The sequence below is a fragment of the Mustelus asterias genome, chromosome 1 (genome assembly GCF_964213995.1).
Source record: "Mustelus asterias chromosome 1, sMusAst1.hap1.1, whole genome shotgun sequence".
Taxonomy (NCBI): domain Eukaryota; kingdom Metazoa; phylum Chordata; class Chondrichthyes; order Carcharhiniformes; family Triakidae; genus Mustelus; species Mustelus asterias.
In genome coordinates, this window is record NC_135801.1 from 121407244 (window position 1) to 121457945 (window position 50702).

The 50702-nt window shown below is 43.0% G+C and overlaps 1 protein-coding gene and 1 non-coding gene across 2 annotated transcripts; both read left to right on the forward strand.

Moving 5' to 3' along the window:
- Positions 1-564: 564 nt before the first annotated feature.
- On the forward strand, positions 565-678 carry trnal-caa (transfer RNA leucine (anticodon CAA)). The gene is made up of 2 exons: positions 565-602; positions 633-678. It is a non-coding gene; the product is annotated as a tRNA-Leu (tRNA).
- Positions 679-3680: 3002 nt separating this feature from the next.
- pdgfrl (platelet-derived growth factor receptor-like) lies at positions 3681-29044 on the forward strand. Its single transcript, XM_078221594.1, has 7 exons — positions 3681-3895; positions 5663-5984; positions 15530-15681; positions 20170-20463; positions 25261-25400; positions 27114-27320; positions 27443-29044. Exons 1-6 carry the CDS (start codon positions 3838-3840, stop codon positions 27303-27305), a joined length of 1158 nt encoding a protein of 385 aa, XP_078077720.1. The 5' UTR covers positions 3681-3837; the 3' UTR covers positions 27306-27320; positions 27443-29044.
- Positions 29045-50702: the final 21658 nt, after the last annotated feature.

A 50702-nucleotide genomic window follows, 5' to 3' on the forward strand; every position in this document is an offset into this window, starting at 1 on the left:
GTTCAGTCACGAAGTTCAGTAACTGCATCAATTTAGGTAAACGCCGACGTCTATTAAATAAAATATCATTCAAAAAAGTAAATCAGAGAGAAAAATGGTTTGTCTGCAATTGGTAACAAAAATGGGTTTGTTCACTAACTGAAACACATCCTGCAACCTCCTCAATGAGCATGCGTAGCATGTGCATACCCACACAACATGGCGGCGCACCGCTTAGAAACTGCCACACTCAACATGGCGGATCACTGAGCACCGCTTAGAAACTGCCTCACTCAACATGGCGGATCACAGTGCACCGCTTAGAAACTGCCTCACTCAACATGGTGGCTCTACGGTGCCTCCTTCACTGAGCATGCGTACTGCAGGAACACAAAAGGCAAAGGCGATCGGATGGGAATAATTAGAAGCAGAATCAGCGAGATAAATAAAAATAAAATATTCAGGCCGCAGAGAACTTCTGTGTTCGATCTCAGTGAGTCAGAGAAACAACGTTTCACAACAACCAATGGCGGATTCAAACTCGGCTCAGGGATTTAAAGCTCGCTGCCGCCCCTATTGTCACTTGTCAGGATGGCCGAGTGGTCTAAGGCGCCAGACTCAAGGATTCAGTCCTTCCCATTGCGGGCCGGGTGTTCTGGTCTCCGACTGGAGGCGTGGGTTCGAATCCCACTTCTGACATTACCTTTTCACCGCTTTCGGTGCATAAATATCAGACAACAATCTCTCCAACGTTTAGCGCACGGGACCATCTTAAATCGACAACTCCTAACGTTTTGTTGCTTCATAGGGTCGAATGCATAGCGAGCATCCCTCACATTTAATCTCGTTTTATAGATTTTTCATCTATTTATGAAATTATCAATAACCAGATCTTGCTTTTCTTGCAAGACAATCTTTAAGAAATTGAGTTCAACTTGCAAAATAAACATTCAATGTCAACAAAATGAAGGAGACAGCTTTTTTCTCTGCTGCCATCAGATACTCATCGACTTCAAGAAGCGTAGTGGAGGACATGCCCCTCTCTACACCCATGGGGACAAAGTGGAAATGGTTGAGAGGTTCAATTTTTTAGGTGTCCAGATCACCAACAACCTGTCCTGGTCCCCCCATGCCGACGTTATAGTTAAGAAAGCCCACCAACACCTCTACTTTCTCGGGAGACTAAGGAAATTTGGCATGTCCGGTGCAACTCTCACCAACTTCTACAGATGCACTTTAGAAAGCATTCTTTCTGGTTGTATCACAACTTGGTATGGCTCCTGCTCTGCCCAAGATCGCAAGAAACTACAAAGGGTCGTGAACGAAGCCCAGTCCATCACTCAAACCAGACTCCTATCCTTTGACACTGTCTCCACTTCCCGCTGCCTCGGAAAAGCAACCAGCATAATCAAGGACCCCACATACCTTGGACATACTCTCTTTCACCTTCCATTGGGAAAAAGATATAAAAGTCTGAGGACATATACCAACTGAATCAAAAACAGCTTTTTCCCTGCTGCCGTCAGACTTTTGATTGGATCTACCTTGCATTAAGTTGATCTTTCTCTGCACCCTAGTGGAACAGAGAGATCTTGGGGTCCATATCCACAGATCTCTAAAGGTTGCCACTCAAGTGGATAGAGCTGTGAAGAAGGCATATAGTGTGTTAGCTTTTATTAACAGGGGGTTGGAGTTTAAGAGCCGTGGGGTTATGCTGCAACTGTACAGGACCTTGGTGAGACCGCATTTGGAATATTGCGTGCAGTTCTGGTCACCTCACTATAAGAAGGATGTGGAAGCGCTGGAAAGAGTGCAGAGGAGATTTACCAGGATGCTGCCTGGTTTGGAGTGTCGGTCTTATGAGGAAAGGTTGAGGGAGCTAGGGCTGTTCTCTCTGGAGCGGAGGAGATTGAGGGGAGACTTAATAGAGGTTTATAAAATGATGAAGGGGATAGATCGAGTGAACGTTCAAAGACTATTTCCTCGGGTGGATGGAGCTATTACGAGGGGGCATAACTATAGGGTTCATGGTGGGAGATATAGGAAGGATATCAGAGGTAGGTTCTTCACGCAGAGAGTGGTTGGGGTGTGGAATGGACTGCCTGCAGTGATAGTGGAGTCAGACACTTTAGGAACATTTAAGCGGTTATTGGATAGGCACATGGAGCACACCATCCCATGTATTTATCTCGCTGATGGTAGGGAGTGGGATAGCTTGATCTTGGTTTCAGATGAAGGTCGGCACAACATCGTGGGCCGAAGGGCCTGTTCTGTGCTGTACTGTTCTATGTTCTATGTTCTAGTTTTGACTGCAACACTGCATTCCGCACTCTGTCTTTTCCTTCCCTATATATGGTATGCTCTGTCTGTATAGCGCGCAAGAAACAATACTTTTCACTGTATACTAATACATGTGACAATAATAAATCAAATCAAATGAAAATTTATAGTTCATGGCAATGAAGTCAATCTTTAGGGCCAGTTGCACTGTTCTCTCCCCTATACACATAACATCCGCCATTCTCAGACATTTTTTTTTACCCCCCAGCTGTTAAATTCATAGCCTCCCCTTTGTTTCAGTCCATTACTCTCCTATCATCCCAATGCCATATCCCACCTTGTTCATTTCTCATGGACATTTTTTTTAAACTACTGCATCTCGTTTTTTCTGGGGCTGATGAGAGGATGGTGGACGGGAGGGCACAGATTTAAAGTAATTGGCAAAGGAAGCACTCCATGACATAGGCTAAACTTTCTCTGGCAGCAAGTGATTAAAGCTGGAATGAGGCTGTGTCGAAGGCAGTTTCAATGGAGGCATTCAAGAGGAAATTAGACTGTTCTCTAAAAAGAGTGTACAGGGTTACATGGGAATGGCATTATAAATGGCTTTAGAAACATAGAAACATAGAAAAACTACAGCACGAAACAGGCCCTTCGGCCCCACAAGTTGTGCCGAACATATCCCTACCTTTTAGGCCTACCTATAACCCTCCATCCTATTAAGTCCCATGTACTCATCCAGGAGTCTCTTAAAAGACCCTATTGAGTTTGCCTCCACCACCACTGACGGCAGCCGATTCCACTCGCCCACCACCCTCTGTGTGAAAAACTTTCCCCTAACATTTCCCCTGTACCTACCCCCCAGCACCTTAAACCTGTGTCCTCTCGTAGCAGCCATTTCCACCCTGGGAAAAAGCTTTGAGACAACTGTGCAGACAGGACAAGGCGAATGGCCTAATTCTTTACTGTAACAATTGTGTTTCTGTGCTGGAATTGGGGGAACCCGGCGGGTGAAATTTAAGGCAGAGAAGTCTGAAGTGATACATTTTGGTTTAAAGGAGGAGGGCAATGTAAAAATATAAATACAAACTGTATTATATATATATATATGGCATGTTATATAAATGTCATATTTATAAAGGAGCTGTGCATTGGTGGAGGTTGTATATTACAGTTCTAGGAATTGCATCTTAAAATTATATCCACTGTACATTATACTTATAGCTGTGAATCTTCCAGGATTGGATATGAATATGTGCAGCAGTGTACTTCGTTTATGCTACAACCTCAGTTAGTTGTAGCGATGTGTTGTTCCCTGCAGGGGTCAGCCTTCTTCCAGAGTGAGAAATGTTTCACTCGGTTTTGAAAAGCAATTTATTCCAATTCATTCGACCTGTCATTCAACTTGCATTTTGACTCCTGAACAAAATCCCAGACAACCATTTCCAGACTGTGGGCTTTTAACAACAGTGAAGTTCTCCGGAGGCAGCGTGCTAATCAAAGTTAGCAGCTCCGAAAGAAATACATATTTAATATAGAATTTCCATCCCGCTATCCGCTGCTGGGAAAAGTTGGACAATGAAGTTGTGTGTCATTTTGTTGTTCGTCTTTTTCAGTGAATTACTTCTCCAGATGGGTAAGTTTCAGCCCAGGAAAGGTGCTGACGTGTTTAATTTTTACTTTAAACTCTCTCGGAATGTATTTTTTTGTCAGAACTTCCTCGCAATTGATTTAAATGTGATAATTAGGCTATGAGCTCCAATTTCTCGTATTAAATCAATGTTATTTAATGAACATTCTTCAAGTGCGTTTGTGTTCTTTTGTGTGTGTTTGAAGTCCGAGATCAATTCTGCCAAAACATTTCTAAGTGTTATCCCCAGCGAGAAACCCGGTGAGATTCCCGCTGCCTGGTTTGGGGTGGTTCAGTTTGCAATTCAACCACATTTCAATTTTTTTGGAGCTTGGGGAGATTCTCATTGAATTCTCCCACACTTAGAATTTTTTTTGAGTGAGGACCTAAACACACTGGAAAAGGATCACAAAGTTAAGTTGAAGGTTCCCCCCTCCCACCCCAGACATGGGGAATACCCCCAACCTTTGTCCCCAGAAGGGCAATCTCCCCCATCTCTAAATGGCCAGGTCCTTAACCCCACCCACACCCCACCCCCACATCAGCCAGAATATTTTTAAAAATAGGTTACCCCATTCTTAAAGTTGCGAAGCCAATGTGTGGGACCAGGGAAGCCCTTAATCCATCTCCTTGCTTGCTCCAAAAATAATTCAAATTGAATCCAATTCATGATCCCCACAAGGGAGACAAACAAGATCCAAGCTGACAAGAAATGGCATTGCACCTGATCTTAGACTTGATCTGACTCTTGAAAACTCCCTCACACGAGCCTGTTCACTAAAGTTGAAGTTGGTGGAATTGATGACATATTATTGACCTGGTTCAGAAACTGGCTGAACAGAGGTTTAGGTATCTCAGTGAGTTTGCTTGTCGAAGAAAATGCACTATTCTTGCACAAGACAGCAAGGAGGAGTGAGTACAAACACAATGGAAAGTTTCAGTGTTCTCTAGACCGGTAGCAACCTGCAATCCTTTTATGCCAGCCATCTAACTGTTATATCTTGGTGGTAAGAAGAATTGTTTTAATAGTTGATGGGGGTAAATGTTCGTAGGTGCTCAAAGCCTAGGAACATAAATTATCATTAGTGATGTGGAAGGTAAACACTTCTTTTTAAAATTGTCATTTATTAATCTAGTTTGTATGCAAAATCAATGTAATGAAACAACTTTCATTAGTATTACACTTTTTTGATTGATTATCGATAATACTGAAGCATTCAGGTAGAGCGGTTAGCACTGCTGCCTCACAGTGCAAGGTATCTGGGTTTGATTCCCGGCTTGGGTCATTGTCTCCCTGTGTCTGTGTGTTTGCTCCGGTTTCCTTCCACAATCCAAAAAATGTGCTGGTTAGGTGCATTGGCCATGCTAACTTCTCCTTCAGTGTACCCGAACAGGTGCCGCTGGAGTGTGGCGATTATGGGATTTTCACAGTAACTTCATTGCAGTGTTAATGTAAGCCTACTTGTGACACAAACTTTTACCTTACTCATTTGTAGGTTAGGTGGATTAGCCAGCGTAAATATGCGGGGTTATGGGGATAGAGCACAGGGTGGTTGGGGGCAGAGGGGTAGCGGGGATGGGTGGAGGCCCTGTGTACGATGCTCTTTTGGAGAGTCAGTGCAGACTCAATGGGCCGAATGGCCTCCTTCTGCACTAGAGGGATTCTATGGTTCATCAGTATTCACTGATTTCTGGAACTGTGGCTTACTCTTGCAACAACTGTAGTAAGATGTTGTGGCTCTGACTTGCTTATGTTCAATATTTTCTTTCTAGGTGATTGCCAAAAGAAAGTGAAAAGGATCACACAACAGAATGAGAAAAGTAAACAAAAAGCAGTTGGACAGAATAAAATCAGAGCAATACATAAGAAAATTAAGCTCAAAGTTCCAAAACTGAGAAAGGAAAGATTGTTCCTGGATAAAGACCTAAAGCCGACTTTCATCATGACGCAGGTTTTGAATAAAGGCCGTTTCCAGAAACCAGCAGAGACATTGAACACAGCCACAGGCCAATCTATTGAACTGCGCTGTAAAGGGAATAACATTGGCTGGGCTTACCCGCCTTACCTCAACAACTTAAACAACTCCAGGCTCAGGTAAAAGGCAAACCACCGTGCGGGTGGAAATCTGAAATTTAATTAGAAAATGTTGGAAATATCCAGCAGGTCTGGCAGCATCAGTGGAAACAGAAATACAGTTAATGTTTAAGGTGTGTGACCTCCTGTCAGAATGAAAAATTGCAGACATAAAACATTGCACTGGATTTGACCAGCCCTCTGGAGATAGACTGGGAGGCTGGAGGACTGGCAATGGAAGGTAGCGAGAGGACAGCTTGACATCTTCTCATTGTCATAGCATATTCCCAGTGGCATCCATTTGGTGGCCAATTGTGCCCAATTAAAGGCCACATCATATCCTCACCATTATTTTACCAGCACCGGGGACATCACCACTGTGCTATCTCCAATAGAGGGTGCACCCATACCACTGATTGCCGTGGCCTTTCTGCTAACATATCCTGCGGCTGTAACATTAGCCACCTCTGATTGGACCAGCAGCTCTGAGACAGACTGTCTTCCTCTGTGGTATGGCGGTCCCAGTAACGGCCTCTTAATTGGCCACTGCCAGTAAAATTCCACCCAGTGAACAGGCAACAGAACTTCAAACCTGGTGAGAAACCTCAATCCAGTAACTATGCACAGATATTACCACATCTTCTGGCTATTCCCAGCATTTTCTGTTTTTATGTTCTTTTCCAGTACTGCTGAGGGAACAGAAGTGGATCCCCACAACTCACCAAGCTATCTGGTAAACCACCCCTGTGGTCAGAGCACAGCCCCACCCCAGTGTGCTCTTGATGCCTTCTCCAGCCGAAGATCTCCTTCCCAGCACCCACTTCTACATGGCTTTAACGACCCATGATCTTCCCAGGGCCTGCTGCAATCTTCTCAACCATCGTCATAATTCCTTTAAACCTACCCATACTTTCTCTGCACACTATCCCATGATCCTCTCCACACTCCCCCATGTTCTTATCCATCCCACCATGTCAACACCTCCACCCAACCTACCCCACTCCTCTTAACTGGCCAGCTGAGGCAGGGAAACAGATTCCAAAAATAACAATCTAGTCCTGCCATTAAATTTAGCAGGACCTGAGGGATGTCAATAGTCCTGGTACTTGAAATGTTAGTCTATCATCATATGTGCATTGCAATTAGTTGAAGTGAAATTGAATATGTCAGCTGTAAGGATTTTAAAAATATATTTTTATTGCAGTTTCTCAATTTTTACAAATAATGCAACACATCCTCAAAATTGATACAGTACAGCTTGAAGCAATACTTTTCACTGTGTACTAATACGTGACAATAATAAATCACATCAAATCAGATCATTTCGCCATATATAAATATAGAAAAAGACAGGAGGAAACCAACACAGTTAGTTCAGCTTGTTCAGTATACCTTGTGCTTCCATTTATTCAAAATTATATAGAGAGGACAAGTAACAAGATGGGGAAAAGAGGATAAAGCCCTGGAAACATGGCAATGTGGTGCACACCCTCATGTATGGTATATTAGTCATGATGTGGAGATGCCGGCATTGGACTGGGGTTAAAGTCCAACAGGTTTATTTGGTAGCAAATACCATTAGCTTCCGGAGCGCTGCTCCTTCGTCAGATGGAGTGGAAATCTGCTCTCAAACAGTGTTGATATGCGCGATCTTCTTGGAGATCCTCTCCACTTGGAGCCGGCAGTTTGCGGTGTCGATGGTAGTCAATTTGTTTGAGAGCACATTTGCACTCGATCTGACGAAGGAGCTGTGCTCCGAAAGCTAATGTTATTTGCTACCAAATAAACCTGTTGGACTTTAACCTGGTGTTGTTAAAACTCTTACTGGTATATTAGTGGCAGTGCTACATAGCTTATGGAAAGCCTTGTAGGAGTAAGCCAAACATTATGGAACCTGTATATTTGAAATAGGTGCCCCCAAACTTCCAGAATGCATCTGATTTGGATCAGAGTACATAGGTTAGGAATTCCATTGGGATACATTCCATAATAATTTAATGCCAATTCTGAACAGAAGGGGATTTATCCCTAATCCAGGATCAAAGGATATTCCTCTGTGCTGCAAATGATATTGTACAGCCTTTTCTCAATGGCATCAATTATCTTGTGGTCTAGGAGCCCCGGAATCAAGTACAAAGAATCAAACTCTAATGCTGGATCAAATATCTTCTCAAGCTCCTTAATTATGCCTAACCGGTAGGATTTAATTTTGACGCAGGGCCAGACAGTGTGTCGCATCAATTTGTACATTTGGTAACAAAATCAAGTGAATAATTTGGGGGGACATAGACATTCATTATCAAAATGTGTTCGCCGTGCAGCAGCCCCTTAACAATCACATACCTCCCCCCTCCCCTCCTTATGCTTCACATAGTTCTCCAGTCTAAAAGGCACATTCTTACTAACTGAAACCCAACCTCTCGGCTGCTAGTCGCGAATGAGGCATAAATCACCTGCCCCACTCAGTCCTGCTTCAATTTCAGGTGCTCCTTGTCATTTAGATGAATATCCTGTAACAAAGCTTTCTCCTGTTTAAGGAAAGACAAAATCTTTTTTCTTTCAATAGCATGAAATTCATTCCAGAAGCAAAGTTTCAAAGTAGCTACTGTCATTGCTTATTCAGCCAAAGAGAATATAGGATATTGACACAAAGAAAATGGCTTACCCACCAAAGATCTTCCTGCCCTGTTGAGGAGTGCACCAAAACATACTTCCCACATCTCCAGAAGTGCCAGTGACACATTATAAAGTATTTTTCCAGGACATGAGACCTGCAAGTATCCTTGCAGGAACCAATTAATGATCATTTAGTCCCAGAATAAAAAAGAATAAAACCATTAGCTCTAAAGGGGGTTTTCCTCACCAAATGAGAGGCTCTGTAGGGCTATATCTACAGACTTTCCGTAATTTTGCCAAGGAGTCTATCTCATCAAAAAACAGACAAGATATGCCATGGAAAGGGCAAGTAGCGAATGCCTTTTCTGCATTCTAACCCCTCCTATTAAGACCTAAGCCATTTATTCAACTTATTTATGAAGGGTAGGAAGGATAACCCGGGAAATTATAGGCCGGTGAGCTTGACGTCCGTGGTCGGGAAGTTGTTGGAGAGGATTCTTAGAGATAGGATGTATGTGCATTTAGAAAGGAATAAACTCATCAACGATAGTCAGCATGGTTTTGTGAGAGGGAGGTCATGCCTCACTAACCTGGTGGAGTTTTTTGAAGAAGTGACTAGAATGGTTGATGAGGGAAGGGCCGTGGATGTTGTCTATATGGACTTTAGTAAAGCGTTTGACAAAGTCCCTCATGGTAGGTTGGTGCAAAAGGTTGGATCTCATGGGATAAAGCGGGAGGTGGCTAGATGGGTGGAGAACATAGAACATAGAACGCCACAGCACAAACAGGCCCTTCGGCCCACAAGTTGCGCTGATCATATCCCTACCTCTAGGCCTATCTATAGCCCTCAATCCCATTAAATCCCATGTACTCATCCAGAAGTCTCTTAAAAGACCCCAACGAGTTTGCCTCCACCACCACCGACGTCAGCTGATTCCACTCACCCACCACCCTCTGAGTGAAAAACTTACCCCTGACATCTCCTCTGTACCTACCCCCCAGCACCTTAAACCTGTGTCCTCTCGTAGCAACCATTTCAGCCCTTGGAAATAGCCTCTGAGAGTCTACCCTATCCAGACCTCTCAACATCTTGTAAACCTCTATCAGGTCACCTCTCATCCTTCGTCTCTCCAGGGAGAAGAGACCAAGCTCCCTCAACCTATCCTCATAAGGCATGCCCCCCAATCCAGGCAACATCCTTGTAAATCTCCTCTGCACCCTTTCAATGGCTTCAACATCTTTCCTATAATGAGGTGACCAGAACTGCGCGCAGTACTCCAAGTGGGGTCTAACCAGGGTCCTATAAAGCTGCAGCATTATCTCCCGACTCCTAAACTCAATCCCTCGATTAATGAAGGCCAGTACGCCGTACGCCTTCTTGACCGCATCCTCCACCTGCGAGGCCGATTTAAGAGTCCTATGGATCCGGACCCCAAGGCCCTTCTGATCCTCTACACTGCTAAGAAAGGTACCCTTCATATTATACTGCTGCTTCATCCCATTGGATCTGCCAAAATGGATCACTACACACTTATCCGGGTTGAAGTCCATCTGCCACTTCTCCGCCCAGTCTTGCATTCTATCTATGTCTCGCTGCAACTTCTGACATCCCTCCAAACTATCCACAACACCACCTACCTTGGTGTCGTCAGCAAACTTACCAACCCATCCCTCCACTTCCTCATCCAGGTCATTTATGAAAATGACAAACAGCAAGGGTCCCAGAACAGATCCCTGGGGCACTCCACTGGTCACTGACCTCCATGCAGAGAAAGACCCCTCCACAGCCACTCTCTGCCTTCTGCAGGCAAGCCAGTTCTGGATCCACAAGGCAACAGCCCCTTGGATCCCATGCCCTCTCACTTTCTCAAGAAGTCTTGCATGGGGGACCTTATCGAACGCCTTGCTGAAGTCCATATAGACCACATCCACCGCTCTTCCTTCGTCAATGTGTTTGGTCACATTTTCAAAGAACTCAACCAGGCTCGTAAGGCACGACCTGCCCTTGACAAAGCCGTGCTGACTACTTTTGATCATACTAAACTTCTCTAGATGATCATAAATCCTGTCTCTCAGGATCCTCTCCATCAACTTACCAACCACTGAGGTTAGACTCACCGGTCGGTAATTTCCCGGGCTGTCCCTGTTCCCTTTCTTGAATATAGGGACCACATCTGCAATCCTCCAATCCTCCGGAACCTCTCCCGTCTCCATCGACGATGCAAAGATCATCGCCAAAGGCTCCGCAATCTCCTCCCTCGCCTCCCACAGTAACCTGGGATACATCCCATCCGGTCCCGGCGACTTACCAACCTTGATGCCATTCAATAGTTCCAACACATCCTCTTTCTTTATGTCCACATGCTCGATCCTTTCTGTCCACCGCAAACCAGCAGTACAACCACCCAGATCCCTTTCCACCGTGAATACCGAGGTAAAGTATTCATGAAGCACCTCCGCCATTTCTAACGGTTCCGCACAAACTTTTCCCCCTTCACCTTTTAAGGGTCCTATGCCTTCACATCTCATCCTTTTACTCTTGACATATTTGTAGAAAGCCTTGGGATTCTCCTTAATCTTACCCGCCAAGGTCTTCTCATGACCCCTTCTCGCTCTCCTAATTTCCTTCTTAAGCTCCTTCCTACATCCCGTATACTCCTCTAAATCCTTAACACCTCCTAGCTCTCTGAACCTTCTGTACGCCTCTCTTTTCTTATTCACCAGGTTCATCACAACCTTCGTGCACCACGGTTCCCGTACCCTACCAACACCCCCCTGTCTCATCGGAACGTTGTCATGCAGAGCTCCAGACAAACATTCCTTGAAAATCCTCCACTTTCCTTCGGTACTTTTCCCCAAGAATGCCTCCTTCCAATTTACCCGTCTAATTTCCTCCCTGATGACACTGTATTTCCCTTTACTCCAGAGAAACACTTTCCTAGCCTGCCTGATCCTATCTCTTTCCAATGCTATCGTGAAGGAGATGGCTTGGTCACAGAAGACAGAGGGTGGTAGTGGAAGGATCTTTTCCCGGCTGGATGCCTGTGACTAGTGGTGTTCCGCAGGGCTCCGTATTGGGACCTCTGCTGTTTGTGATTTATATAAACGATCTGGAAGAAGGTGTAACTGGGGTGATCAGTACGTTTGCGGACGACACGAAAATGGCTGGACTTGCAGATAGTGAGGAACATTGTCAGAGGCTACAGAAGGATATAGATAGGCTGGAAATTTGGACAAAGAAATGGCAGATGGAGTTCAATCCTGATAAATGCGAAGTGATGCATTTTGGTAGAACTAACGTAGGGGGGAGCTATACGCTAAATGGCAGAACCATAAAGGGTGTAGATACGCAGAGGGACCTGGGTGTGCAAGTCCACAGATCCTTGAAGGTGACGTCACAGGTGGAGAAAGTAGTGAAGAAGGCATATGGCATGCTTGCCTTTATAGGACGGGGCATAGAGTATAAAAGTTGGGGTCTGATGTTGCGGTTGTATAGAACGTTGGTTCGGCCGCATTTGGAATACTGCACCCAGTTCTGGTCGCCACACTACCGGAAGGACGTGGAGGCTTTAGAGAGAGTGCAGAGGAGGTTTACCAGGATGCTGCCTGGTATGGAAGGGCTTAGTTATGAGGAGAGATTGGGTAAACTGGGGTTGTTCTCACTGGAAAGACGGAGGATGAGGGGTGACCTAATAGAGGTGTATAAAATTATGAAAGGCATAGATAGGGTGAACAGTGGGAAGCTTTTTCCCAGGTCAGTGGTGACGTTCACGAGGGGTCATAGGTTCAAGGTGAGGGGGGGGGGATTAACACGGATATCAGAAGGACATATTTTACACAGAGGGTGGTGGGGGCCTGGAATGCACTGCCGGGCAAGGTGGTGGAGGCGGACACACTGGGAACGTTTAAGACTTATCTAGATAGCCACATGAACGGAGTGGGAATGGAGGGATACAAAAGAATGGTCTAGTTTGGACCAGGGAGTGGCGTGGGCTTGGAGGGCTGAAGGGCCTGTTCCTGTGCTGTATTGTTCTTTATTCTCTTTGTAACTCCTGAAGTGGTTGTACTCATATTTATCACGATCAGATCAAAGGGGACCATAAAACATATACCACCATTATAAGCGTACAGATGAAAGGAAGCAGAGTATTTTTACACAGCCCTAGTGTTGTGCAATCTGCACAATAGATTCCTTAACTAGAAAGAGCATGCTGAGGAATGTTTTCCATTAAGGATAAATGGAACTCCCTGCCAATCTTAAAGTAGTGCTCACTTACTAGATCACCCCTTTCAGAATGATAAATGTTAACACGGAATCAGGAAAGAGTTAGAATGACAAAAGGTAGAATCTGGATTTTAAAGTGAACTGCAGTCTGCTACTCCAAATTATTGCCTTCCATGAAGTTCACAAAAGCAACGCCTTTAGCCGGATTGTCGAAAGTCTTCAAAACTTTTGCGCCTCTGTTGTATCGCTGCTGAGAAATCTTGAGTGAAGTAGACCTTTGCTCCATCATAGAACAAGCCCCATTACATCCAGCTACCTCCAATATCTCTGGCAATCCTTGAAGTTATGAAAACAAATTATGGGCCGGGGTCATTGATTGATATGATGCACCCTTTCTAACTTGACACATAGGGCCCGATTTTACCATTTGCATTCTAAGTGCTAAATCTGGGCGCAATTGGAAATCTGTTCTCAGGCGCCCCCATACACTCAGTCCGAAAAAGAAATCGCGGGTCTGAATTGCGCTGTGGGCGGGGCTTATCGCGCCTGAAACGATTGGAGCTTTGAACCGCGCATGCGCAGTGAGAAATAAAAATTTGAAAATCACGCCGCTGTCACATCGCTCCTGGGCCACAAAAAGTGGATACCCCCACCCCTACAACATAACTTTCCCCCTTATCCACCCACCTTCCCCGCTACCCAGACCGATCGCGACCCTCTGCCCCCTTCGCCCCCACCAATCGCCCGCAGAATGGCAGCTGTCCCGTCCCTCCGTCCCCACCAGACAAAGATCTGACCTCCCTCCACCCCCCTCCCACCAGAGATACTCTGACCCGCCTCCCTCCTCCCTCCCCGACCACCGCTCTGAGTCAGAGAGCCGCTGGAAGCTCTGAACTGACCTCTTCAGAAGCTGGAGCGTCCGAAACAGACCTTTGCCAAGCATGTCTGTTTCACGCCGAATCTGGATGCGCGAACTCGATGGTAAAGGGGGAAATGTTGATAAAGCTGGGCGGGCAGCCCATTAATTCAATTTAAACGCATGCAAATGCATTTAAATCGCTGTTGCGCCCATTTCGGGCGCGAATCGGATCACGGCCATTTTCAGGCCTTGGTAAAGTGGGCATCTGTGTGGACGCGGGCGTGGATCGCGTTAATGGCCTCACGCCTGACTTTACCACGTTTTCGGGCGCGACGCAATGGTAAAATCGGGCCCGTAGATGGCTACATAGTTGATGTTTTGATGTTTTGTGAATAGTTTAGAGAATGTTTCATTGATGCTCATCTAAGTTGAATGTCTCTGGTGGGCTATCTTTAAACAACCTGACTCCATTCTAATGGCTTTGGAATTCAAAGTTATGCAAACATTTGGTCATCTTGAAGCTGGTGCTTTGTCATTTGAAATGATGTTGTTCAGTCTCTTTGTTTTGTCTCAACTTGAAAAGCTTGCAACAAGGTTGGAGTGGCCAGCAGAGACTGGGGCCTTTCTACTGCAAAGCAGATTAATGGGTAAAGCCCATGAGGTTTATTGCCTACTGTCTGACAATAGTTTGTCATACTATGGGATGACCAAAAATGACACACTGAATGAGTATGAATTAGTACTGGAAACTTTCAGAGACATTTTAAATAGAGATTGAAACGGTTAAGCAACTTGTTTTTGACTGATGGATAATAGTGTTTAAAGTAGATTTACGTATAAAAGCTCACAGATGTGATTCTCCTCAAACAGTTCAAAAATTTGCTGCTCCTTTCCCCAAATGTGGAGATGCCTTTCCCCAAAGATCCATGTGGAAGAGCAGAGGGTCCCCCAAAAGGGAAAATGACTCATTTTCTATGCCAGGCACCTGGGAAAGAGATGACCATCCTCAGGGATATCAAGTGTCTACAAACATTACTTGTAGCAGAGGTTGCCGAGATGCCAACCAAAAACAGAACAAATACCATGGTATTAGTAAAAAGGCTTGCTGGCAAAAGAGGCTGGGCAGAGCCAGAAGAAAACAAAGGTGCTGGGATAAAAGCAGCAGAGGTTTAAAGGAATGTATCAGAGGTATGGTTGGCAGGAACCTACTTTAGCGATTTAGATAGGGACAAGGAAAGTCAATGGGCACTCCTCCTCCTCAGCCATCCTGCACACTTGTGCCCTGCCTGTTGTTTGACCATCCCTATGCCCTTAACTTTGTTTCTATTCAAATAATCAACTAATGCCCTCCTGAATATCTCAATTAAACCTGCCGCCATCAGACTTCCAGGTAGTGCATTCCAGACCTGAACTATTCGTTGTGTGAAAGTTTTTCTCACATCACATTTACTTCTTTTGCAAATCATTTTAAATGTGTGTGCATATGTGTGCATTCTTAAATTCACATGAGTGAGAGTAGGATCATTTTCATTATTTATTTAAATTGGGTGTTAGGTACAATAAATCCCATCTCCTTTTCTTTTAAAATTTACCAGAAAACTATCTGTGTGCATCTTTTTACAGTCACAGCAAGTAAACAGTTAAACATTTACGAAATTGGCAAGTGAATCCTTTAAAAAACATTTGTCGCAGTCCAATAAGGAGTGGGAAAAGTGCAGAGTCATTCTACCACTTCTCACCTGAATATAATAAGATGTTTAGTATAAATTATGCAAAGCCTTTTCTCTGATATATTAATAGCACGAAAAAAGACACTGTTTTAAAAAACCTACTGTCACATAATAATGATAGCTCTCTTTTTCTCAGCATTATACAGCACCAAAAATACAGCCAGCTAATACTTACAAACACAAAAGCTGCAGACACTGGAGAATACAGCTGCTGGGTGATACTCTGTGATGGGCCGGAGTGCAACAAAGATGACCTGAGAACGGGCAAAACATATATCTTTGTGGCAGGTAACTTATTCTTCTTGAAGCTTGTGTTTTAGAAATTAAAAGATTTTTAAGTTATAGTCATAAATTATTATTCAGTTGATTAACAAAAGAAATGGTTTTAAAGTATAAACGATAACTGGGTGGCTGCGCACATGACTGTGTTATGGAGATCTTGGTGTTACAGTTCACTCAGGGAGCTCACATTGTTGTGGAAATATGCACTTCTACATTCTTTTGTAGTCTGGAGCTATGGATAATGATGTAGAGGCTCTGATTTTCCTTCAATTATACAGCTGACCTGGAATCTCAGCAATCTCACTGCCTGCTATTAGTCTATATTCAGATGACTTGCAGGTTGATACCCAACTTGTTTATGAGGATGATCCTTGTTTTTGAATCTGTATTGGGATGTGTTTTCTTACCAGGTTTCTCCCCTACCCTCTTCTCCTCTCCAAAAGACATGCTGGGGTGTGTTCTATGAATGTTAGCCAAATGTTGGTATCTTGCCTATGTAACTATTATAAAATCTAGTACAGCAAGGAAGGACTTATTCAACCCATCGGGTCATGTGAACCTTGACAGAGCTGGCAGGTTATTTTTATTCATGTACGTGATGTGAGCTTCACTGATGTGATGTGAGGTCAGCATTTATTACCCATCTCTAATTGCCCTTGAGGAGGTGACAGTGAGTTGTCTTGTTGAGCCACTGCAGTCAGCAGTGGGAATTGTATCCAATTTTTCTTTTTCTATCTCAAGGTGCCAAGGCCAATTGTAGTTTAAAATTCCACTGACTATGAGAGATTAACAAGTGATCATTTTAATGTTTGCTCTTGTTTCTATGTTCAATACAGTTAATTCATACATTTCCTTGCTGCGAGATCATCATTTATGCCCTTTAAGTTCTGGGTTAGCAGATCTGGGTTTAATTAAATTTTCACCCTCATCTTACGGTACTACCTTTAAGCAGGCCTCATTCCGTCAGTGATCCAGAAGCTATCTCTCAGATTTCCTGCTCCTGCAGAGATCCCTTGCTTTTCTAACTTCACAGATCTGAGTTAATCTGAACATTTTGCAGTTTTGTTTTAAGTATATCTTTACACCCACACACACTGTATTTAACCTATTAGGAAATAGTGAGGGGAAAAGGTGGGAGGATTCTGAAGCTGATTATCAGCCCATTGAACTGCGTTATGAATGCTCCTTCCATGGCCAACGGTGGGGGTGGAGCCTAAGCACACTAGTGAAGCCGGCTTCAAACTGCTCGGGGCACCATTACACAAGGCGCCCCAATCTCTCAGTGAACTGGGAGACCTCCTCCCAACCTCCTCCCCATCAACCAACTCCCTCTTCCCATCTCCACGGGCAACCGACCCCCCCCCCTCCCCCATCATTGGCAGCATGTTCTCCCTCTCACACCAACATGGGCCGCCAGCGACGGGGCATCAGGACCCTCCCGAAAAGTCCCCTGGCGGAACCCTACGCCCCCCCTCCCCCCCGGAGGCCTTCCCCCTTGCATAGCTTCCCCTTGCAGAGCCCCCCTTTGTAGAGCTCCACCCTTTGCAGAGCCACCCCCTTGCAGAGCTCCTCCTTGCAGAGCCTCCCCTTGCAAAGCCCCTCCTGCCTCCCCCCACCATGGCCCACCCTGAACAGCACCCCCCATTGCAGAGCTCCACCCTTGCCAAACACCAACCCAAGCAGCTAAAACATCCAGGTTCCTCACATGGCATAGGCCTCCCTTTGCTGTGAGTAAATAGTGGTAGGGGTGAAATGATGCTCCCCTTAACTGGTCTTTAATTAGCCATTTCAGTGCCTCAATTAGCCCAACGGCAGTCGAGCGTTCAATGTCTTCACTGTCCCCCATAAAATTCCATATATGTTATGGATGGGCAGGTAGAGAGTGGAAGGCCATTCACTGAATTTTACGACCCCCACCCCCCGCCAACTCACCTTTGAATGTGCCGGGGGTTGTGCAAAACCAACCGTCCTCCAGTTGTAGATATGCTAATATTGACTATCCTACAAAATTAGCGTCACCTTCAAATTTAGAAATTGTGTTTTTTCAAAGTCCAAATCATTATGTAAATTGTCACCTTCTGTCACTCCAACTAACTACCTTTAACTCCCACTCTCTGCTTTCTGTCCTGAGGCCAGCTAGCAACCCATTGTACACTTGACCCTGACTCCGCATTCTCAGACCTTATTAAATACCAAATAGGCACTTATCAAAGTCCTTTCGAAAATCTAGTTATGATATCTGCGGAACTATCATTGTCTACTCTCTTTGTTACCTCCTCAGAAAATTCAATAGGCTTGGTGAAGAAGGATTTTCCCACTTGAGATCCGTGCTGATCATTCATTATTATATCCTTCATTCCTAATTCTAATTCTTCTATCCTCTCCTTAAGGAAATTCCATTCTTTTTCCTACCACTTATGTTTAACTGGTTGCTCTATAATTCAATGTACTGTCCCCCTTCATAAATATAAGAATTACATTAGCTATCTGCCATTTCTCTAGCACTACATCTTCTTCTAATTAATTATTAAGAATGGGTAGTAATGAACCTGTGACCTCTTCTGTGGATTATTTTAAATTCCATGGTTGCAGTCCATCTGTAGCAGGGGTGTTATTCTCTCTGAGTTTGATTAATTGAATAAATACATCCTCTTTTTACTTTAAATGCACTTATCTCATTTGTCTTCTCATCATTCATTGTCATAGCTATCTTTTTTCTATTTTTATTGATTTGCCTTTTGAACTAGCTTGTTTTACGTTTCTTGCTAATTTAATTTCAAAGTTCCTCGCTGCCGTCCTAATTTTTTAAAAATTTCTGTCTTCATCACTTTGTATTCTCTCGAATCATGCTCTCCTGTGCTGACTGCTCTCACTGTTTCTGTTGTTGTTGTTAATTGACAGTCAGAGCATCCAAAAAAAACATTTAAAACAGTCGTGATGCTCTGGCCAGGTTAATGGACACAGGAAAAAACAGGGTGTATTAAACATGTGCGATGCTGGTCTTACTTCCATCGAAATTGATAAAGTGGCGGAACCACTGAACCTGTCATTCCTTAAAACATGTCACTTAAAAGGTAAAATCAGCTTCATAGAATCCCTACAGTGCAGAAGGAGGACACTTGGTCCATCGAGTCTGCACATTCTCTCCGAAAGCGCATCTTACCCAGGCCCACCCCACTGCCCTATCCCCATAACTTCATGCATTTACCATGGCCAATCCACCTAACCTGCACATCTTTGGACTGTGGGAGGAAACCGGAGTACCCGGAGGAAACCCATGCAGACACGGGGAGAATGTGCAAACGCCACACAGTCACCTGAGGCCGGAATTGAACCCGGGTTCCTGGCATGGTGAGGCAGCAGTGCTAACCACTGTGCCACCGTGCCGCCCTTATATTGATACTCTTATCTCCTAAATGTTTTTCTATTTTACTTCTAATCAGTAACAGCACTAATTCTCCAGTTTGATTCAGGAGCCAAAACCTTTAAGATCCTGAGGGGTAATGACAGGGTGGATGTGGAGCGGATGCTTCCTCTTGTCAGAGAATCGAGAACTAGGGTCACTGTTAAAAAAATAAGGGGTCACTCATTTAAGACAAAGCTGAGGAGAATTTTCTTCTCTCAGAGGATCACAGAATCCTTACAGTGCAGAATGAGGCCATTCGGCCCATCAAGTCTGCAGCGACAACAATCCCACCCAGGCCCTATCCCCGCAACCCCACTAATCCCTCTAACCTATGCATCCCGGGACACTAAGGGGCAATTTATCATGTCCAATCAACCTAACCCACACATCTTTGGACTGTGGGAGGAAACCAGAGCACCCAGAGGAAACCCACGCAGACACGGGGAGAATGTGCAAACTCCACACAGACAGTGACCCAAGCCAGGAATTGAACCTGGGTCCCTAGAGCTGTGCGGCAGCAGTGCTTGCCACTGTGCTGCCCCAAGTAACTCCGCTCCACATTCACCCTGTCAAGGTCGTGACTTTCTGGCAAGGTAATGGAAGCAGAAACTTTAAATATTTTTAAAGGAGAGCTGGATAGATTCTTGATTAACAAGGGGGTGAAAGGTTATTGGGGTAAACGGGAATGTGTAATCCATCTGAATATGGAGGTTACAATCCAATCAGCTATGATCTTACTGAATGGCAGAGCAGGCCCAATGGGCTGAGTGGCCTACTCCTGATCTTAATTTATATGTTTGCATATGAGCGATATTAGATTCTAGTCTTGCTGAGGCACCTACACATGCTAACCTCTGCTCTAAGCCTGAGCTCTCTAAGGGATGTTTAGACATATGTTCAGTACATAACCAAGATACAAAACTTTTTGCTGCATTTTTCTCATTTTCCCTTTTTGGGATTTAAAAACTGCCATTTTAACTGGATGTTCATCTTATGTTAGGACTTAGGGCAATTAGAACAGGCAATAAGGTCAATTAATTTTACATCTTTCACTGAAATCAATTTGTTTCTGTTTATTTGGTTCCCAGATCCAACTGAATTATTTGTGCCATCAACCAATTACTTTGATATTATCTACCTTCGATCTGATGCACCTTCAATCATCCCTTGTCGCTTGAGCACACCTTCAGCCAATGTCACACTGCATCGAGAAATCCCCCCTCAAGAACTACCTGTTGATGGATCACTTATTAGTTATGACGCAAAACAAGGATTCATTATTCAGCAGCCTAAGCTCGAGCAGAAAGGGGTTGTGTACTGCATGGCAAATCTACAGGGAACTCCACAGATATCAAGCAATTACCTTCTTTTGTACACTGAAGGTAATATTAAATATATCTTACTGTAAATAGATAAAGCATTCATTTAGCATATTGGTACCTTAATCTCTGTTGAAATATTCCTTAATTGTCTAAAAACAGAAAAATATTAATACAGATTCCAAATCTAAGAATATGGTCAAGAGATTCCTATTTATTGTCCTAATTAAATTGAAAATGTTGAATAACTTGCTTTTTCTCTTATGATACGGAAGTGTACCTGATAAGCTTTCAGAAACATTGCACTTGACTGATGTGTGGGAGAGAAGATCAGAGAATCATGTGTGCTGTGGTCTGCACCCGGTTCTCCCATTTGTGCTCTGTAAAGTAAGACTCTGTGCCTCGGACAGAGGGAGTAATTTAAACAGTTCCTTCCCTACCCTGAGTCTGGTAAAATTAAAACCCCATATTTATATCTTATTTCCTTTTGGCTTTGTGCGATGAATTCAAATGGGACAGGGAGATATGTAATCTGTTGTTGCACTTTGAGCAATATGGCCAATTAACTCATGGAAGTTCCCTTCTCAGTGGCCATGGTGCATTATCACTCCTTAGCTTCTTCTCTCTAATCTTTGAGATGTTAATTGCATGATTGTCCTCCAAAACCTTTTCTCTGTTCTTCACTTCAGTGGGTCTGTTCTTGCTTGGTTCCACTCTTTACTGAACCAGAGCATCTCCTATAATGGCTTCTCTTCCTAGTCCTTGCACTGTACCTCCCAGGATGAATCCTTGATCTCCCCTTCTTCCTCATCTGCATGCTGCCCCTTGATGACATCATCCAAAGCCATGCAATTAGTATCCATATCCAGACAGATTACACCTGACTCTACCACTTCACAATTCTCTTAACTCCCCTACTGCCTTTGTGATGTTAGATTGCTTGGCCAACATTCAATCTTGGATGAGCTATAATTTCATCCAGCCAAACATTGAGAAGACTGAAACCATTGTCTTTGGCCCTGGCAAAAACTCCATACTTTTCCCACCAACTCCATTTGCTTCCCTTATTTTGGTGCTCTGTTCAATCCTTTTATTTTTTCTTGGGATATGGGGATCACTGACAATGAATGTTGTCCAACCCTAATGATCCTTGAACTGAGTAGCTTGCTAGGCAATTTCAGAGGGGAGTTAAGAATCAACCACATTGCTATGGGTCTAGATTTACATGTAGGCCAGACCAGGTAGGGATGGCAGATTTCCTTCCCGAAAGGAATTTGTGAATGAGATGGGTTTGCACAACACTCAAGTGTTACAATTACTGAGACTAGCTTTCAATTCCATATTTATTAATTGAATTTAAATTCCTGGACATCTGGATTACTAATCCAGTGACATTGCCACTACACCACTATCTCCCCATTTCCCCTCCCTACGTTCTGACCCCCTATCTTCTCCCTCACCTACATCAGTCACTGTTTCATCCCATTTGCTGCTGAACCTTCATTCATGTGTTTGTCACCCCCAGACTTAATTCCTCCCATTATCTGTGCTCCATAAACTTCAGATCATCAAAATCTCAGTTGCCAACATCTTATCCTTGCTCATTATACCCACCTTTCTTGTCTAATTGGCTCCCAGTTCTCCAGCATCTCAGATTTAAAATTCTCAGCCTTGTGTTCAAATCCCTCCATAATTTCACAAATCACGTTCCTTCTCCTTCTGCTTTGCAAACCTTCACTTTGAACTCTTCATTGTTCAGATTCTGGCCTCTTATGCATCCCTCTTCCTTTCTCCCCACAATCAGAAATCACACATTCACTAAAATACTAAACAGAAGAAGTCATACATTTATTGGCCTTGAGCTGAAGTTTCAGTCCCTGGATTTTCTTCCTTAAGCCCCTTCACCTCTTCATGTCCCTCTCCTCCTTCAAGAACTTCTGCTTTGACTAAGTTCATCTCCCCGACCAACGAGATTCTTCTTTTTTTGGTTCAGTGTTTTCTTTCCCAATGCCTCTCTGAAGCACGGTACTGTAAGCTTCTTACTGTGCTTACCCCAGTCCAACGCCTGCATCTCCACATCATCTCTGAAGCACCCCAGGATGCTTTCCTATGTTGTAAGTTTCACATAAATGTTAGTTGGTGTTGATTATAGCATTCACGTTGTAAGATTCTAGAATGACAAAGAAGCAAGGTTTATTTTTCAAAATAAAAACAAAATGCTGGAAAAACTCCATAAGTCTGGCAGCAGTGGTGGAGAGAGAAACAAAGTTAACTTTTTGAATCCAATATGACTCTTCTTTGGAATTTCCAACACATTTCCCAAACAACCTTTCAGTGTAACTGAAACCCAGAGATCACTTTTTAAGATTCAAGTAAAATAGCTTCAATGAAACGTACCAATAAACCCTTCCAAGCACAGCTTTTATTGGCCCCTTACAGGATAGAGACAGAAGATGTCCACCTCACCAACCTTGCCTGGATTTGAACCCAGGGTCCAAAGGTGAGAGGTCAGTGCAATGCCCAGCACTTGTTAGACAATGTCATTTCCTGCCGTATTATCCATGCACACCTCAGAGAATCAAAATAATATGATCAAGTGTGAGAAGTACATTATGTCTTTTGGAAAATTACAAATCTGCCTGCATTAGAACATGAGCCAGATATTTAGGCAAAAGTTTGAATAATTGAGAAAACAAGACCTTACACTTATATGTGTGTATATCTTGGAATTCAGATGTTGTGTTGCCCCAAGTCTTAACTTTTGGGAAAGCAAAAGTAGAAATGCAAAATATGGTAGTGTAACTTCCAAGTTAATTGGCAATCCATCACAATATCCATCAGTTGTGCTTGAGACTCAATCCTTTATAGTACATATCTATCAAACACAGAAATCTGTTAAGTGATTTATCAATAAATTTGTATCATGACGCTCACCAAGACTTTAATTTCTGTATTCATTTTCCACTCATGCATTAATTGTATAACCAAAGCCAGGAACTTGGGGTGGCACCGTGGCACAGTGGTTAGCACTGCTGCCTCACAGCGCCAGGGACCCGGGTTCAATTCCCGGCTTGGGTTACAATCTGTGTGGAGTTTGTGCATTCTCCCCATGTCTGTGTGAGTTTCCTCGCACGGTCCAAAGACATGTGAGTTAGGTGGATTGGCCGTGCTAAATTGCCTCTTAGTGTCAAGGGGACTCGCTAGGTTAAATCAATTGGGTTATGGGGATAGGGGCTAGGTGGGATTGTGGTCTGTGCAGACTTGATGGGCCGAATGGCCTCCTTCTGCACTGTAGGATTCTAAGAACTTGAAACAGTGATACTTTGTTTTTTTAAAAATGGCATAAATTGTCAATCCGTTCAAATGAACAGAATCATCTCTTTTAAAGAATATGATGTACAGAATAAGGATTATATTTTTACATAACAACTGTGTCAAAATGGGGTGGCACGGTGGTTAGCACTGCTGCCCCACAGTGCCAGGGACAGGGGTTCAATTCCTGGCTTGGGCCACTGTCTGTGTGCACGTTCTCCCTGCATCTGCATCTGCGTGGGTTTCACTGGGGCTCTGGTTTCCTCCCACAGTCTGAAAGATGTGCTGGATAGGTGGATTGGCTATGCTGAATTCTCCCTCAGTGTACCTGAACAGGTGCAAGTGTGGCGACTGGGGGATTTTCACAGTAACTTCATTGTAGTGTTAATGTAAGCCTACTTGTGCCTAATAAATAAACTTTAAATTAAATTCTTTAAATCATCAGAAACTGTGATGTAACAAATCTGAAATGGTACAAGTTTGCATTGTTTGATATATGACCTCTTCCCCAGACCTAAATCTGAAGTATCACAAGATCTTTTCCTTTTCAAGTCAGGTCCAATGTTTGCTTAATCTGAAGTTTTTTTTAAAAGTACACCACTTCAATTCTAAGAGGCAATATAGTTGCATAATCACAGGTTTCATGCACTGGTATCATAAGGTACCAGCTAGTTCTCTGTTACAATTGTGATAATGGCATGCTGTACTCAGAGGAATCAGATATGAATCGAATACAAAGTGAGACTGTGCCTGAAACATTGTTACAATGGATTCATTTATGCTTAATGTCATTTTATTTATAGATATCTTGACAGACATTATAAAATGTAATTTAATGGTGAAGGGATGTGATACCCAATCTTATGACCTAGCCAAACCTATAAATGTATACTGTATACTGCAGAATTTTCCTGCCCCGCCCACCACAGGAATCATAGTGGGCGGGGGACAGACCATGCAAAGGTCTGTTGATCTTGGGCGGGATTTTCCGGTTTTGGGGCGAGCACGGCCGGAAAATCCCGCATACCCAAATTAGGAAATGGAAAGAAATCAGACAGGAGCACTTTCTGTGATCATTATACAGAGAACCACAATGACAAGGGTGTGCCTTGGACACATATCAGAGTTCATTGATCCCTCCTCTTCATCCACTATAGCATAATAGCATACCAATATACGCTGCTTAAAGCTCACAGGTGAGAAATTGTTACTTGGGTATGGTACTGTAGAGCGTCCAGTACATACAAAGCTTCATCCTAATATGAGTGAATATCTCCAGTGGAAAAGTGAATGAGGAAAAATCAATCAATATAACTTCCAAAAGCAATAATTGTAGCTCTACACTACAATGTGATTAATATCAAAGAACCTGAACATAACATTGCTGTGCAAATGGGTTTTGTATTATGGTCCAAAATAAGAACATTTTTCCTGTTTTGTCATTAAAGCTTCATCCAGGAATGAACTAATTTACTTTGTGAAATGTGACTCACATTTCAGGTAACCTGTCACTAACTGAGCCATGAACTATGTTTTATGTGTGTGCAGCTGTCAGTGGTCCTCCGTCCACAAGTATTGCTGCTTCATCAAATGCAGTAAGTTATGGTGATCAAGTCAATGTGACCTGCACAGTGGTGGGAGACCCAGACTTACAGGTGTTCTTCACTTGGAAATATCCAGGACAGCAAGTAATATGCTTTATTTGCTCAATTTCTAACTCATTTCATTTACTATTTATCAATGAGATTTTCATAGACTAGAATGGCGATGTATTTTTCTAAACCGTGATGTAATTGGTGAGAAAGTGAAGGGTTAGATTAATTCAGCATATTTACTGTTTATGATATGCCTATTATTAACACATTAATCTGTTAAATTCAACTAGTTGCAACATAGCTGGAGAAAATTCAGATCTTAAGTGCGTTTTCAAACTGAGAAAAAACCCACTTACATTCTAGTATCTTCAATGATTGCGGAATATTTAAGGTTATAGAACCTAATCCCTTCTGAAGTAATATGAATTCTGTGCCATACTGAAAATGTGTAGTTTTCAGTGAGCATGTCTTACAAAACATGTTTTAAAATCCCAGGGTACCATTTGGATTTGTCTAAATTAATTTTTTCATAAAAGTCCAATTTGTTTAAGGACATCGACAAAATTTTAAAAATAGAAACAGAGACAGTGGAGGCGGTAGCGATTACAGTAAAGTTCCACACACTCCTTCCTTTGCTTGTAGAATTCCTCCCTGAGCAGTCACCAAATATTGTAGTTGAATGCGGAACATTAGAAATATAAATAGAAATTGCCAAAAGTACTCAAGTAGGTCAGACAGTATTTGTGGAGAGAGAAATGGTTAACACTTCATGTTGATGACTTTTCATCTGAATAAATATTGTCATTATGTCATATTATCCTTGAATACGTGAGGGTCGCAGGAGCAAGGATTGCATCACTGCAGGAAATTTCAGATTTTCCTGTATTTCTCACCGTTATGCAGTGTTCTATCCTTAGTTTAAAACATAGCACAACATGAATTAAATGTGGGAAGAGAGGAGAGAAATGCCCATTTACTTTTATGCTAGCTGGATACTTTATTAGCTCAGATCAAACCAGAACATGACTTATTTTGCTGACTTGCTGAATGACATTCTCCACCCTGGTCCCAGCATACAACCTAGATAAATAGAGGTACATTTTCCAAGATAGTTTTCAGTTTTGTGACCTCTTTGCAGAAAACTGTGAGGATAAGGACAGTTCTTCATGAGCATACTAACTTAACATTTATTCTCTGTTTTCCTCTGACAGAGAGAGTTAGCTATAATATTTAACCTGATAGGATGTAGAATTCTGAAATTTTCACCTAAATTTCTCAGGAATGCTGAGTTTTCGTTTCCTCATCAAACCGAGTGCAGAGGAGAGATTGATTCAGAGATCTGCCTGATCTTTACAGTTCAGTTCAAGATGCTTACATATTTGACTTGACTGATATGACCCATTCTGGATAATGTATTTTGACATGATACAAATCTTAAATATGCTACCAAAGGAAGAAAACAAAGCTTGAGCATTGGTTTAACACAGACAGGAAAAGACAGCCAGTCTCACATATACAGACCACCCTCAGATTGTGACCTGCACAGCTCACTATCATATACTCCTGGTAGTCAGTGATGAAGGAGCAATAGTAGAAATATGCTTGTCCATTTAGTTGTGAAATGATACTTGGCACTGGGGGGGGAATGGAAGGAAAGTAGGGAAAGGTTCATTGTAGTGATTTTTAATGATGCATATTAAAGATGTACCGATGTGTTTTTAGGTTGTTCTTTTTTCCCACTACACCTGTCACTGTTGCTACTTTACAGAAATAAAGGCGGGTCTGATACTCGTTTTACTTTAACAGGATGAAAGGCCAGTGATTATCACAGGAAAAAGAAGGCTAATAGATCGGAACAATGGACACACTGTCAGACTGTCAAAGAGTATGCTATACATTGATGATGTTGAAACTATTGACATTGGTGATTACATCTGTACGGCTCGAAACTTAATAGGAGAAACTACAGTGGCCACACGACTATTTTTTCATTACTAAAGGAACCCATATCAGGTAATATTTCCCTCAGCAGAACATTCAAACCAACTTTAACAGTACATATGTGCGAGACAGTTTGGTACCCTATTTCTTAAATGAAGTTTTATGCTGAAAGTTTGTTTCTTCTTTCACTTCAGGACTTGAACCATTCCAGGAGCAGCATCCCAGTTTGAAAAATAAAATGGAGATAACCCAGATTACACTCATCATCAGCTCTATTTGTCAGCAGACAAAGTACTGGGATATCATTTATATTCGTTCACACTATTACATAAGTGACTCTGCACCAAAGACTTGTTATACACAGGAATTCCTAAGCTACATAACAGTATTTACTTATTTTGAAACAGGGCAGACTCTGTAACAACACAATGTTTATGTTTTCCCCGTGTTGAATACCAGACCAAAGAAGAAATTGAAGTGCTCTCTATCTGTTGGCTGCAAGTCAGATACAGTTGGACTGCGTCAAAGTAGTTTTGGATGCACAACACTGAAACCAGCATTAACTTGGCAATTGTAGTTGGTATGTATGGTATGGGAAAACAGGGTGCAGCTGGTTACCCCTGACCCCAGAGTGTTTGATGCTCGATTAAATGCTCTGTTCCATTTGACCGTTAAAATTTCACATCTGGCACACAGGATTCACGCAGGATGAAAAGAAGTCTAGATTGCATACATTTTGCCAATAAACCTTCAATCACTTTACCACCTGTCCAGAAAAGAAAAACACACATGGAAAAGCCACTGTACACTTCTAAAAAACCATCTAAAGTGGTTAATTTGATATTTTTGGGGCGAAAATGGTCACATTTAGAGAGAAGGTAATTACATACTGAAATAATTTAAATATCAGGATTGTATATGAAATCTGAGTTATAACCAAATTACAAATGTATAAATGATGTATGAATATGTAAAGCAATTTATAGCTTTTGCCAGGACTGTGGCTCTGCCTTGCACAGATTATTTTATGGTATTAAATGGAATTTGCTTGGAAGGCCCACTCCTCCAGTACTGTTCATATTTTCATTAAGAATTGCTTTTGTATGAATAGTGGAACATTATTTATGATGCTACAAACTAGCTTAAAGAGGAGCATATAACAAAAATGAATGGATGTTAGGCTGTGCAGACCTGGCTAACAATTATTTGACTGTTCATCTTGCTGAAGCCCATTAATCCTGGTACTAATGTTTCTTTTAATAAAAAAGGCCTCAGATAAATGAATAATCAAATAATTATAATTTGCACTCTGCAAAGAATGGCTTAGTTGTTAAATGCTAATGATAAGGTTGAGTAGTTGTCCTGTTGGTAATTGCTATTTTATGTGCTCGGTTCCGCTCTCTGTGACAACCATTCATTATTTCATTGCAAAACCTTTTTAAAGGTTTTTGACAGGAATTCCAAGCAACTTGATACCACATTAGTTTGTAACGTAACATTTTTAAATTTCTGTCAAGATGATCAGACATTATATTGGTAAATAATTTTAAAAATAAGAAACAATTTACATGGATAAGATGGGTATAGAGGGTTATGGACCAAATGCAGGCAATTGGGATTAGTTTAGGGGTTTTAAAAAAAAGGGCGGCATGGACAAGTTGGGCCGAAGGGCCTGTTTCCATTCTGTAAACCTCCATGACTCTATAATCCCCAGTTGATACTAAATAGCAGTGTTGACTATATGATTATATTATACAGATTTGTATTAAATTTCATAGTAAAAGAGCTACCAAGTTGAATTTATTCTCCATTTTTGGAGAGGACTTGCTATGGGTCTGCTCCTGCTCACACTATCCTCCTTGGGAGGAGTATCATTCTGAAAAGAACAGAAGGCAGCATCTTACTTTGAGGCACTCTCAATTTTCTGGTCATTTTAATTAAACAGACTTTGCTGGATGGGAGCACACATTTAATACTCGGCTGAGGTCGTCATCCACATTCACAATTCTCTGATTGTGCTCATTAATTATAACAATCAGAAAATTAGGAATCCTGCAAACTTGGGTACGCTCACTTCTGCACCTAATTCTCTGATCCACAGTTTCATTGAAGAAAACTGAATCTAAGTGCCTTGCGGCATTTTCTGATTTAAGGCACTTTATAAATGCAGATTATTGTTCACCCTCTAAGGGTTTCCTCCGGGTGCTCCGGTTTCCTCCCCCAGTCCAAAGATGTGCGGGTTAGGTGGATTGGCCATGCTAAATTGCCCCTTTGTGCCAGGGGGATCAGCTAGATTAAATGCGTGGGGTTATGGGGAGAGGGCCTGAGTGGGATCGTCGTTGATGCAGACTCGATGGCCTTCTTCTGCACAATAGGATTCTATGATTCTTGTTGACTACCATGCAGGAAATGCAGTCTGAAGTTTGCTGTACGCTGACAGTCCTCCAAGGTCTTATTAATTTCCAGTGTGGGACCCCCAGGCAGATTGTGTTAGGCAGGTTATTCAATCATCTTGGTGGGAATCATTACCCGCATGATCCTTAAATATGGATTAAAACAAATTGTCCAGCAATGCAGCCAGAAGATAGTCTTCAGGAGCTCAAATTGTGGCACTGTGAAGCCATTTGAAATGTCCCAGCCTGGCTGAGATCAGTGAGTGATTTAATGATTTAATGAGTCCATTATTAAAGAGGAAATAGCAGAGCACCTGAATAAGAATGGTTCGATCAAGCAGACGCAGCATGGATTCATGAAGGGAAAGTTGTGTTTGACGAATCTACTGGACTTTTATGAAGATGTCACTAGTGCGGTTGACAGAGGGGAACCGGTGGATGTGGTGTTTTTAGATTTCCAGAAGGCGTTCGATAAGGTGCCTCACAAAAGGTTGCTGCAGAAGATTGGGGTACACGGAGTTAGGGGTAAGGTGTTGGCGTGGATTGGGGATTGGCTATCTAACAGGAAGCAGAGAGTTGGGATAAATGGGTGCTTTTCTGGTTGGCAGTTGGTGACCAGTGGCGTGCCGCAGGGATCGGTGCTGGGGCCTCAATTGTTTACCATTTACATAGATGATCTGGAGGAGGGGACTGAATCTAGGGTATTCAAGTTTGCTGATGACACGAAGGTGAGTGGGAAAGCGAATTGCGTGGAGGACACGGAAAGTCTGCAGAGAGATTTGGATAGGCCAAGCGAGTGGGCGAGGATCTGGCAGATGGAATATAACGTTAGCAAATGTGAGGTTATCCACTTTGGAAGAAATAATAGTAAATTGGAATATTATTTAAATGGAGAAAAATTACATCGTGCGACTGTGCAGAGGGACCTGGGGGTCCTTGTGCACGAATCGCAAAAACTCAGTCTGCAGGTGCAGCAGGTGATCAAGAAGGCGAATGGAATGTTGGTCTTTATCGCGAGGGGGATAGAATATAAAAGCAGGGAGGTCTTGCTGCAACTGTACAAGGCACTGGTGAGGCCGCAACTGGAGTACTGTGTGCAGTTTTGGTCCCCTTATTTGCGAAAGGATATATTGGCCTTGGAGGGAGTGCAGAGAAGGTTCACCAGGTTGATACCGGAGATGAGAGGTGTAGCTTATGAGGAGAGATTAAACAGATTGGGTCTGTACTCGTTGGAGTTTAGAAGGATGAGGGGTGATCTTATAGAGACATATAAGATAATGAAGGGGCTGGATAGGGTAGAGGTGGAGAGATTCTTTCCACTTAGAAGGGAAACCAGAACTAGAGGGCACAGCCTCAAAATAAGGGGGGGCCGGTTCAGAACAGAGTTGAGGGGGAACTTCTTCTCTCAGAGGGTAGTGAATCTCTGGAATTCTCTGCCCATTGAAGTGGTGGAGGCTTCCTCGTTGAATATGTTTAAATCACGGGTAGATAGTTTTCTGATCGATAAGGGAATTAGGGGATATGGGGAGCAGGCGGGTAAGTGGAACTGATTCGCTTCAGATCAGCCATGATCTTGTTGAATGGCGGGGCAGGCTCGAAGGGCCAGATGGCTTACTCCTGCTCCTATTTCTTATGTTCTTAAATTCATACGCGTGTAATGTAACATATATATTTACCCTATTCATATTCTTCAGTCCCATATAGGCTCACCTGCCCCCATGTGGCCAATTCATGCCATGGCACAGAGTTCACCACATCAAAGATCACAGCACATTTTCTGTCAAAAATGGTGTTTGGCTCTGAATTTGAGAGGCAGTTGTACATGATCATCACAGCCTCGTAATCCAGGAAATTATAGCATCAGTGAATAATGCTACTGGCAACTGATGTAGCAGTGGCATTATTTTCTAGAATGTGAGCACCACTCTGAGAAAGCCATTGCTGAAACCTGGAAAGGCTCATAATGCAAGTTACAACATTCCCCTGCGGCCTCCTTTGAAAACAGCTGCAATGGCCAATGTGCAACACTAAGGTAACTTTATAACCACTTGCAAGAATGCTGGAATGACGAGCTCAAGCTGTGTTTAGTGGCAATGTCACTTGGCTAAAAATCCAGAGGCCCAGGCTAATGCTCTGGGAACAAAGGTTCAAAGTCCACCACGGCAGCTAAATTTAAATATAACTAATAAATCTTGAATTCAAAAGCTAGTCCATTGTTGAAACCATTGTTGATTGTCGCCAAAAGCCATCTGCTGTGGGTGGCACAGTGGTTAGCACTGGGTTCGATTCCCGGCTTGGGTGACTGTGTGTGGAGTTTGCACGTTCTCCCCATATCTGCGTGGGTTTCCTCCAGGTGCTCCAGTTTCCTCCCATAGTCCAAAAGACATGCTGGTTAGGTGCATTGGCCATGCTAAATTTCCCTCAGTATACCCAAACAGGCACAGGAGTGTGGCGACTAGGGGATTTTCACAGTAACTTCATTGCAGTGTTAATGTAAGCCTACTTGTGACGCTAATAAATAAACTTTGGTGACTTTTCATAAGGGAAATCTGCTGATTTTAGCTCGTCTGGCCTACATGTGACTTCAAACCCATAGCAATGTGATTAACTCTTAGCTGCCATCTGCAATGGCCTAGTAAGGCACTCAGATATATCTAACTGTTACGAACTCTTAAAGGAATGAAACCGGATGGACCACCTGGCATTGACCTAGGCACTGAAAATGACAACGGCAAACTCAACCCCTTCAATGCTGCAAAATCTGGAAACATTGGAATATTTGTTCTAATTGGGAGAGCTGTCCTACAGGCTTCTCAAGCAACAGCCTGACAGCTCACTGAATCATATGTTACATACAATGTCCCAGAAACCACCATCACATCCCTGGGTATGTCCTGCCCTTGTGGCACAGTGGTATATAGTGGGGAGGGAATTTCCTTGGGAGTCCTCAACATTGACTCCGATCCCATGAAGTCTTATGACATCAGATCAAGTGTGGGCAAGGAACCCTCCTACTCATTACCACATACTGCCACCCCTCAACTGGTGTATCAGTGCTCCTCCATGCTGAACACCAACTGGAAGAAGCACTGATGGTGGCAAGAATGTACTCTGGGTAGGGGATCTTCAATGTGCATCACCAAGAGTGGTCCAGTAGCACCACTATTGACCAGACTGGCTGAGTGGACCATCAGCAGCAGCAGAATTTTATTCAATCCACAATCTGTAATGTCACCGGCCAGCATATCCCCCCACTCTACTTTTACTATCACCATCAATGGATCAACCTTGGTTCAATGAGGAGTGCAGGAGGGTATGCCAGGAGCAACATCAGGCATAACTAAAAATCAGGTGTCAACTTGGTGAAGCTATAACACAGGACTACCTCTGTGCCAAACAGCAGCAAGCAATAGATAGAGCTAAGCGATTCCACAACCAATGGATCAAATCTAAGCTCTGCAGTCCTGCCACATCCAGTTATGAATGGTGGTGGACAATTAAGCAACTCACTGGAGGAAGAGGCTCCATAAATATTCCCATCCTCATTGATGGAGGAGTCTATCAAATCAGTGCAAAAAACAAAGCTGGAGCATTTGCAACAATCTTCAGCCAGAAGTGCCGATTGGATGATCCAACTCAGCCTCCTCCAGAGTCTCCAGCATCACAGATGCCAGTCTTCAGCCAATTCGATTCACTCCATGCAACATCAAGTTGCATGGGACTGGATACTTCAAAGGATATGGACAACATTCGGCAATAGTACTGAAGACGTGTGCTCCAGAACTTGCTGCAGCCCTGGCCAAGCTGTTCCAGTACAGCTACAACGCTGGAATTTACCTGACAACAGGAAAATTGCCCAGGTACACCTTATCCACAAAAAGCAGGACAAATCCAACCTGGCCAATTACCTGACCCCCTCAGTCTACTCTCAATCATCAGCAAAGCGATCAACAGGACTATCAAACAGCATCAATTCAACAATACCTTCTCACTGACACTTTGGGTTCTTCAAGGGCCACTCAGCTACTAACTTCATTGGGTGGCATGGTGGCACTATGGTTAGCACTGCTGCCTCATAGTGCCAGGGATCCAGATTTAATTCCTGGCTTGGGTCACTGTCTGTGTGGAGTTTGCAGGTTCTCCCCATGTCTGCGTGGGTTTCCTTCGGGTGCTCCAGTTTCCTCCCACAATCCAAAGATGTGCGAATTAAGTGGATTGGCCATGCTAAATTGCCCCTTAGTGTCAGGGGGACTAGCTAGGGTAAATGCATGGGGTTATGGGGATAGAGCCTGGGTGGGATTGTGGTCAATGCAGACTCATTGGGCCAAATAGCCTTCTTCTGCACTGTAGGATTCTGTTATAGCCTTGTTGCACACACGAACAAAAAAGTTGAATTCCAAAGATGAGGTGAGAGTGAATGCCCTTGACATCAGGGGAGCATTAACCAATCTGCATCAAGGAACCCTGACAAAACTGATGTCAGTGGGAATCACAGGGAAAGCTCTGGCCTGTCAGGAGTGTGATGGAATACCCACCACTTACCTGGATAGATGCCGCTTCAACAACACTCAAGCAGCTTGACACCATCCAGAACAAAGCAGCCCGCTTGATTGGCACCCCATTTACAAACATCCACTCCCTCCATCACTGATGCTCAGTAGCAGCAATATGTACTATCTACTATCTACAAGATGCTCTGCAGCAGTTCACCAAAGATCCTTAGACAGCACCTTCCGAACCCATGGCCACTTCCATCTGGAAGGACATGGGCGGCAGATACATGGGAACACCATCACCTGCAAGTTCCCCTCCAAGCCACTTGCCATCCTGACTTGGAAATATATCGCCATTCCTTCGTAGTCACAAGGTCAAAATCCTGGAATTCCCTCCCTAACGGCATTGTGGGTCAACCCACAGCACATGGACTGCAGCGGTTCAAGAAGACAGCTCACCACCACCTTCTCAAGGGCATAGAAACATAGAAAGTAGGAGCAGGAGTAGGCCATTCTGCCCTTTGAGCCTGCTCCGCCATTCATTTTGATCATGGCTGATCATGGAATTCAATATCCTGATCCCTCCTTCCCCCCAAATCCCTTGATTCCTTTAGCCCCTAGAGCTATATCTAATTTCTTCCTGAAATCAGACAACGTTTTGGCCTCATGTACATTCTGTGGTAATGAATTCCACACATTCACCAACTTCTGGGTGAAGAAATTTCTCCTCACCTCTGTTATAAAAAGTTAATGCTTATCCTCAAACTATGACCCCTAATTCTGGACTCCTCCACCATTGGGACATTCTTTCTGAATCTACACTGTCTAACCATTAGAATTTTATAAGTTTCTCTGGGATCTCCTCTCACTCTTCTAAACTCCAGTGAATATAATCCTAACCAACTTAATCTCTCCTCATATGACAAACTTGCCATTCCAGGAATTAGCCTGGTAAACCTTCGCTGTACTCTCCCTATAGCAAGGGCATCCTTCCTCAGATAAGGACGCCAAAAGTGCATACAATATTCCAGATGTATCCTCACCAATGCCCTATACAAATTGCAGCAAAACATCCCTATCCCTATACTCAAATCCTCTTGCTATGAAGGCCAACATACCATTTATCTGCTTTACTGCCTGCTGTACTTGCGCGCTTACTTTCAGCAACTGATGCACGAGGACTCCAATGTCTCGTTGAGTAGCCACCTCTCTCAATTTGCACTCATTCAAGTAACAATCTGTCTTCCTATTATTGCTACCAAAGTGAATAACAAAGTGGATCACATTTATCCACATTATACTGCATCTGCCATGCAGATGCCCACATACTCAGCTTATCCAAATCACGTTGAAGAATCTCTGCATCCCCCTCATAGCTTACCCTCCCACCCAACTTTGTATCGCCTGCAAATTTGGAGATAATATATTCAGTTCCCTCTTCCAAATTATTAATATATGTGAACAGTTGGGATCCTAGCACAGATGCCTGCGGAACCCCATTATCAGTCAGAAAAAGACTCATTTATGCTTCCTATCTGCTAACCAGTTTTCTATCCATCTCAAGACACTACCTGCAGTCCCATGTGCTTTAACTTTATATCATAGTTTGTTAAGTGAGCCTAACCACCTCACCTTGTGTTAGCCTTCTGAAAGTCTAAATAAATCACATCCACTGGTTCTCCTCAGTCAATTCTACTAGTTACATCCTCAAAAAATTCCAATAGATTCGTTAAACATGATTTCCCTTTTGTAAATCCATGCTGACTTTGTCTGATTATACCACTGCCTTCCACATGCCGAGTTATGAAATCCTTGATAATAGACTCTAGCAACTTCCCCAGTACTGACATTAGGCTTACTGGTCTATAGTTCCCTGTTTTCCTTTATCTCTACTAGGGATGGGCAATAAATGCTGACCAGCCAGTGATGCCCATGTCCCGTGAATGAATGAAAAAAAATGAAGATGGTTGTGGTTGTTGGAGGCCAATCATCTCAGTTCCAGGACATCACTGCTCGAGCTGCAGCTGCACTCATTCTTGCAAGTTTAGAGCATCCCGCACAGTCCTGATTTGTATCTTATCGATGTTGCAGAAGCTTTGGAAAGTCAGGAGGTTCCCCAATGGCCACACAATACCTACGTCTTACCTGATCTAGTAGGCTTTGCTGGTCCCTTGAAATATCATAATATTCAAGGATATGGGACCAAGTGCTGGAAAATAGGATCAGTGTGACTTTTTATTCATTCGTGGACATGGACATCGCTGGCTGACCAGCATTTATTGCCCATCCCTAGCTGCTCTTGAACTGAGTGGCTTCTCCATTTCAGAGGGCATTTGAGAGTCAACCACATTGACTCCAGAGTCACAGCAATGTTGGCCAGACCAGGTAAAGATGGCAGATTTCATTCCCTAAAGGACATTAGTGAACCAGATGGGTTTTTCCGACAACCGACAATGATTTCATCGTCACCAGTAGATTCTTGATTCCAGATATTTTTTATTGAATTCAAATTCCACCATCTGCCGTGGTGGGATTTGAACCTGGGTCCCCAGAACATTAGCTGAGTTTCTGGACTAATAGTCTATTGATAACACCACTGGGCCATCGCCTCTCCACAATGCACACTTTAGTGGTAGTTATTGTTGATGCAGGCTCGATGGGCCAAAGGGCGTTTTCTACGCTGAAAGGCTTTGTGGCTCCATATATGTATGTATATGAAAGTGGAGTTTCAGGTGATCACAAGAATATTGATGATATTTAATGTCAAGGTGAGGTGGTTAGGCTCACTGTTGTTAGTAGTGGCATTTGTGTGGCGCAATGTTACACAATACTTATCAGTCCAAATCAGAATGTCATCCAGGACTTAATGAAACAATCCATGCTGCATGCAGAACCTCTCGAATTGGCATTGGAACTACAGACTTCAAGATAATCAGTGAACAGCAGTTAACAGTTAGCGAGCACTGTTTGAGAGTGTGACAAGCTAAACTCGCTCTTTGCGTTCTTCTCAAGTTCCAACACTTCTCCAGAGTCATCCAACTGGTTAGATTGGGCTCTCACCTAGTCCCATTCTTTCCAACAAATTGCAACCAAAGTATCACTTGAAGTGGCTTCTGTTCCTGTCTGCGTCCCATTACCTCTGGTGTCCCCCAAAGATCTATCCTTAACTCCCTTTTATTTCTCCTCTACGTGTTGCCTCGGAGTGCCATGATCCCATAAACACAGCTTGCTGTGTCTCACAGCCCCACCTCGTGATGCCACATTGTCCCCAGTCCCTGCTACAAACTCCAATCCCTAACCACTGATTCCATCCCTCTCACTGCCAACTCTCTGATGGAACCAGACTGTCACCTTGGTGTCATACCTGACCACATATTATGTGTGCCAACGCCAGGACTGTCTCCATGGCATTACCCAACATCGCCCCTCCCCACCCTCTGCTGCTAATAGTCCTGAGCAGCCTCCATATTCTACCCTCTGTAAACTTGAGGTCATCCAAGCCTCTGCTGCCTCTGTACTAATTCACACCAAATCCCATTCACTCATTACCCATGTTCAGTAACATCACCTTGATTTTGAAATGTTCATCCTTGTTTTCAAGTGTCTCCATGGCTTCACCACTTCCTATATTTATAATCCCCTCCAACCTAACAACTCTCACGTATTTCCACTTCTCTAATTCTGGCTATGAGAGCATTCACAATTTTAATTGCCCTAACATTGGTAATCATGCTTTCATGTACATGACCCTGAGCTCTGGAAATCCCTCTCTTTCCTTTTGAGTGCCCCTCTTTCCTCTCGATTCCTCCCTTTAGCTCTTCCGTCTTTAAATTCATCTCTTTGACCAAGCTTTCAGCCATCTGCCCTAATAGGGCAACCTGTGCAAACGTGATGGGCCAAATGGCCATCCTCTGCCAAGTAACAATTCTGTGATTAATATCTCTTTATGGGGCTCGTTCGCAAATTTTGCTTAATAATGCTCTTTGAAGTGCCTTGGGATATTTCACTGTGTTAAAAGTGCTGTTTAAATACAAGTTATTGGTGTTGGTGTGGCAAGAATGCAAACCTTTGACCTGCCCCAGCGGTTCTCCTCCAGCGGTTGTGGGATCATTTAATTCGGTCAATAACATGCCGTTTCTGCTGCGTAACAAAGATAACCTCAAATTGTAGCTGCACCAAATTGCACCTCATTTTCGTGTGTGGCTGGTGCTGCTTCCAGCATGACTATACTTTTTACTGAAGCAGATTTGGCCATCTAGCTGAAGTGCATGCCAGCATAGAATTCTGTTTATATTGGGCTGCATAATAGGAAAACTGTGATAAGCCAGTTCGGAATTAATTACCTTAAAGGGAAGCCAAAACTTGACCAGCATATAAATGCCATTTCAGCACTGCTATCAGCAGCAGTGGGAGCTACTGAGGAACAACACGGGGAAATCAGAGATTTTGATACAGAACTAAATTAATTGCAGATAGCCTCCATGAAGAACAAACAAAAATCTAAAAGCTGCAAAACGTTGGAAATCAAAACAGAGAAAATGCTGAAGAAACATAGCTACATTGGAGGGAGATAAAAACTATCCAGTCTTTGGCCATGATATTCACTACATTTCTGTAGCTCCCAATCTGCTCAACTGCATACTCACCTTCACCTTCGATTACCCGCTTCCATTAAACCATTACTCTCCCTTCCTGCCCCCGCCACCGCACACTCTCGGCCATTCCCACTGCCTGAAATCCACGGGCGCAGACTTGAACAGATATGGCAGAGAACTGGTTCAACCATTCAATGCCAGATCGACCTCGACACAAAAACAAAATGCTGTGGATGCTGAAAATCTGAAATGAAAAATAAAAACCAACTTTTTTTTGTTTTTATTTCAGTACCAGACCTGTCTGGACCATGTAAAGCCCATCAGGTCCTGTCTGTCAAGCCTGCTCATTTTTCCAAGAATATCTTGGAATGCAGAAATAACAAAGATTTCAATAATTTTCTCATTGGAAACTGTGCAGTCAGGTGCTTAGGCTCTAAGCTCCATCCTTACATCCCTCTCTCCTCCTCAGTAAAACTTCTTAACTTTTGACAAAGTCTTTGGTCGTGTTTCCTAATATCTTCTTGTGCAGCCGAGTTTGGTAACATAAATGGATTATATAAATGCAAGGACTGCAAATTGAACTCCACAGTGGCCGCAGTTTTGGTGCAATGGATTTTGGCAGAAAAATCAATTGCTTTCAGGTTAGTTGCTGATTAATCTCGTCTGGCATTGGTTAAGTTTGTAGAAGTAACTTGAAGAGGTGGAGTTGAGAGGGAATGGTGCCAGGCAGGAAGAAAGTCTTGGTTGTGACTGCAAGGGTTCTGGTCAGACCTCCTGCTCCCAGGTAATTGATGATGGAATGGTAGTTCCCGATTTTATATGGGATACGTGGATCATTCTTTTGGTTCAATACTACTCAGCACCAATATAGTCATCAATGTACTCGAAAAAACAGGGTCTGTTTCCTGCTCGTGCCCAGAACTGGAAAATTTAATCAATTTTGCTTCTAATTTCCACCCTTACCTTCACATGGTAAACCTTTGACTCCTCCCTCTTTTGATTCTCTCTTTTTTTCTGTGGATAGACAATCAATATCCACTGTCCTAGTTACCTTTTGACTACATTTCCTCCCACACTGTTTGGACTCTATTCCACTCACCTATTTTGTTAGCCTTCATTGCATCCGTACAAATGATGTAACTAGCACTTCAGACAGATCTTCCTTTTTTTTCCACCTTGCATGGCAGAAGCCTCCACATTCAACAAATCATCCCCCAACATTTCCACCCCCTCAAACGCAATGCCACTGCTAAACACATCTTTCTCCTCCTTAGGATTCTGTTCCCCCTGCAACACCTGGGTCGACTCTTCAATCACCCCCTCCACCCTCTTCCAATCCAAGCAATTGCAGGAGATTCAACAGCACTTCTTTCATCTCTTTCCTTCTCACCAAAGGCCCCAACAAACACTCCTTCCAGCAGGAAGAGTTATTTACTTGCACTTCTTCCATTTTAATATATTGTATTTGCTGCTCTCAATGCCATCTGCTCAGCACTTTATGCAGCACTGCATCCAAGCCTTGCTGCCGTTCCCACTACTTTCCAGTGCATTGCGGCATTCGGAGAACCTAGCCCTTTGTGCCTTTTCCACTCCTTTTTCGACTTGTGAAACATCTTAGGATGTTTTATGTTAAAAGAGTTATACGAATCATTGGTCAGACTCTTCTTGAACCAATTCCGACCACAATGCACTTCACCTTTAAAGTGTAGTTTGACTTCAAGTAATGCAGGCTTACGCCCCTGTTGAGGCATGCAGCAACTCAGCAGTGTTACGTAGCACTAGACTGCATGCCATTGTCATTTTAACCAGCAGGTAGCACACAATGCTTGGGCTGATTGCAACGCTATGGATGGTTGACAGTTAATCACGTTATAGGGTCATAGAGGTTTACAGTTTGGAAACAGGCCCTTCGATCCAACTTGTCTATGCCGCCCCTTTTTTTTAAACCACTAAGCTAATCACATTTGGTCCATATCCCGCTATAGCCATCTTGCCCATGTAACTTTTTTTTTCTCTGAAACCCTACAGTGCAGAAGGAGGCCATTCGGCCCATCGAGTCTGCACCGACCACAATCCCACCCAGGCCCTACCCCCACATATTTTACCCACTAATCCCTCTAACCTACGCATCCCAGGACTCTAAGGGGCAATTTTTTTAACCTGGCCAATCAACCTAACTGTCTAAATGCTTTTTAAAAGACAAAATTGTACCTGCCTCTACTGCGAACTCTGGCAGCTTCCTCCATATACTCACCACCCTGTGAGAGAAAAAGTTTCCCCTCTGGACCCTTTTGTATCTCTCCCCTCTCACCTTAAACCTATGCCCTCTAGCTTTAGACACCCCTACCTTTGGGAAAAGATATTGACTATCAAGCTGATCAATGCCCCTCATTATTTTATAGACCTCTATAAGATCACCCCTCAGCCTCCTACGCTCCAGAGAAAAAAGTTCCAGTCTATCCAGCCTCTCCTTATAACTCAAACCATCAAGTCTTGGTAGTATTCTAGTAAATCTTTTCTGCACTCTTTCTAGTTTAATAATATCCTTTCTATAATAGGGTGATCAGAACTGTGCACAGTATTCCAAGTGTGGCCTTACTTGGAATCCCAATGCCAGATTATCAACCAAATGCATTTTCAAACTCGTGATGTATTTGTTGGACATTAGAACAAGTTTAATTCCCTTGCAGGAAGGAAATCGGCCATCCTTGGTTTGGCCTACATACGACTCCAGACCCACAGTAAGTGATTGATTCTTAACTGCCCTCAAAAATGTTTAGTTCAGGGGCAACTATGGTTGGGCAACAAATGCTGGTTTTCCCTACGCTGCCCACATTCCAAAAAGAAAAAAATGGTTTGATTCTTACTCATATGCATTCCCACATTTATTTCTTGCGCTCAGAATGTTTAACCACAAGCAATTAAAAGTTTTTGCGGTGGTATGCTATATGTCATCTGCTTATACATTCATTAGTAAAAGGACCAGAATAAATGAACAGCCTAAATTGGAAAGAAGAATTTGGTCAAACATTTGCTAAAGACCAGCCTCCCAGCAATTCTCTTAATGAGGTGTCAAAAGTGCCACTCAACACCTTTGCTTTTTTTGATTTTGAATTCCATCTAACGAGTTTGATTACAAGTGATTTTAATTGGAAGCAAGTGATTTAGTACCAGCCCATCAAGAGAATACAGCCATCCTGTGCACCATTGAGATTAATGGTCACTGGGTGAATTTCCTGTTAAGAACAATTTCAAGTAAAAGCGTGCTTCTTATTGGCAAAACCAAGTTCATACACATGTGCCTCTAAGGCCCAGAACAAAAACCTATGGTCACTCTTCTGCAGCAGTCTTGCACCTCACCCTACCCCATCATTTATGGGACCCTTGCAAGGCAGCTTAGCAGCCAGTCCCACCAACTAGCAATGGTTAGTGGGCGGTGTCTGATTTCCCATTGCTCACTCATTGAGGTTCAGATGGCAACCAGCCCCATCCTGCTATCAGAGGGTGGAAATTGAATTGCTAGTGCAGTTTCCAATTGGCAATCCAATTCAACCTAAAAAAAACGTCACCAAATTCACAAGGAAACTGTGCACATGAAAGAGCTATTTCACATCATCCATTTCTGTGGTGAGAGGACAATGATGTTTTTTTAATGTTTTCTTACTTCTGTATTCATTTCAGCTTTGAACACGTCCCCATATAAGTACTTGAGTATCATTCTGAAGGTGATATGTTCTAGTAATAGGTTATCATAAAGTTTTGCTTGTGACCCACTGGCATTACAGTAGGTTATAAATACATTTCCATATCAGTCTTGCAGATAAGTGGCACCAGTAGTGAAGCAGCTAGCACTTCACCTCTGCATTCCTAAACCTGATTTGTAGTGGTTTGTTCATACCTGCAAGAGTGCTTAATGATTTATCTTCTACTTCTGTAATGTTTATTGAGTCGATGATGCAAAATCAGGAATCCTGATAAGTTCTATGACAGAATGCCTGTATTTGCCATTCAATTCTAATCCTTATTCAATTCTAATCTTTTCCAAATAAAGACACAGATACACACATTAAAAACTGGAATTATAGGCCTGATAGCACTCCATTAAAAAACTTTAGTGTTGCCCATACAGCACATGTGGAATCTTCAATGATAAAAGAGTAACTTAAATTAGCAAATTTTATGCTAAACAGGTCAACATTAAAGACCTCGTCTGAGGGAGCCAATGGTGTTGCTGATAAATGTATTATCCTATAGACTGATAGATTGCATGCACAACCTTTAGTCGACACAGAGAATAACTACAGTTGATTGTACCAGAGGTTGCAATGAGCACTGCAGCTTGCTTTTGAAAGGTCATTGAAGTGACATGTTAACTCCAGTTAACATTTCCTCATTGATGTTGTCGGGTCTGCTGAAAATTTCCAGCATTTTGTTTAAAATGTTTGGGCGAGTAAATTATTATTTTTTTAAAAAGTATTCAGTCTTTTCAGCTCTGATCACTAAGCCATGAGCCCAGTGGAAACAGTTTATGCTGGACAAGGATGGAATGTGAGTTTGGCTTTGATATCCATTCAGGATTTAAAATATTCCTGATGACACTTGTGAAGCACAGGCATTCGGTGATATTCTGGTGAAAGACATATTCCAGTTCACCAGCATTGTCACAAGGGCTCTCGAGTTGATTGGAGTGTGGTCTCATGCTCTTCTAGATCAAATGACCCAGCCTCCGCTTCTCCGAGGTAGAAAATTCCAAAGATTCACAACCCTCTGACAAAAGAAATTCCTCCTTATTGCAATCTTGAGGTGATATCTTGAGGTGAGGTTGATATTCTACAGAGCTTCAACAAGACCTCTCTACTTTTATGCTCCATAACTTGAGCAAAGGCCAACATTCCATTTCACTTTCCAAGTACTTGCATGTTAATTTTGTGTTCCACAAACAAGAATATCCAGATTCCAGTGTTCTGCAGTCTCTCGATTTAAATATTTTTATTTTCCCATCAAAGTGAATAACCCCGTGTTTCCCCAAATCATTTACCATGTCACTTCTTTGCCTGCAGCCCTGCTTTCCTACTTATCTATGCATCAGCAAATTTGAACACAATGCACTGTTATATCATCCAAACCATAAATACATATTGTAAAGAGTTGCGAGCTTAGCACTGGCACCACTAAACTAACCCATTTATCCTATACACCACTGTGGGCAGAATTTTCCAGGGCTACTGAAAGCAGGGAGCGTGAGAGATGCAAAAGGCCTGGAAAAGGGCGGCACGGTAGCACAGTGGTTAGCACTGCTGCTTCACAGCTCCAGGGACCTGGGTTCGATTCCCGGCTCGGGTCACTGTCTGTGTGGAGTTTGCACATTCTCCCTGTGTCTGCGTGGGTTTCCTCCGGGTGCTCCGGTTTCCTCCCACAGTCCAAAGATGTGCGGGTTAGGTTGATTGGCCATGCTAAAATTGCCCCTTAGTGTCCGGAGATGCGTAGGTTAGAGGGATTAGTGGGTAAATATGTAGGGATATGGGGGTAGGGCCTGGGTGGGATTGTGGTCAGTGCAGACTCGATGGGCCGAATGACCTCTTTCTGCACTGTAGGGTTTCTATGATTCTATTCTATGAAAAGGGCATTTGCTTGAGATCAGGAACCCACAAGGATCTGGGGGAAACTAATTGTGGCAGTTTAAAAAGGCAACTAAGAGTCTTGTTAAGCAATGAATCCCTCCTTGCCAATAGCGCATATGCCACAAATTGTGTCACCAACTTGCTTGGTTGGAGAAGGTTAGTGCATGATAGGAGAGACTGAAACGGACCCCATATGAATGATATAAAGGGGGAAACCAGCAAGCCTGTGAAAGGTCAGCACTGACCTCTTAATTCATTGACAGCAACTTTGTGCGATTCTACATACGGTCATCTTATAACTCAAGTTGCTATAATGGTGGCTATATATTCTTAAATTGGTTGAACCACTTCTCACTTTACTCCCTGTCAGAAAGGCACTACTATTTTCAGGTCAGTCTGTGCATCTTGGGTTGCTCTTTCCCAGAGCAAACTAGTTATCAAGCCATATTTATGAGATTGTCAACAAGGTTATTCCGATGGAATGTGGAGCTGTATTAAACTGCATCAACAGCCTGACTAAACAATTAGTGTTTACATTTCTGACTTAAGTTCCAAAGTTTTTTTAAAATTCAAACGTTTACCTTGGATTAATTACTGGTATTAGAGGAGCCTATGCTGCCTATAAGCCAATCCAGCCTAACTTTGAAACGGAGATTAGTTATGGAGCCTTCTCAGAACCTTTTATGCAGATATAGGAAATTTTGTTCAAGTCCAAGGAGGAGGAAAATTTGTTATGGACAAGAACTGTTCACTTGCCTCTTGATTTGGGAGGCAGGTCCCAAATTACTATTTTCTCCCTGTTCTTCTCTTTGAATGCCCAGGGAAACATTTAGCAGGAGATCAAATGGTGATGGCTCTTCTTTAATTGCTGCAGTCTTGTTACTTGTAAATGGTTCAATACAATGGACTTAACTGCAGCCTGCAATTGGAAGTATGTTGGTTTGGGACTGGACATTCATATATGCCAGACTGGAGAAGGATGGTAGAATTTCCCTACAAGAAATTACTGAAACAATTGGATGAATGACAGTAACATTTTCATGACCAGAAATACAGATTTGTTTTTAAATAGTTAATTTAAAACTTGAATTCCAATTCTCAAACTACAATGATTGGACTTGGAACTCGTGGTTCAGGACTATTGCTTCAGTAAGATACCCATTATACCAGTGTGAACTTAAAGCTGGAAAACTTGCTGAGAAATATCTCATTTTCAGCATTATTTTAAAGTAGAGACAATTCAATCCAGTTTTTCCAGACAATTATTAGATTAGGCATCAATAAATGATTTTTCCATAACATTAGATTCTGGATAAGGAAAGACATTCTAGTTGTTACATTGAACGACATGCTACACTCATATTTGGAACCTAGTTGGTTAAAAACATACCATATTTAGAACTAGATTTATTTCACCTCAGCAAGAGTTATCTACAGCCTGATAATAACAAAACGTTGACCGATGTAAACTCTGTGGTGCTACACAATTGTTTTTCCAATTTCTCCATTACTAAACCAAAGGCAAATCACATTACATCATCAGGAAAATAGCCTGAGCAGTCTTTTGTAATATTGTTCAGACGACTCTGAAGAACGACAGGCTCGAGTTTGAATATAATAAATGGAAGGAAGTGGGTCAATTAAAAAAAAAATTTTGATGGATGAGTACCAATAAAAATATTACAACATTACTTATTGGAAGTAAAGCCAGCTCTTTCCTTTGCACATGGATTGAACTGATTTCTCATCCTCCATTACATTAACCAGGTTTGCACAAAATAATTCACAGGCATTAGGCTCGTGACATTTCCATTCAGAGAGATCAGAATGAGTGCTCAAAGTGGTCTATTAAATTGGATCTTGAATATTTACTTTACATAATCTGTTAGAACACAATAGCTTATGTGATCAACATAGTGTTATTGCTCCGAATATCCACCCACACTATTCGCACAATGGTTGTAATATGTACAAGTTTTCAAGATGCAATACAAGACAGCAGAACCTCCCTGTCCTGTGATCTCTTGCAACAAGCAAAGAAACAACAGTATCTCTGTTCCCACCTCTGCACCCCAAACTCATATGGACAAAAGAAAATGCTGGAAAATCTCAGCAGGTCTGACAACATGTGGAGAATAGAGCCAACATTGAGTCTGGATGACCCTTCGTCAGAGCCCCAGACTCGAAATGTTAACTCCTCTCTCACAAGAGCCTGTCGTTCTTCAGAGTCGTCTGAACAATATTACAAAAGACTGCTCGGGCTATTTTCCTGATGTAATGTGATTTGCCTTTGGTTTAGTAATGGAGAAATTGGAAAAACACTTGTGTAGCACCACAGAGTTTACATGGGTCAACGTTTTGTTATTGTCAGACTCGCTGAGATTTTCCAGCATTTTGTTTTGTTTCAGATTTCAGCATCTGCAGTCATTTGCTTTCATCTTCTATGGACATTTATCACTGTTCATTGTCACTGGATCAAGATACCGGAATTTGCTGGCTAACACCACCACAAGATCTCAGCAGTCTCAGGAGGAAGTGCACCACAATTTTTCCAGGCATAGGAACAAGGGTGGCCCATTTACTCATTTCAAGGCCATTAGGTTAGTGTTCAACACCCTACTTGCAGAGATTATATACTAAAAAATGTATATATTATTGCCCTCAAGACTAAACTGTTTCAGCCTCTGTGGTGTAGGTACCCCTACAGTACTGTTCGGGAGAGTTTCCCAGGATTTTGACTCATTTTTCCAAGTCAGGATAGCAAGTGGCTTGAAAAGGAACTTCCAGAAGGTGATGTTACCATGCATCTGTTGCCCTTGCCCTCCTGGATAGTGGTGGTTGAGAGTTTGGAATGTGCTGTCAAAAGGAACTTAGGTGAAGAGTTGTTGCAGTGCATCTTGTGCGTACATTGCTGCCACTGTACTGGTGGAGGGAATGGATATTTGTGGAAGGCGTGACAATCAAGTAGGCTGTTTTGTCTGGATGGTGTCAAGCTTAGAGTGGTATTGGAGTTGCACTCATCCAGGCAACAGGAGAATATCCCATTACACTCAGTTGTGCCTTATAGATGGTGGACTGGCTTCGGGGAGTCAGCCATCAAGTTCCTCATCAGATTATCTGGCTAGACCAGTTGAGTTTCTGGTCAATTGTAACCCCAGAATGTTGAGAATGGGAGATTCAGTAATAGCAATGCTATTGAAAGTCAAAGGGCGGTGATTAGATCCCCTCTTGTGGAGATAGTCAATGCCGAGCACAAATGTACTTCCACTTGTCAGCCCAAGCCTTGATATTATCCAGGGCAGCACAGTGGCAGTGATCAGCACTGCTGCCTCAGTGCTAGGGACTCGGGTTCAAATCTGGCCTTGGGCGACTGTTCTCCCCATGTTCGCATGGGTTTTCTCTGGGTGATCAGACTTCCTCCCATTGTCCAAAGATGAGCAGATTAGGTGGATTGGCCATGCTAAATTGTCCCTTAGTGTCATGAGATGTGGTTAGAGGGAGTAGCAGGGCAAAAATGTGGGGTTGCAGGGACATGGCCTGGGTGGGATGCTGTCAGTCAGTGCAAAATTGATAGGTCGAATGGCCTCCTTCTGCACTAGGGATTTTATAATTCTTTCTGCATTCAGATATGGACTGAACAAAGAACAAAAAACAAGGAAAATTACAGCACAGGAACAGGCCCTTCGGCCCTCCAAGCCTGTACTGACCATGCTGCGCAACTGAACTAAAACCCCCTACCCTTCCAGGGACCGTATGCCTCTATTCCCATCCTATTCATGTATTTGTCAAGACACCCCTTAAAAGTCACTATCATATCTGCTTCCACTACCTCCCCCAGCAGCAAGTTCCAGGCACCCACCACCGTCTAAAAAAATTTGCCTTGTACATCTCCTTTAAACCTTGCCCCTCGCACCTTAAACCTATGCCCCCGAGCAATTGACTCTTCCGCCCTGAGAAAAAGCTTCTGACTATCCACTGTTCTGTAGGCTGCTTCAGTACGAGTTGCAAATGCTGTTGAACTTTGTGCAATCAGCAAACATCCCCTCTTTTGTCCTTGTGATGGCAGCATGCCTTAATGACTATCGTCTGGTGGCTCTGACATCCATCATTATGAAGTGCTGCAAAAGGTTAATCACGGCACAAATCTGCCTTCCAGACTGCCTGGATCCACTAGAGTTCGCCACAACAGGTCCACAGCAGATGCCATCTCTCTGGTCCTACACTCAACTCTGGAACACCGAAATAGCAAAGACACCTATGTCAGACTCCTATTCATTGGCTACAGCTCAGCCTTCAACATCATTATTCCTATGAGACTCGTCTTCAAACTTCATGGCCTGGGGCTGGATTCCTCCATCTGCAACTAGATTCCAGACTTCCTAACCCACAGACTGCAGTCAGTAAGGATAGGCAAGAACTCCTCCACAATCATCAACACCAATGTTCTACAAGGCTGTGTCCTCAATCCCTTACCATACTCATTATACACCTGACTGTATTCCCCTCCAACTTGATTTTCAAGTTTGTTGATGACATAACTGCTGTGGGTCAGATCTCAAACAATGACAAGACAGTACAGGAAGGAGATAGAGAATCTGGTGCGATGACAATAATCTCTTCCTCAATGTTAACAAAATGGAGATAGTAATCAACTTCAGGGACCATAGTGCAGGGCAATCCCATGTCTACATCAATGAAGATGAAGTAGAAATAGTTGAGAGCTTCAAGTTTTTAGGTGTCCAAATCATCAACAATCTGTCCTGGTCCCTCCATGCAAACATTATATTTAAGAAAGCCCACAAACACCTCTACTTTCTCAGAAGACTAAGGAAATTTGTCATGTCCACTATGGCTCTCCAACATTTACAGATGCACCAGAGAAAGCATCCTTTCTGGATGAATCACAGCTTGGTATGGCTCCTACTCTGCCCAAGACCACAAGAAACTACAAAGGGTCATGAACGAAGCTCAGTCCATCACTCAGACCAGACTCCCATCCATTGACTATCTACACTTTTTTCGCTGCCTCAGAAAAACAGCAAGGACCCCATGCACCCCAGACAAACTCTCTTTTACCTTCTTTCATTGGGGGGAAAAAAGGTGCAAAATCTGAGGACACATCAACCGAATCAAGAACAGCTTCTTCCTTGCTGCCAGACTTTTGAAATGGACCTACCCTGTATTAAGTTGATCTTTCTTTGCACCCTAGCTATGACAGTAACATGACATTCTGCACTCTCATTTCCTTCCCTATGTTTAGTATGCTTTGCTTGTATAGCACTCCAGAAACAATACTTTACATTGTATACTCATCCTTGTGACAATAGTAAAGCAAATCAAAAAGGTGATTGGGATGAAGCAGCTGAAATGGTTGGGCCTAGGACGCTACCAAGGAACCCCTGCAGTGATGTCCTAGAGCGGAGATGATTGACCCTCAACAACCATGAACATCTTCCCTTCTGCTAGGACTCCAACCAGTGGAAATTTTTCTGATTCCTATTGACTCCAGGGATTGTAAGGCACTGTGACATGGTCAAATACAGTCTTAAAATCAAGGACACTCATCGCTGGAGTTATACTACAAAGTTGGGGGGGGGGGGGGGGGGGGGGAGAAAAGGAGAGAGAAAGAGGGACATTGGGGCACTGTAATTGATAGGAATGACAGAAAAAGGGAATGTAAATGGTGATGATAAAGGCGGAGAGCATTCAGGAGATCAGAATGTGTAAATACAGTGGAGCCCCGTTTTAATGCGATGGTTGGGGTCCATAAAATGAGATTGTGAACGTTATCGGGGTCGTGCTAATTCTCTAAACCGGAAATAGTTAAAAAAGGGTCTGTCGTGCGATCGCGTAATATCCGATTTCGCGCTAAATCGGGGCGCGTAAAATCAGGGCTTCACTGTAGTAGAACAAAGGTGCAGAGTGTCAAAGGACAACCTGAGGAATGTGGCAGTTGGCCCTAGTGGGATGGGACAAGAGTTTAACCACCTCCCCTGGACCTGATAAAGCATTACCATTGCTGAAACCCCAACTAAATATGCTGGTGTGGCAGGGGTCATCATTAACTAGAAACATCACTGGACCAGCCACATAGCTTGCATGGCTCTAAACAGCAGGTCAGAGGTTGGAAACTCTGCAGCAAGTAACTCATCTCCTGACTGCTGAAAGCTACAAGGCAAAACTCAGAAATATGGTCCATTTGCCAGGATGAATGCAGTGTCAAGAAATTGTGCACCAAGCACACCAAAGCTAGCTTTTGATTGGAATTCCATCCACTATTGGTGCATCATGGCTGTCATGCATACCATGATGCAATGCAAGCTATTTGACAGCACCTTCCAAACCAGTGACT

Excerpts from the sequence above, each read along its gene's own strand:
- pdgfrl (XM_078221594.1), top strand. The coding sequence starts at position 3,838 with ATGAAGTTGTGTGTCATTTTGTTGTTCGTCTTTTTCAGTGAATTACTT. Across the intron at positions 5,985-15,529 it reads TTAAACAACTCCAGGCTCAG|CATTATACAGCACCAAAAAT; the intron begins GTAAAAGGCAAA and ends TCTTTTTCTCAG. Across the intron at positions 20,464-25,260 it reads CCTTCTTTTGTACACTGAAG|CTGTCAGTGGTCCTCCGTCC; the intron begins GTAATATTAAAT and ends ATGTGTGTGCAG.